Source organism: Carassius carassius, chromosome 25, assembly GCF_963082965.1.
Source record: "Carassius carassius chromosome 25, fCarCar2.1, whole genome shotgun sequence".
In the NCBI taxonomy this organism is placed as follows: Eukaryota; Metazoa; Chordata; class Actinopteri; order Cypriniformes; family Cyprinidae; genus Carassius; species Carassius carassius.
Window position 1 is genome coordinate 27,778,810 of NC_081779.1, and position 72,089 is coordinate 27,850,898.

General features: G+C 37.9%; 3 protein-coding genes, 1 long non-coding RNA gene and 4 other non-coding genes across 9 annotated transcripts; 4 read left to right on the plus strand and 4 right to left on the minus strand.

The window, feature by feature from the left end:
• The first annotated feature begins 3,444 nt into the window (after nucleotides 1-3,444).
• On the plus strand, nucleotides 3,445-15,887 carry LOC132104525 (CTP synthase 1-like). The gene is made up of 18 exons (XM_059510066.1): nucleotides 3,445-3,672; nucleotides 4,337-4,517; nucleotides 5,628-5,798; nucleotides 6,003-6,103; nucleotides 6,180-6,296; nucleotides 6,380-6,463; nucleotides 7,053-7,133; nucleotides 7,682-7,833; nucleotides 8,978-9,110; nucleotides 11,549-11,637; nucleotides 11,792-11,886; nucleotides 11,970-12,032; nucleotides 12,126-12,169; nucleotides 12,231-12,327; nucleotides 12,420-12,475; nucleotides 14,974-15,070; nucleotides 15,409-15,553; nucleotides 15,705-15,887. Exons 1-18 carry the CDS (start codon nucleotides 3,538-3,540, stop codon nucleotides 15,787-15,789), a joined length of 1,926 nt encoding a protein of 641 aa, XP_059366049.1. The 5' UTR covers nucleotides 3,445-3,537; the 3' UTR covers nucleotides 15,790-15,887.
• Nucleotides 15,888-16,309: 422 nt separating this feature from the next.
• On the minus strand, nucleotides 16,310-18,758 carry LOC132104791 (uncharacterized). 2 transcript variants are annotated; one of them, XR_009423605.1, is made up of 5 exons: nucleotides 18,681-18,758; nucleotides 18,043-18,102; nucleotides 16,908-16,986; nucleotides 16,684-16,734; nucleotides 16,310-16,486 (listed from the first exon to the last, which is right to left on the minus strand). It is a non-coding gene; the product is annotated as an uncharacterized LOC132104791 (long non-coding RNA). The 2 variants fall into 2 exon arrangements; XR_009423604.1 differs by lacking the exon at nucleotides 16,310-16,486 and having other exon boundaries at nucleotides 16,563-16,734; nucleotides 18,681-18,757.
• On the minus strand, nucleotides 16,343-16,414 carry LOC132104922 (small nucleolar RNA SNORD99). Its single transcript, XR_009423639.1, has one exon. It is a non-coding gene; the product is annotated as a small nucleolar RNA SNORD99 (small nucleolar RNA).
• LOC132104911 (small nucleolar RNA SNORD103/SNORD85) lies at nucleotides 16,798-16,875 on the minus strand. The gene has a single exon (XR_009423628.1). It is a non-coding gene; the product is annotated as a small nucleolar RNA SNORD103/SNORD85 (small nucleolar RNA).
• LOC132104912 (small nucleolar RNA SNORA16B/SNORA16A family) lies at nucleotides 17,051-17,186 on the minus strand. Its single transcript, XR_009423629.1, has one exon. It is a non-coding gene; the product is annotated as a small nucleolar RNA SNORA16B/SNORA16A family (small nucleolar RNA).
• Nucleotides 18,759-21,393: 2,635 nt separating the features above from the next.
• On the plus strand, nucleotides 21,394-24,449 carry LOC132104526 (ras-related protein Rab-39B-like). Its single transcript, XM_059510067.1, has 2 exons — nucleotides 21,394-21,810; nucleotides 23,615-24,449. Exons 1-2 carry the CDS (start codon nucleotides 21,470-21,472, stop codon nucleotides 24,039-24,041), a joined length of 768 nt encoding a protein of 255 aa, XP_059366050.1. The 5' UTR covers nucleotides 21,394-21,469; the 3' UTR covers nucleotides 24,042-24,449.
• Nucleotides 24,450-41,255: 16,806 nt separating this feature from the next.
• On the plus strand, nucleotides 41,256-41,391 carry LOC132104920 (U11 spliceosomal RNA). The gene has a single exon (XR_009423637.1). It is a non-coding gene; the product is annotated as a U11 spliceosomal RNA (small nuclear RNA).
• A 13,625-nt stretch (nucleotides 41,392-55,016) lies between these two features.
• On the plus strand, nucleotides 55,017-64,484 carry gmeb1 (glucocorticoid modulatory element binding protein 1). Its single transcript, XM_059510068.1, has 10 exons — nucleotides 55,017-55,165; nucleotides 56,823-56,996; nucleotides 57,072-57,127; nucleotides 58,036-58,157; nucleotides 58,236-58,339; nucleotides 60,050-60,198; nucleotides 61,002-61,133; nucleotides 61,299-61,436; nucleotides 61,532-61,654; nucleotides 62,636-64,484. The coding sequence occupies exons 2-10, from the start codon at nucleotides 56,866-56,868 to the stop codon at nucleotides 63,448-63,450; spliced, it is 1,770 nt and encodes a 589-aa protein (XP_059366051.1). The 5' UTR covers nucleotides 55,017-55,165; nucleotides 56,823-56,865; the 3' UTR covers nucleotides 63,451-64,484.
• The last annotated feature ends 7,605 nt before the right edge of the window (nucleotides 64,485-72,089 follow it).

A 72,089-nucleotide genomic window follows, 5' to 3' on the forward strand; every position in this document is an offset into this window, starting at 1 on the left:
TACAGATTTAACTGATTTCTTTCCCAAATTGCGCTGACTATTCTGAGACATACCGCCCTAATAATTTCCAGGATGCGGAAATACAGTCTGGTTTGTAGAATCCAGTCATAAAAACGAAATGCCTAACGCGGGCGGAATATGCCACATTTTGGATGACTAAATCAAAAGTAGGTCAGTACACTTGAATCAAAACATGACATGGACTAGTGTCTGTGAATATAAAGCCCCAAAAATGCAATATATGACTTGCACATTCTGTGTGTCTGTGGAAATCAGGCGCGAACTGGACACCGGGAGAACCGGGACAATTCCCGGTGTCCTGGCAGCCGATTTGGCCCGCTATTTTAATATTGTTATTGTATAATTGCCTGCCGAATGTACTAAAGCGATTATTTGCAAATCCGCCATTTGATAATTAAATCTCTAACAAGTCATGAATTGTTAGTCATGACTCGCGCGCTCTCCCCGCCTCCGCCAAACGGTTTGGATCAGACTCAGAGTAGCCTAATCAATGCGAGAGAGAGAGAGAGAGAGAGAGAGAGAGAAAGAGAGAGAGAGAGAGAGAGAGAGAGAGAGAGAGAGAGAGAGAGAGAGAGAGTGGACAGCTGGAGCAGAAGCAGAACTACTGTTCAGGGTTTCATCTGTAAAGATGCTTTTTTGTCTTTGTTTTTTTATTTAATTAATCAAGCAGCAGCACGTTGCTCATCAGTCATCACTCAAAATACTATATAAAGGACATCATTATTATCTGTTGTAATGTTACAGTAGTAATTTAGCTGAAAAACAGATCAGATTTTTTTTATAGGTTTAGGGGGAGCTATGACAGACAACAACACAACCCTTACGAAAATTAACGTTTTAATATATTACTATAAATCCAGAGAAAATGGTTACTATTGTTTAACTGTGATAACCAAAAATGTAAAATTATTTTACAAATGTATTTTTTTTTTAATAAATACAAATCCATTTGCAAAAAAAAAAAAAAAAAAAAAAACAAGGTTATTTTACTTTTATATAGGCTAATAAAAGCATGTTTAACTTTTGTAAGGGAAAAACATGACTCGTGTACAGTATTAGGATTTTTCTATAAAGATATTGTAGTATTATAGAGTATTGTATTGTAAAGTATAGTTTTGTTCAATCTTGAGTATTAAAGTCATGAGAGAGATGCATAACAGGGCAAAATAAAGAAACTGAAGAGAAAAATGGAAGTGAAGGTGCAGTTCAGGAGACAACTTTTAATTATTTTGCATGTCCCCAAATTAAAGATTTAAACCTTTTTTTATGTCAGGTCCACACAAAAAATAGTTTTGTCCATGAATTTGTTTGTATGAGTTTGAATTTTCCAGTCTGAATTTTTTTCCCAGTCCGCCCCTCCTGTAAATTAATGGCAAAGACATGGTTTCATTTACTACACATAGGCCTACTGAAGCTCGCAGTGTTTTCAACCTCTGCCATCTCAATATAGGAGTACACGAGCACATAAACATAATTTCTAGAACTGCTCTGTGTCACTTCATGTGCATTTTACTTATTTTGAGAAAACTATCATCATATACAAAGAGACAGCAGTTTAAAAAAACCCACCAATATTTCAAGAGTTTATTACACAGAATACGTCACATGCTTATTAGATAACTGTATTTAAGTTGATGTATATGCTTTTATTTATTATTCTTTAATTTTCACAAATTTAGAAAAGTAATCAAAAAGTACTCAAAAGTAATTAGTTACATTACTTTAATAAAGTAATTGAAAAAGTTACACTACTATTACATTTTAAACAAGGTAACTTGTAATCTGTAACCTATTACATTTCCAGAGTAACCTTCCCAACACTGCTTGTGGGCAACGCCAACATCATAAAAACCAACTGTGTGGTGAAATGGCCAGGGTCTGTTCATGATGCACGTATTCTAAGAGAGAGTGCACTATACAGAGAGCTTTAATCTCACCGACCAAATGGCATAGTATTAGGAGACATCAAGAGCGAGCAGCAGACATTCAAACAAACGTATTAACGTTACTACGGATAAAGTTTAAATAATTCGAAAGTGTATACTGTATAGTTTGTCGTGTTAAATGTAAAATAATTTAAAACAGCTATATGAGATTTTAAGAGTAAACGTTACGTTAGACCACCTCTGTGACTGCTTGTGAGCTAATTAACCAGCATTTACTTATTAAATTGAATTAGAAAACCTACAAAAATACAAAACACTTTCCTTTTTTATGACATCTAATGTTATATCAGTTAAAAACTATGAATAAAAGTAGATTTATAGCACTTACCTTTTTCTTTACCTTTTCCTTTCCATCTTCCTTCGGGCACGCGTAGTCGCGCACTTAACTCAGAAAGTGACGTGCGCTGCCAAGTGAAAAAAAATTGTCCCATGCTCTCTTTCAATAAATCTCTTTCATTAATAAACATCATCACCATTTGCCAAGTAAATTGTTCACTTGTTTTGTTCTTAAATTGATGGCAAATATTATATATATATATATATATATATATATATATATATAATAGAATAATCCATGCCATCTTTTAACATGCTTGATGATTCTTTAGTATTTTTCCCAAATAGGCTATTCAAATGGTATCTTAATAATACATGTAGTGCAATAATATCCCAGAAAGGCAGCAGTTTCAGCCCAGATCCGGTCCACATCTGGCCCACATGGATTTCACACGGGCCAGATGTGGGCCCATGGTTATGGGGTTAATCATTTTGCAAAGTAATCTGACAATAAATGTGGCACACCCAGATTTTCACATGCACACCTCTTTTGTGCATGAGTCTCTTTTCTGGCTACACTACTGCTTTACACATTAAAAAAATAACACAGGTTTATGTGATTTGTTTATTAGAGGAGACCGGCGTAGAGCATGTTTTGAAGATATGTCAGGCAATGTCTTTTCTTTGAAAAAGAAAGGTGGATCTTAAAGAAGAATTACAAGCAGTAGGCGGTTCAAATTCTGGAAAACAAATAAATGCAGTCATGAGATTTATTAAAAATAGTGGATTATATTGTAGCGTTCTCAGACAAGGACGAGGCGTTTTAATGAACAAGGGGTGTTTTTTTGGGCTGTTGTCGGCCACAACCCACGCCGTACACACCCCGACTTCCAAGAGAACCGCACTTGAACCAGCCCTCCTTTCTTTCCGTTTCCCTTACACACACACACACACACACACACAAGGGCAGAGCCTCTTTTTAGATCCAACTCGAACATCCAATAACAGTTCGCAACACAAAAATAAATAAAGTGCAACATTAACACTAAGCACATTGTTATCTACAACACAACAACATTTTGAACATGCTACAATATCATAGGAAATAGGTCCGAGTCCGTTCTCTTTCCCTTCCATCACAGTAGATGGCGGTATGCACCTTTCGAAGTTGGTTTGCAAAAAATCAAAAGAAGAAGAAGCGCGCGTCCTCCTCAGGCTGTCCGCGTGCGTGTGTTCCGCTGCGCTGAGCTCGAGCTGCACGTGTAGATGAGCGGCGAGCGCGAGCGCCAGTGTGATGTGCGCGCGTTTATTCTCGTTTTACAAAAGCTGCTTTAGTGCTGTAGAGATCGTTCAACATCTGCCGCATCGGGCCAGTCGAGCATTTTACACTAAATATCCGAATCTGTCATCAGATATATCAGATCACCCGGTAAGTTGATGTTTGTTAGCTGGAAGCGTGCTTGTGAAGGACGTGGAAACTAGACACAACACACTCAAGAATACCAAGTTATACAGAAAGCGAAGATATGATCATATTTGGCACGGAAACCTCTGTAGAGGTGTAATAAACGTATGTTCCTGTTGTTAGCACATCATGTAAACCACATGATCGAAAGCTTTCTGATGGTAATGGATCAGGTGTTTATGTTTTTAGAAGTGATGGCTGTAGTAAATAACTGGGGCTTTTTGAAGGAAACTGGTTGTGATTGACATTTTGCCAAAGATAGTGGAAATGATGAGCTGTAAATGTGTGGTCACTCATGGAAACTTTAGGGAATGGTTGTATTTGTTCAACCATTTGCTGTAAACCTCTGACTCTATGATATTTGGTGATTTATGATAGAGGTGGTGAGGACAGAGTTGTATTAATAGAGAAACACATAGATCATTAGAAGACTTGATAATGGTTTGAAGAGATTGATAATGGTTTTGTTTTCCCATGAGACTGAGTTTGGCCAAGTGAGATTGCACTTGTTAAATGATGACAAAATCAGCTTTTTAACAAAAAGAAAAATCAATACAAAACAATGTTCCCCCAACTTGTATTTAATGAGCTGTCATATAAAAGCACCCCTGTGTTTTGGTTTGTCCAGCGTGTGATTGGCAGTATGAAGTATATTCTGGTGACCGGCGGCGTGATCTCAGGCATTGGGAAAGGCATCATAGCCAGCAGCGTGGGAACCATCCTCAAGTCCTGCGGCCTGCACGTCACAGCCATCAAGATCGACCCCTACATCAACATCGACGCAGGGACCTTCTCTCCATATGAGCACGGTGACCTCACAGCCCTCGCCATGGATCACAAGCCAGTGACATGAAATCAAATAAACTGGTTACACGTTTTAAATGTACAAATCTGAAGTGGGCATCAAATAATTATAATTTGCCACAAAAGATGCAAGCATCACTATTATCATTTGAACAAAATAGGAAATTATCTGGTAAATACATAGTCAAGTCAAAAGATTTTAAATGTTTTTTTTAAAGGAGTCTCTTCTGCTCACAAGGCCTGCATTTATTTGATCCAGAATACAGTAAAAGCGGTCATATTGCAAAATATTTTTACTATTTAAAAAGACCGTTTTCTATGTGAATATCTAATCAAAGGTCATTTATTTATATGATATAAAGCTGTATTTTCAGCATCAATTATGCAGTCTTCAGTGTCACATGATCTTCAGAAATCAGTATAATATGCTGATTTGTTGCTCATAAAATGTTGTTGTTGAAAATGGTTATATAAATGTCTTTTATCGTCTCTTTTGATACATTTTAAAGTAAAGCAATAAATAGTATACTGACTCCAAGATTGTGAATGGTACAGTGTATAATGTAAAAAAGAAATATATATATATATATATATTGCAATATTACTACTTTTGCTGTATTCTGGATCAAATAAATGCAGGCTTGGTGAGCAGAAGAGCATTCTTCAAAAAACATTTAAAATCTTGCTGTTCGAACATGTAAATTTGAATCGTTTAAGAATAGATGTATTACACACACAAATGCAAAGACGCGCATCTGATTGCATTTATTTCAGTTGATTAAAAATGGTTGAAGTCTGGAGACCAGTATATTCTAGAGACTTTGGGGTGGACAACCGACCATGTAGAAAGCCCTGAGAAAACACAGCGACATGGAAGAAAAAAGAGAAAAGATCATGCACCTAGCAGTCGCCCAAAACACCCTTACAGCATCAGAACATGCTCAGAAGGGACCTCATCGCAACAAAACAACACTTTAGCATCACAACCACTCACCACTTGAGAAAGTGTTTAAATCTATCTTGAGATATGTAGTTTAGAAGCACATTTATCATGTATAGAGGTGATAGTCGTAGAGCTCTGTGGTCTTTATATGAATGTGATGTGTTTTGTGCAGGTGAGGTGTTTGTTCTGGATGATGGGGGAGAGGTGGATTTGGATCTGGGCAACTATGAGCGTTTTCTGGACATCAGGCTCACCAAAGACAACAACCTGACCACCGGGAAGATCTACCAGTCTGTCATCAACAAAGAGCGCAGGGGAGATTACCTGGGCAAAACTGTACAGGGTGAGAAACATCTTTAGAGCACCATTTAATTAGATTTGTAAGGTGTATCATTTCTAAACCTACGCAGACACAGGACAGGTGAAAACATTTTGAAAATGCTACCGTAAAATTACCCGATTACTCGTGTCTTTTAAATGGATAAGTCATGCTGTGTTGGAAAGAGAAGTTGGTGTCCGTGTCTCATTGTATGTTGGTTTGTTCCAGTGGTGCCACACATAACTGATGCGATTCAGGACTGGGTGATGCGTCAAGCTAAAGTTCCCGTGGACGACGATGGCGTTGAGCCCCAGGTCTGCGTCATCGAGGTGAGACGGGCGCGGGACCCTTCGTTTGATAGCATGCGTGTTTGAACGGGTTTCTGAGGTTTGGATGTGTTTGCAGCTGGGCGGTACGGTCGGAGATATAGAGAGCATGCCCTTCATCGAAGCCTTCAGACAGTTCCAGTTTAAAGTGAAGAGAGAGAATTTCTGCAATATTCACGTCAGTCTGGTACCACAGGTGAGGATTATATTCCCCGTCAGTGCATTATAGGGCATTATATCACACGTGTGGCATACTGTTTCACCTGTGATGTCCTCCAGCCCAGCGCTACAGGAGAGCAGAAGACCAAACCCACGCAGAACAGTGTGAGGGAGCTCAGAGGACTGGGACTGTCACCTGACCTGGTGAGTCCAGCACTGAGAAGTTCTGCGTGCAGTTTCAGTATATGATCAAGAATATGTTCAGAATGTGCTTTGAGGTGTTTTAGTAACTGTGTCAGCCCTATCGGAGAAATTGAGCTCCTAAATGGATGCTTCCAGCACATCTAAAGCTATCAAAGCAGCATTTTTGAAACATTAAAAGCATATTTCCGATCATATTCAAGTTTTTGTGTGTGTGCAAGGAATAGGAGGTCTGTGCAGTTAAAAGTGACAGATATTTAGCTTACTTAAATGCCGCTTGCCTTGTTATATATCTTTGTCTAAAACATGGATACTCGTGCAACACTTAAAAAAAGACTCATAAAAAACCACCATATTTGTTTTATAGAAATAATAGACTTTTAATAATAATACACAAGGCACAGCTTTTCAAGGCAAGTTTATAAGGTTTCAAATGGTAGACAAATATAAATATGATTCAAAATGAGGACCGAGAATAGTGGTACTTTGTGATTGTCAAACATTAGTGGATCATATTTTAATGTGATGAGCCACACCTGTGTTGGTTCCTGCGATCAGAGATCCGAGTCTTCCTTTGCTCTTTCTCTTGCAGATTATGTGTCGTTGCTCCACTCCGCTTGATAACTCGGTGAAAGAGAAGATATCCATGTTCTGTCATGTGGAACCTGAACAGGTTCGTCTCGATCACACAATGGTACACCTCGATAATCATAGAAAAAATGTTTGCTATAGCACACTATAGTTTCATGCTCATTTCATTTAAAGGTGTGTTTTATGAGTGACAAGCAGACAGCACACATGAAATGAGTTCCTGCCTGCGATGAAAAAAAATGGAGTATTAGTCAAATTTAAAATGAAAATTCAGATTTAAATGCAAACCCAGTGCATTTGAATTTTAGATATATTGAAAACAATATCGGCAGACCACTAATAAATACATGATACTGTTGTGTTCATAATTTTTTATGCAATTTACAAAATTATATTTGATTTATATGCCTAACTTTAGAAATTATGCAGATTGTTATAGACATTGCATTGAATAAACAATTTAACACCGTGCATCATTTTGGCTCATTGCATTGTTTTAATAAACTGGGTAAAATACAGTGGTTAAATTTAAACCTTTTTTTTCTACTGCTCTTTTTTTTTTGTTTAAAAAAGGTTATACAAATAGTCAGTAGTTATCAATGTTAAATGAACCGTTGGTCTTCTCTACAGGTGATCTGTGTACATGATGTGTCGTCCATCTACAGAGTGCCGCTGCTCTTAGAAAAGCAGGGTGTTGTGGGATACTTCTGTCGCAGGCTGAACCTGCCCATTGAAACTAGACCCAGGAAAATGCTGGCGAAGTGGAAAGAGATGTCAGACAGGCAAGTACACACAACTAGGGATGTACCGATGTATCAGCTACCGATATTTATCGGACGATTTTTCCCTAATTTACAACCATTGGCATATCAGCTATATAAGAGAAAGGGCCGATATAACAAACCAATGGTTTATTAATTAACTGTGTGAAGTCACTGAGCTTTATAATAACTGTTGCACAATCCTAGCGCTGCTGTCTGTACTTTAATGCTAATCAAATAACAAAAGATCACACAATATTCTCGACTAAATAACTTGTGTAACTTTCGTAAGTGTAGCTGACTTCATCTAAATGATGACCAAAACTTACTTAAAACTAAGATTTTATTAAGTTTGAGTCCTTTTTCACTCCACTGAACTGAACTGAACATTTAACTCTCTCGGTTTCATTATCATCAACACACAGCGAGTTACACGAAGCACTTATAACAACTAACAGTAAACACACATGTACAGATCTTCAAGGGGTGCTCAATAAACGTACAAACTTTAAATCTGAAGAGCTGTGTGCTTTCATTAGCCATATATCTCCATAGACTAGAAAACACGTCACAATAAGAGTCCCGCCTCAGTAAAGGAGATCTCTTACATATTTAAAAAAAAGATTAACATGTATACAGAAACCAATTAGAAGATTAATCATAATAGAGTCCGCTACAATAAAGAGGGATTAACATTGATTTCATTTATATAGTCATTCATATTCTGTACCTGAAAACTGTTGAACCTCTCTATAAAGCACTGTTTGTTTAATACGTATCTTTGTTCTGTTGTATTCATGAAGGCCTGGTGAATGTTAAATGGATCCAATCCATGTTTGTTAGAAAGTATTTGATGATGCAGCAATAAAACTGCTAGTATAATTGAATGCAGATGTTTTTAAACTTTGCTGATTTAAAACATGATCAAAATACTGATTATTTTGATGCCAAAATTAAGAGAGGAAGTGACAAATATCGGAATCGGACAAAATGTGTTCGTTATAATCGGTATCAGCCTCAAAGAATCATATCGGTGCATCTCTAATTAAAACATAAAAACGGTTTCAGGATCAGTGCGTACATTGATACTGTGCTCTCATAGATCATGTAGAGCAAGATGATCCAGGTCTTTTGGTATTTGTTTCATATTGTGTTTGAACTGTAGGTCAGACAGGCTGTTGGAGCAGTGCTCCATTGCTCTGGTGGGGAAATACACCAAGTTTTCAGACTCGTATGCCTCCGTGATCAAAGCCCTGGAGCACTCCGCTCTCGCCATCAGCCACAAACTAGAGGTTAAGGTGAGTGAAACCTTTAAAGGGTTAGTCCACCCCAAAATGAAAATTAGCCCATAAATGACTCGCCCTCAAGTCATCCTAGGTGTATATGACTTGCTTCTTTCAGACAGTCGGAGTTATATTAGAAATCGTCTTTGATCTTTCAAGCTGTTTCATGGCACTCAACTGAAATAAAAATCAACAAGGGGTGAACAAAGGCCTTCTGTAGCAAATGCATTCATTTTTGTAAGAAAAATATCCATATTTAAAGTGTAATAATCACTTTAATCTAGCTTGCGTTCACTGCAGAAGGCCTTTGTTCACCCCCTGGAGTCGTGTGAGATTCTAACGTTATTTTTTTTTAAATAGTGGTTTAAATGGTTTTTATTTCACTTCTTTTGGACTGATGCATGCAATACCCACTTAGTGCCATGAAACTAGAGCTGAAACAACGAATCGATTTAATCGATTAAAATCGATTATTAAAATAGTTGTCAACTAATTTAGTCATCGATTCGTTGCTAAATAACTTTTATTTGCCGTAAGCGGCTCATTTCGTGCATATTTCAAATCTGCGGTGACCAAAGTGTGGCAGTAATGAGCCACCGGAGGTTTTACTCAGCCAGTACAACAGGAGAAGTAGCGAATAGCCAATAGCTGGCCTTGTTTTATGTCACGTGCTTCCCGAGCAGCGTCTCTGCAGCCATAGACATCATATGATGTCTATGTCTGCAGCATTCAGCGTGATGTGGGAGTACTTTACATTGAGCCTTTAAAAAAAGAAGAGTAACCTGTAAACTCTGCACTACTGCACTGTTTAAGGGGACGTTCACATATCGCGTCTTTTGCGCGCTCAAGTTCGTTATTTCCAACACTGCACCGCATCGAGTTAAAAACATTTAAACTTTTCAGAATGCCGCAACCGCACCGCGGGTCATGTGACAAGAACTAACCAATCAGCTTCATCCTTTCCCGTAACAACGTTAAAAGCTCTGTCAAGATGAAAGGAACAGCTGATCATAGTTGTATATGGATTTCCATTTTGAAATAAATTTAGTAGCAGAGCTACTGCAAGCGATTTTTTTGAGCTACAAATCCATTTATCCTTTGCTGAAATTTCCGCGTCTTCAAGGAGAGAGCAAGGAGGTTGCTTAGCAAAGGCATACGCCTCAGGGGCGCTTCTGCGCGAGCGCTTTGGAAAGAAGGAGAAAGCGGTGCGCCTAGCGTTTTCCACGCGTTTTAGGCGCGATATGTGAACGGCCCCTAAGACTTTCATTTGTGCAGATTCTCCAGTACAATGTTGTTTGCAAATGTTTAGTCGTAAAAGCTGATAACATTGCTTTTTAACAGTTAACATTTAAAGCTTTACAAACATGTTCTGTGATCAGTTTGTCGTTTACCAGTTCAAAATTCAGTCGTGCAGCCTAATTATGACTGAATGAGAGAGGTAAATGTAGATATTTGAAATGCACTTTTTTTTCTAAGTATTCACTGCTCTTTTTCACACAGCAGGTTTTTTGTGTGTGTCCTATTTTTTTTCTGGACAACCTTCTGATGGATTTTACTTTAAATTGTGAGTTCCATTCAGGTTTCATGCCATTGGCACTTTTTTTGAAGGATTGTTTACAATTTCACAGCAAAAGCTATAAAGCTGTTTCCCAGTAAATAATAAAATACAATGCACTGCAATTTTATTCTGTTTTATCCTTATTCTTCGTGAAAATATGTTCTGAAAGATTCCTTAATAAGCTTTGTTCGGGATGTTAAACTACTTTAGGAGCTCTAAGGACTGCCATGGTGAAAACGTTATTTGAAATCTACTTGTGAAATTTGCTAGAGTATAGGTCAGTGTTCTGATTGCAGAAGAGTTCTACAAAAGAATTACTAACACAATAAAACAACTCCAGGTATATTTTTGATGAGGATATGACAGTGCAAAATGGTTAAAATCTCTTAAATCTATGCTGAATGATAAAGACCATTTATTAATAATTTACTTGGGGAAAAAATGGAATAACTAAAATATAAGTACATAAACCGATTAATCGTAAAAATAATCGACAGATTAATCGATTATCAAAATAATCGTTAGTTGCAGCCCTACATGAAACAGCTTGAAAGATCGAAGACCATTTTTAATATAGCTTCGACTGGATTCATCTGAAAGTCACGACTTGAGGGTGAGTAATTTATGGGCTAACCCTTTAACACTGCTAAATGAGATCGATCTAGCTGATTTATACCATGGTCTGTCTGAATACTCTATTCTGATTGGCTAAAAAACCATTTAATGGTCAGTTTAGTCAGCGTTCTTTAAATATTTAACTGCAAACATCAGCTTTAACTCATCAATGAACGTGATAAAAGCTGTGTTCTAATGCTCTAATTCTACCTTTAAAGAATAGTTTATCATTACATTTTCATTATGCACTTATATCAGTAATTTACTTTTTTTTCTCTAGTATGTTGACTCTGCAGATTTGGAGGCCAGTACACTACAGGAGGAGCCAGTGAGGTACCATGAGGCCTGGCAGAAACTCTGCAGTGCCAAGTGAGTAGTGACCTGCGCCCCGTTTAATTAGACACGGCTGATTTCATGCATTTAAAATCTATTCTGCTCAATAGAATCTTAATGGTGTTCTCTTATTGAGTCCTGATGTAGTTTTGCTAACATTACTGCTGCGGTCTCTTGTGGTTGTCGTCAGTGGTATTTTAGTACCTGGAGGATTTGGGGTACGAGGGACGGAGGGCAAGATTCAAGCCATCAGCTGGGCCAGGAAACAGAAGAAGCCCTTCCTGGGTAGGACCTGCTTAAAATTCATTCAAACTGAAATGTCCTGCTCCGTGTGTGAATTGAACACATCTGTGCCATTCGTCTTTCAGGTGTGTGTTTGGGGATGCAGCTCGCTGTGTGTGAATTTGCTAGAAACGTGTTGGATTGGAAAGGTAAAATCTTCCTTTAGAAATAAATGAATAAATGAAATACTGTATGCGTAGTGCAAGCAGTGTTGAGCAAAGTGTGACTCTTGTTTTTCCTAGATGCTAACTCCACTGAATTTGACCCAGAAACTAATCATCCTGTGGTGAGTATGGGGTTTAGCTCAAATGTGTTTTGGAGCAGATGTCTGATGGGTCGTCCCGCAGGTGATTGACATGCCGGAGCACAATCCCGGGCAGATGGGAGGAACGATGCGGCTGGGGAAACGGAGAACCATTTTCAAAACCAAAAACAGCATACTCCGTTCGTGCATTTCACTGAAATATTACAATACTATACGCAGCAGAGAGCTGTAATTATTTAAATGTATGAAATGTTTGATTTCTCTCTCACAGGGAAACTTTACGGAGATGTAGATTATGTCGAGGAAAGACACCGGCATCGCTTTGAGGTACATCGTCTCTACCTATTAAAAGAACAGTTAGTATGACAGAGGGCATACAGTGTAATGGTCAAATAGAGCTGCGAGATATGTTGAATATTCATGCTTAATTTGTCATGGTCTGAAAGAATATATCTGTATTTTAGATTCATTTTTATTTGACTATTTTCCCAAAGAGCATGTCATTATCAGTCTAAGTTCCCAGTCCTTCCTTATCTTTCGAGAACGTTATGCTTCTGATAAGGTTTTTCTGAGAATCAGTTAAGACTGAGGCTTTTGGCTTGCTATAGTTGAACAGACACCTCTTTATGAATAGCAGTGCTTACTTGGACTCAGATGATGTGTTTATAACTGGATTAATGGCTCAATCGGACTGGAAAGCCTTTATGAAAACCCCTCAATTGATATGCTTGAACTCTATCCGAATGAACTTCGGCGTTAACAGGGCTTAAAGTTCTCCGGCACCGTGACGGATTTCTGGCGTGCAGCATTTAATCCTACATAAAAAATAAAATAAAATCACTTTATCACTTTTGAGTCCATGCGTTCGGCTACCAATGGTATGAGAGGTGCAACTTTCACGCTCAATCAAACTAACATTAGTAGCCAGTCAGAATGTTTTGCTTTTATAAACACGAGACGCGCATAATAGTATTCAATTGCAGAGTCGCAGGCCTGATGAATGGAGAAGCGCGACAGAAAGCGGAGAGGCGCAATGGTCAAATATATCCATCTAGCGCGTATTTACATAGAAAAGCTCATATAAAGCAGCAGAGCTTTGTGAACAGCTCAGAGTAATCATGTCATCTCCATAAGAATGATATGATTGCCAAAACATATTTACCGGGATTTCTAAAAAAAGTCCTGTTCACACATGATCTATTAATGGTAACTTTACCAGTGAAGACTGTATGTGTGAAAGGGGCTAAACTCTTCCTCTGTATACTCTGTGAATTTTAATTGCTTAACGTAATCTGGAAAAACAAGTGTGCATTATATCACTAGATTTGTAACTTAAATAATTTATAAACCTTTGCCGACACAGCAGATACATCAACCTATGAATAAATATGCCATTGTATTGTACGTCGCGATTTCAAAATAAATGTTTCTGCACGTGGCCAAATATTAAAATGTAATGGATTTAAACACGGTTTAATCAAGCTGTAAAGTGAAACGTCACCAGGCCGTTGGCGTCCTCTGCAGGTGTTTGTTTTAATACATTAATGTACTTAAGTTATGTTCATGTTATATATAGGCATATTACATTATGTATTTGAACGGTGTTGTTCAATCTTGTAATTTCTTGGTTTTGATGTGCTATCTGTGCCAATTATTATTGCCTCATTGTTAGTTTATATATAAATAGTCTTACTAAAGCCTGGTTTTCACTTAGGTCTGTTTGTGTTACTAAAAAAAAAAAAAGGATTACTCTGTTGTCAAAATAATCAGTAGATTAATTGATTACCAAAAGAATCATTACAGCCCTAGATTAGTTAAAATATTTCTAAATACAACTGCATTTTTTTACTTTTTGTAATAAAAAGACAAGCATTTTATTGAAACCTTATTAAAAACAGTATTCAAATATTGCACATTCTAATGAACCAAGTATCTGTACTTTGTCTCATCTCATTAGCTAAGTGTATTGTCACACCCCTAGTGTCGATAAGCGATGATATAGCTCATAATTTTCAAAGTGTATGATACAGCTTTCATTCTGCAGGTCAATCATAGATTCATAAAAAAGAAAATCAGTTTGAATAAAGAAAGCAATTCCTTTGCCATAGTATCCTTTCAAATGTTAAAGTTGTGGCAGTCATTGCATGCTTTACATGTGCTGCCCCGCCCCCGGAAAAAAGTTCAGGCTCAGGATTTTTTTTTTTGCTTTAACCCCTGCGTTAACCTGAAATGATCTGATCTACAGGGGGAAAAAATGAAAGAGCTCGGATGAAAATCTGACTTTTTCTTTGTTTAAATGCTATAATTGAGTGTCCGGGGTATCTTCCAACAGAGAAAATGTGAAAAAGAAGAACCCAGTAAGTTTGGTTTTGTAATCCTTTTTCTGCAACAATGAGAGAAAATGAGCTGATTAGATTTCTCTCGCCTTCTGACGCAGAAAGGGGTTTTTATTATAATATAACCACTCGTTATCTCAGAAAACCAAGTCTGGGGTTAAGCAAAGTATGTTACAGACATTTCATGGAGATCCTAATAAGTCATGCCAACTTGTGGAAAAATCTAAATGTTCATCCGATGAGCCCTTTAAACATGTAAATGCTTGAATCAGACTGTTTTATCAATTGTATTCATAAACATGCACACAGGCACAGTGCCATGAACTGTTAACATACATTTTATGTAATATGAATGTGCAGGATTTTTTTTTTTTCCCCACATCGAAGCGAGCAAGCAATGAAAATTAGTCCATGTATTATTATTCATGCACATTATTCTTAGGTGTGCTAGCATGGATGAAAGCCGTATTATTCGTTGTGTGTGAGCAGGTGAACCCAGAGCTGAAGCAGCATTTTGAGAAGAAAGGCTTTCGTTTTGTGGGTCAGGACGTGGAGGGCGAGAGAATGGAGGTCATCGAGCTGGACGGTACACCAGAGGAAACTCAATCACAAGATGCTTTCATTCACCACTCTGAAACATTTATATGTGCTGAGATGACAATCATCTCGACTCTTATTAACATTGTAACAACCAGTTATTTTGTGCAGAAGAATACTGTAAAACGGCCTGTTTTGGGAGAGATTTGTGTCATGTCACTTTTATTTATATAGCGATTTATACAGCTTGTCAAAGCAGCTTTAACAGAATAATGGTTCAATGATGCAGCTCTTGAAAGAGGACAGTAGTGAAGTCTTTTCAGTGTTGATTGAAATCAAGAAAAATATGCTTTGCAGTAATTTGATGATCAGTTTTTATTGTTGCAGATCACCCGTATTTTGTTGGCGTCCAGTATCACCCAGAATTCACATCCAGACCCATAAAGCCATCGCCGCCGTACTTTGGCCTGTTGTTAGCAGCAGCGGGGAGGCTTCCAGGTTACCTTCAGAAAGGCTGTCGGCTTTCACCACGGTATGGACTGATGTTCCTTGAGCCGTAACATTTCCCTCAGCCAATGATATCAAGAGATTAGTCACAATAAACAAAAAGACTCTGCTGTTTCTGAAAAATTCGGGCAGATCATTTTGCATGACACCGAATTAAAGTGGTTTTCTGTTGACAGAGAAACATACAGTGACCGGAGCGACAGCAGTTCTCCAGACTTGGAGATCACGGACTTGAAACTATGCTCGCTTGCTCAGGAGTGAATCAGCTAATGGTATAGTGCAGAATATGACGGTGTACAGGATGATTTACAGTAGAGCTGTAGTTTATTTTATTCTGCTTCTCTTTTCAGGGCCTGCTTCTAAAAAGATGCACTACTGGAATGCAGTTTTAAATTGGTGCAGCTTCATTTATTTAAACTCCTTCTCCATTGTATGTGTGATATTACTAATTGAACCTGTGCAAGTGAGGTGTACATCTTGAGTCAACTGCTTAATGTGTTTTTTTTGCAAATATATCAATAAAGTATATAAAGTGTTACAAATTGTAGCAACAAGGGTTTATTCAGAAATCTCTGTAGACAAGTATTTAATGCTCTTATAAAAACAACTAGTGTCAAGCATATAACAAGTTATCTTTGAGTTAATACACCAACACAAGTCAGAAATTTTAGATCAGTCCACACTTTATTAGGTTTGATTTGCACAACTCCAGCTTCCACATGCTGGGCAAGAGCCACCGAAATCCTAAAAAACAAAACAGAGAAAACCATAAGCCCCAACAGACAGCACACAGACACTGCCTCAAACAGACCAGCACTGATCTCAGTCCCATATCCGCAAGTTTCATCCAGCAGTCACCATCAGAAATCTGTCATCCTTGATCAGGAGTCACTATATTATTGAGAGTGGACAGTATCATACCTGCACTGGCTCCAGCGGTCACACAGGACATCAGCACCTGTAAGACACCCATGATTAATACAGGGCACACAAATAAAGTCCTCATGTAAGAGCAGTGCTGCGTGTTGGACACCAGCAGACTGGCCGGGCAAAGTCTGCCCACTGATTCAGCACGCTGTTGGAGAACCTGGTACACGCTGACGAGCACAGCTTCTCAGGAAACGTGCAGAAGGACACGAGAGATGCAGAGCTTACCAGTGCACTGTCCACAGCCATGGGGTCTCCTCACAGACAGCACTGCAGCGTCTGATGGAGAAAAAACCGCATTAGAGTCAAGCTACAAAGAGAACAACGTTAACAGGTGTTCGGTTTGGCTCAGGAGCGTTTATCTGATTGTCATAATAGAGCAGTGCTCTCAGAGAGGGCAAGTTTGTCATCACAGCCAGCACTAAAACAGAAAACCCAAGACAGAAACCAACCTGTTACAGAAAGCTCCCTCGGACGGTCTCAGGAGCGTTTCGATGACCGGACGGGTTCATATTCAACTCATCTTGTGACCTGCGAGGAGGACAAACTGTTAGGCAGAGCTACTTCTAGTAGGACACCTGTGGAAACAGGTTTCAGTTGTCCTTTTCCTTAATGTTGCTGGGACAGCTACAGGTGAACTGTACAGCGACCGTCGGTAAAAGTGTTGCTATCGGCTCCTGTTTGACCGAACCCGTTATAGAGGAACGGGAACGGCTTCGATCAGGGCCTTGACCCACGACTGCAGGCTCTCCAATAACTTGTGCAAAATAATAAATATAAAATCTACTTTGTCAACGGTCTCAACATACCTGGAGTATGTGGAGTTTAATATTCAGTTTCAGTAAGGTTAATTCAATGCCATTTACTGGAATTCAGTTAACATTTAAGTCACTCAACTTAGATAATTAAGTTAAAACAAGTAATCCAGTTTAATTGATTAGTTTAAATAAATGGTGTTCAAGAACAATATTCAAATGCTATCTAACGAGAGAAACTTTTACAATCTTTTCTTGGTAAAGACTTCTGTTGTTAGGCAGAAGCCATAAGGTTTTGTAAACTAATTATTCTTCAGTTTTATGGTGGGAAGCACCAACATTAAAGTGTATTATCACCACTGACCGTGTTGGAGTGGACCAAAGTTTACGCTTAAAAAAAAAATAAAAATAATTGGATTTACTGACTATCAACAGTCTCCACATAACTGGGTTATGTTGCATTTAAATTACAGTTTCACTCATCTTAAGTTTATTACAGAAGGTTAACTCAATGCAATTTAGTAGAATCGGGTTAATATTTCGTCCAAAACCCATTAAGTTCCGTTATCCTAAAATAAACTTAGTAACTTTAAAGTGATCCAGTTTAATTGATAAATTTTTGATGAATGCGGTTAAGGAAAAAAAAAATAATATTTAATATTTCAGTGGGGTTACATTAACATTAACAAACTGCACAGTATCCTAAAATACCGTGTGTATTGATATTAGTCAGCACGAGCCGGACGACAGTAAATGGCTCAAGAACTCGCATGTTTGCACCTAACCTGCAACTGTATAAAGTTTAAATGAATAGTTAAAGTTAAATCGATACCTCTGCAGTCATGACTGCGGTGCAACCTCGTGCTGAACCGAGACTCGTGTCCATTAACACCTGGAGAAGACCACAGAAACACAGAAATGAGCCGAAGATGCAGAACTCGAACGAGTCTAATAAACCTACAGCTAATTCTGTAGACTTTGATACACGTAACCGGTTTCCAGGATATTTTACATACAAAAAAACTAAAACCACCTAGTCTCCAATGCAAACATAAAAGTGACTGAAAATCACTCTACAAGCCATGATGCATTCATTCATAAAACCCTGAAGCTTCATAAAAGGCTACAGATGAGTCGGTTTTATAATAAGTCATTCATAAAACCCTGAAGCTTCATAAAAGGCTACAGATGAGACGGTTTTATAATAATTCATTCATAAAACCCTGAAGCTCCATAAAAGGCTACAGATGAGACGGTTTTATAATAAAAACCAAGACCGTTTCATTCGAGCAGGGCCACGCTCGTTACACACTACATCCAGAGGACTATCAATCTTCATAATATGATGCGCTAAACGCCAATAATTCACAGACGAACCAGTGGATTAACATCCAAACAAATTACCCATGAGAACTAGTTGTTAAATTAAAACTCACAGTCTACGATGTTTAAGGATTGAACGAGACTCACCTCCATTCTCTGAGAGAGCGGCCTGAACGAGGAAGATGAGAACGTGACGCTTTCTTTTATACAGCGAAGCTTAACGCTGATTGGTCGACTGAGTTGGTTGGGTCGCAAAGCTTGATGGGATATGTAGTTCTCATTGTGAGAGTGTAGTTCTGGGATTTCTCGGACATCTGTGATATGTATTGGGTTATATCTGACAATTCTAGTTAATTTATTTAAATGCCCCACTGCCCAATTTGAAATATTTAAATATAAACATTTATAATGAAAAATACATGTAAATGATGTCATAAAGTAAATCTCATGCTTTTGTTGTTAAAATCGTGTTCTGCCTGACTTGCTTTTACACATTGTCTGGACATTATTCATCTTCATCTACAGCGATATCGTTGACTTGATTGCAAATAAATGCACAGACACTATTTAACTGAACAGAGATGACATAACTGAATCCAATGATGAACTGCCTTCAACTATCATTTTTGCATTATTGACACTGTTTTCCTAATGAATGTTGTTCAGTTGCTTTGACGCAATGTATTATGTTTAAAGCGCTATATAAATAAAGGTGACTTTGACTTTGACATTATACCCGTTAGCTTTAATGTATAAAAATATCAACCCCCCATGAAGTAACGATTGATATTTCCATCTGTCTACAGATTATATTTTGACTTGAATTAATAACGGGAGAATTCCTGTGATCTGGATTTGTGGGATACTGGTCAGCTGATTACGATAACCCCATTAAGCGCATGAACTCCTTTTTAAAATGACATGGTATTAACAAACATATCAGGGCTAACTGTCCATAAACTTATGTATGATGAGCATTTGATTCAGTACAGGGATGCCCTCAAAATACCAAGAACTGAATACTACTCTCAAGTCATTAATGATGGTACTGCAAATCCAAATAAGATGTTTAAAGTAATCAACAAACTCCTTAAACCTACCAATTCACTTATTTGTTCCTCTGTGCAGCAGTGCAATAAGTTTTTTAAATTCTTTGCTGAAATTTTTTTGAATATTTATCAAGTTTAAGTTTATTACTTCTGTCTCTCTGGGTGCGCCCTTCTGAGATTCAGCCCTTAAATTGTCCGTTAACTTTGTTTTCTAGTTTTAAGATGGTTACCATTGATTGCATTTCTAAATTAATTATGACGATGAGTTCTGCTACCTGTACTCTGGATCCTATTCCAACTCACGTTCTGGTGCTGTGTCATAAGTGTCATTCTATATTCATTGAGAGACTTGAGACTTGGCTTGGTATTTCCTGTACAGTGTTTGAGTGGTTTAAATCTTATCTCACTGATCGTACACAGTTAGTTGTTTTAGAAAACAATAAATCTAATGTTGGAAAGGTACTTCATGGTGTTCCTCAGGGGTCTGTTCTTGGCCCGATACGTTTTAATTTTAACATGCTTCCTTTAGGGCAGATTATTAGAAAGCATGGTTTGGGGTTCCACTTCTATGCTGATGATACTCAGATTTATATTGTTACCTCTAGGGTTGATTATTGTAATGCCCTTTATCTTGGCCTACCTGCAAAGTCTATTAAGCGACTGCAACACATACAGAACTCAGCTGCACGTGTTCTTACACATACTCCTTCTCGTCAGCATATCTCTGGGGTGCTTAGGAACCTGCATTGGCTTCCGGTCCATGCCTGTATTGATTTTAAAACTCTTATTTTAACAAATAAAGCTGTTCATGGAACTGCACCACCATATATATGTGATTTAATGGATGTACATTATATTCTACCTGTTGCATTCTTTATTTGTATTTACTTTGGGTATAAGAAACGCGCAATATAAATAAAATGTATTATTATTATTATTATATTCTGGGTCCCGGGTTTGTTAAATGATGCTAAAGTCCGCGACAGCCTCTCGATATGACACGTGTTTCAGCACCACGGACAGATCCAGAACAGGCTCCGCTTGGGGCGAGCCAAGATGCCTGTCTAATAATCGCAGACACAAGAACACATATAAAACCATAAAAACATCAGCTGCACGAGGCGGTCTGATAGTTTGGATCCAAATCACGCAGCGCAGCTCCAGTAGTGGGTCATTCATAAACAACCTTCTGTTATGCCAGTTTAACCCTTGTGCGTCAATTAAAATAATAATAATAATAAAAAAAGTTACACGAAGGAAAATTGTCTGTCAAAAAAATATATAATTTTTTTTTATTATTTATACGTCAGTGTATCTCTCTCTCTCTCTCTCTCTCTCTCTCTCTCTCTCTCTCTCTCTCTCTATATATATATATATATATATATATATATATATATATACATGATTCACCCACGTTTGGAAAATGATCATAATAAAACAAGGGTTAATGTTTTAATGAAAAACTATATTCGTACAGGCTACAATTTTTAGAGGATGAACTGTTCACCCCTGGTTATTATTAAACATGTAATTAACTGTGAAACACCTATTTTATTTTTTAGCTGTTTTATACGAGCAATAATCCGAAAGGTCTATTGCTTCACATGGACTTTACCCCCATTATTCACGCACTGTTTACTATAGAACTAAATCCTTGTATTCCACTGTTTTTTGTCTCTTATTTCTTTATAGGCTACATATTTATAATTATTACATAAACCCACAAACGATTCATTATGTAGGCCTGCTCGTATCACATATAACAGGAACAGCATTAGCTAACGACAGCGCACAAAACGCTGCCTCCAGATCTCGAATGAAGGTTCAGTCCATGTGTTGTAGTTACACATTAGTTCGAATCTCGAGGTGTGAGAATGAGCGCATCACATGACTGCAGCACGTCCTCCTCTCCTCTCCTCTCCTCTCCTCTCCTCTCCTCTCCTCCTCCACACACTCAGTGTAAACACCGCTTTGTCTCTGAGCCTGTGTCTGGAGCTCTGCACTCGCCATGCCATGGATGCTTTATGGCAATACCAGTTCAGGATCATTTTACTGGGGGACTCGACGGTGGGCAAATCATCTCTGCTCAAGAGGTTCACGGATGGCGTCTACAGCGACGTCGCGGACCCCACGGTCGGCGTGGACTTCTACGCCCGCTCTCTAGACATCGAGCCCGGGGTTAAAATCAAGCTACAGATATGGGACACAGCCGGACAGGAGAGATTCAGGTCAGACTTGTGTTGTTATGTTCTCCGTGCACGGAACTATATTGAATGTGTGCATATGATTTCATCACATTTTGTGATGTAATCGGTTGAGTAATATTGTGCACATTATGGATTTTTATCCCTTTATATCAGTTTTTTTCCTGTAGTATATGTAACCTTTCTTTACGTGCATGTCTGTTCTGTCGTTTACCTGCTGGGTTCCGTGTAATATCGTTCAGGAAGGCGTTCACAGGCCTTTCTGCTGTTTCTGAATGAGTTAAACGGGCTCATCTCATTGATTTGTTCCAGCATCATATGCCTCACCTGTTTGGATTCAGTGATGAGCATGTGTTTGGTTTAGTTTTGTCACTGGGCTCAAATCCTGCTGTCTAGGATCTGTTTGCCCTTTATTTCGAAGCACTGCTCGCCTTCAGAAACAAACCTGCTTTAAAGAACCTTTCATCAATTAAAAAGCATCCGACAGAAAAGCCTTTCTTGTTTTTATATTCTGAGTGATCAGACGCATCACACTGTACATATACTATGACAGAATCCTGTATGCACAGTTACAATGGACACACATTTCTATTAGGATTTCATGTGTAATTAAAATTTACTTCAGTAAGGACAATTTATGGATTAGACCAATGGGCTCAGTGCTTCTGAGCTGTTCGTCAAACACGACACACCACTTCAGACACAAAAATGTATATAGCATAGATGGACACAGTGCTTGAATGTGTGCCAGTGCTATTGTCACTAAGGAATAAGAACACCGTTTTGCAGTTTCATGTTGTCCTAATACATGTATTTATGCATTTTCCCAATTATCACATAAATCATAAATAAGCTTACATCATTTTTAAATGTAATTTCTTGCTATTTGGACATTGCATCTGGCAAAATCCATCCTTTAATTTAATTGCACTGAGGTGCCCACTAGATATCCAGATTCCATGAATTAAATACAATTGGAGCCTCAATGGTTTCTGGTTTCAGATTAAATATGCAAAGTAACAAAATGGGTATTGAACAAATATTCTGAGTTCAACAACACCTGTAATATATATATATATATATATATATATATATATATATATATATATATATATATATATATATATATATATATGATTTAAACAGCTTTACAGCTCAAAAATGCATTTGTTTTTGTTTATTCGGCACAATGCAATGCAACGTGTAAAAAGACAGTATTCAAAAGACATAAGTCACTATAATCTATAATTATGTCTCCATTGGATGCAATAAATGCCTAGTTCGTACCGGGCATGACATGTTATTAAGGGGCGTAACAATTTCATCATACGCTTGAGGTATTCGGCCAATCACAACAATTTACTGGATAGCTGGCCAATCAGCATACACCTCGCATTTCAGAACGATGGGTTTTGTAAAAATCAAGGCGTTTCAGAAAGGTGGGGCATAGAGGAGAAACAATAATATACAGTACAGAATACTGTTTTTTTTTTTTTTACCTTAAACCGCATTAACATATTTCATTACACCAAATACACAAAATAATGTTCTTTAGCAACATCATATGACCCCTTTAATTCCACCCAAAATTGGTCCCATTTACTTCTATGGCAAGTGCTTCACTGCAACCTTGATTTTGGTTCTTTTTTTTAAGAAAACAAGGGATGAGTTGAAATAATATCTGTTGTTATCAAAACATGATGCCACACATGCTGCCAAGTTGTATGGAACCCAGAATATTCTTTCAACATCAGCTGCAAGAACCTAAGAATCTCTGGATGTGATTTGTTGCATATAATTGAAAATATGGTCTTCTTCATCCCATCAGGTCCATCACCACTTCCTACTATCGCAACTCTGTGGGCGGCCTCTTAGTCTTCGACCTGACGAACAGGAAGACTTTCGATCACATACGGGAATGGCACCGAGAGGTCAGCGAGCACATCCTGCCTCATCACATGATCTACATCCTAATCGGCCACAAGAGCGACCTGAACCGCGACCGCAAGGTGACACGGGACGAGGCCGAGCAGCTGGCGGCCGAACTCGGCATCCGCTACGTGGAGACTTCAGCCAAGTGCAACAGCAACGTGGAGCGTGCTTTCGAGCTGCTCTCACGGGACATCTATGAGCTGATGAAGATGGGCGAGATCTCCACACGTGAAGGCTGGGACGGGGTCAAGAGCGGCCTCATCCCGAAAGTTCTGTACCCCGCCGAGGAGGAAGCAGAACGAGAAAAGAGCTGCAACTGCTGACTCCCACGATCCACCTGCAATCGTTGTCGCTCACCTCGGCTTTCACTAACATGTCGCATCATGGACACTGCCTCAGGCCTGGACCACTGCACTTACCTTGGTGTTGCTATCTGAGGTTAATGGCACAAGCCACTCAAAGGTGTAGTATATTTGGGCTTGAATGGACAGGCCCTGCTTCATATTGTTGGAGATTTTGCAGGAAATTTGTGGATAGCATGCAGATAAATGTTTTTAGAGTGTTGTTGCACTTCACATCCTCTGGAGCTAATACTGTTTATTTGGCTTGTTCCTTTCCGTTTAACCAGGGTACAGTTATTATTAAAAGAGAACATCTAGTGATAGCAATCTTATTTACAGTTAAAGGATTTAAAGACCCCATAAAATGATCCATGATTTGCTTCTTCCTATTGGCAGGCAGTACCAGGTGGTTTTAGGGCATTTGAGAACATGAAATGGTCAATTTTCCCAATAGCAAAATACTGTAAAATATGTTTTTATAGGTTTTTAGGAGTACACATAGCACATAAATGCCATTTATATCCATAAAAGAAATGGGCTGAAAGCCACAAAACTTCATTTTTTGATTTTCTGGAGTTTTTAAGAATATGAGAAAATGAACAAGACACCATTTTCAACTAAAATCAGAACACTTTTTATGCGTTATGTCAGCGACTTCAACGTTTTTGGAAACTTTGTGTAAACTATAAAGCTAAAATGCAAACTTGTGAAAATGGTGACGTTATGTACATGCATATTACATGAGCATGTATGAGTTTCTTTATAAAGTGTCATCATTGACATGCATAAAACAGCATTTCTAGTCGTTTTTGGGGATCCATGTCATCGGGGATCATTTTTACAACCTTTTCTCGTCTGTCCACAAAACTTTTCAAAAATGCAAAGAAAAATACTCGCTGGGACTGCAAACGTGATTTCGCACATTATTCAGAAATCCATGGCTACTTAATGCATTTTTTTTTTGTTACAACCCCAATTCAACAAATATTATTATGTTCACAGAGGCAAAATACTGTAATAATCTGAGAAATAACCATGAATGCAACTTATTGTAAAATGCCACCTTGCACATGGTTGAGTAATATTTTGACATGTATTATGCATTCTCTAAAAGTTTACATATCTCATATGTCTCATATGCTCTGTTCTAAAATCTAGTTATCTGCCAACCTAGAAAGCATAATAATGCATTGACAACCAATCAGAGTTGATTGACACTGACTTGACTAGTGTGCAAGCATTTAAAGTGGCAGGCGACAGATCTACAGTGTGTGCTTATAATAAACAGATCATTATTGTGCATTGGTGTGGATGCTATTACACAGTTATCATTGTACTGTACTTTTCATTATTGGTGTGTAAGAGAGACCATAGCTATATCTACATAGCAAAATGTCATAGAAACTTGCAAGTGGGCATAGCTTAAATGCTAAAATGATCACATATAGTAGCATTACTCATGGCAGGTACAAGCACCACTAAAATGTTAATATTTTGTATGTAGGTTGAGCTCACTAACACCAGGATGGTGTCTCAGGCGCTGACTGTAAATGATGCCAGTAGTAATCAGAGTCAACTCAAGGCACCTTTATTCATATGGCACTTTATGCAATACAGATTGTGTCAAAGCAGCTTTACAGTGTTAAACAGGACAAACGTGTGCTGATAATGCAAGAGGACAATAGAAAACAGCTGTTTCTTTGTTGATTCAGTGATGCTATCATCCAGATCAGTTCTCTTCCAGTAGTGTCTGTGCAGTCAAGTCAACAGTGTTACCAGAAATTGTGTCCCCAACTAAGCGAGCCAAAGGCGACAGAGGATATAACAGATCCTCCTCATCTCACCAGCACCTCAGCAAGACTTCAGTGATGCTTGCTGTAAAGAGGTCTTAGTTCCATCGTGTGCTGCTGACTTTACTGGTTGTGTTTGTGCATACATTTCTGTAAGGCTAAATGCATTGTAAAGAGCAGCAGAGCACAATATACTTAAACATCAGGTGAGGCTTTAGTGGAAGTTATAGGTTTGTGTGGCTTACCGCAGGTCAACATAATGTCTCCTTTCATACTACACATACTCTAATTCAGAGCCAGTATGAAAATAGTGAAGGTGAAAATCTTGTCTGTGCCAGAAGAACATCAGAATTATACAATTAGTTCCACAGATCAATACAGATCTTTACAGATCAAGTATGAAATTATCCCAAACTGCGTAATTATCTTCTATGTCATTTGTAAGTAAACAAAGCTGGTCATATTCATACTGCAGACTTCTCCTCACGATGTGCAGATTCTTCTTTTGATCCACGTACTGTAGGACAATCAGGTTTCCACCCTCATTTTCATTGCTATAGTGTGCAAATGAAAAACCATCCAATAATTAAAATAACTCCAACTTCTCGTCCAACACTAGATCTTATGAGACACAGGGTTTATTTTTTTCTTCTTTTCTTAAAAAAGTGTAGATATTCATGCTGTAACATAACTGCTTTGATTGAGACATGACAATTACAGAAGGAAAATCAGACCATGAACAAAATACTGACCAATCGGCTAAATGAGAGCAATTTTAACCAAGATGGGAGCTGTGGATGAATAGTTTACAGAGAGAGGTTAATGTGTTGGATTAAGGCTAAATTTCCTAATGCAATTCACACATGAAAATTTTATATGTGAAGTTTTCTGATCATGACATTTGAAATGCTGATGGGTTGAATCGGTTAGCTTGTTTTACCTTTGCAATATATAAAGCAGTGTGTGTGAGTGTGTAAATGCTCAAATAAAGGAGTGAACAGACTGTGACCACATTGCTGTTGTGTTATGGTCACTGAATGGTTTTGCACAATTTGACTAGTTTCTGTGGTAACTGCATTAATGAAATACTTACCCATGGCGTATTTAACTGCACATCTCTTCACCAGTACTAGTTCACAGATATGAGTGCGTTTTCTTAAAAAAATAAATAAATGTATATTCCCCCTAAATCGTTCAAATGGTGGTGCCAAATATTACTGCTCCCTGGTGGTCAATAGAGAACAGCTCTGTGACCCCCCCATTTTAAGAAAATTGGTTGCAGGGGATAACATCAAATAGCTTGTGTAAATGAAGTAAGTTTATTGTGTATTATAGATAGAGAATATAACATTTCATTATAACAGCAGGGCTTTCATTAGTCAGTCCCTCTCCATTCTAGTCGTATAATTATCATCATTTATTTTCTTTTTTTCTTTTTAAGGGCTTATCTCTGATGTGAGTGAGCAGAGTGAAATGTATTGCACATTTTAAATGGTAAATCAGCTGTAATGAATGCTAAAGCCAATGCTGATGTACATCAAGATCTGGGCATTGTAAACTCTCATTGTTTTGCATTGTGATTTGGTAAATGTCATATGAGTTTAATTACATTTAAATAAAATTAGAATTAAAATGTGCGTTCTCATCTTGTGTGTTTGTGTTAAACGATAAGCAGTTCAATATGATTTCATATTTGTGAAAATGAACCATTTGATCATTTCAACTTCTTTTGTGATTCTTTCTTCAGGTTAAATCATTATAACATCAAGTGATTTAGGAGTGTCCAAATCTGCATTGCTCTTCTTTATAGGCTCAGACTATCTCTGAAATCGTCCCCATGCCCTCTTTCACTATTCACTACATCAGGGGTTTTCAACCTTTTAGGTGGACACACACACCCAAGTTTTTCTAACTTCACTCGCTCATTTTCTGTTAAAAATTCATCAAGGTCGGGAACATGTCTAAATTTCCACCATCAAACCTGTCCTCTCCATCGCTCCAGTTTCCTGATAAACCCCACAATTGTATCAGACATTGTTAGTGGGTTTGAATTTGGGCCCCTTAAGAGACAAATTAAGGGTATTAAGTCTATCAAAAATGTCAGACAGGTATGCAAAATATGTGAGCCTCTTTTGCAAAAGAAGATCCACAATCAAGAAGAAAAATCCTCAGTCTGTCACGTAATGAAAATATCTGCTGCAGTACTTTCCCTCTGAAGAGCCATCTTACCTCCGTGTGCAAAAGTAACGATTCATATTCCCCATTTCTTTGCACAACAGGCCAAACAGTCTTGATTTGGTGGGACGGGTCTTTATGAAATTTACAATTTGAGTTGCTGTTTGAAGCACTGCTTTCAACTCTGAGGGAAGAGTTTTTGCTTCAAGGGCCTCTCGGTGAATCATACAGTGGGTAAATGAAAGTGTGGAGCTACTACACAAACCAAAGCAGTGAGTCCTTTATTTTTCCCTAACATCGATCCCACTCCGTCTGTGCACACGCCGACACAGTTGTCCCAGCAAATAACAAGTTCATTCACCACCATCACCGCTAAGTCTTTCCAAAATATCTTTTCCTGTGTATGTTTTTCCAATGATGAGCAAAAAGCAGATCCTCAAGCAATTTTCTCTCATAATGGTAGCGGACAAATACAAGTAGTTGGGAGGAGTTTGGGATGTCTGTCGACTCGTTTAGTACCATTCCTTATTCATTTGACATTGGTTGCCATTTCAGTGATACGCCGGCTTATGGTGTTGTCTGATAGTGGAATATTTGTTCAACGTCACTTACATATTTATTTCCAAACATGGTTCATTTGTATGAGGCTTTTTGGCCTTGGCAACTAAATGTACTTCATCATATGAAGCAGTCAGTCATAGTTGGTCATAGTTTGTTTTTGACCTGTTAATGCGGTGAAAAAAAAGTAATCCGGTTTACTTTTTAACATCGGATGTTAGGTTTGTAAGTGACGTATCAGTTTCACAGGTTTCAAACTGTTTGCAAGCACCTCTGAACATGCAACTCACTGCGGACGTGGTTCGTTATTAATTGTGATGCACGTGAATCAATATTTTATACACTGTTCGTCATACTTCCGTTGCTTTGATGCATGTGTGGAGATCTTCGTTGACGTGGAGGGTTCGTCATCAGTCGTAATGCTTCAGACCATAGACTGAAATACCTAGACGCCTCATTGGCCGCTTTGAGCCGTTGCTGCGATACGTCAACGCGTCCGCCATGTTTGTGAGGGCAAGACTGCCTTAAAAATACATGAAAGTAAACGGGGGAGCTGCGGTTTTTTCTGAATAAAAACACGATAACGTTCACATTTATCAACCGATTTCAGATGTTTGTGATCTACGTGCAATTTAAAAAAAAAAAACATTGCCTCCAGTTATTTAGTTAGGTTTGGAAAATTATTAATTTTCGATAAGGAATTGTGAAAGCTCACATTTGTCTCACTTGTTGATTTCGTTGATTTTTTTCGGTTTACAATTCTAATGTTAATTTAGTATAACTTGACATATACATGTAATGTAATTTGAATATACAATAAATTAAATTTAGTTGTTTTATTGCTTTCTCTGTGTTCAACCCCAACATTTTTCTTTCTTTTTTCTTTTTTTTTCTTGTGTCTCAGGTCAGAACACAGCTCATTCCCTTTGAAATACTGGGAAAAATAACTTTACTTTAAAATTTACTTTAAAAGTAAAGTATATATAAAGTATGCTATAAAAGTATAGCAGTACATGATCAGCATTAAACAGCCTGTGCAAAGCATTTTAAATGCAGTCTATAGTATTGTTATCAACTGAGGAAACTGGTTATATTTAATTATTAATAACTAATAATCCATTACATTTATATAACACTTTTCTGGGCACTCAAAGCACTTTTCATAGAAGGATGAATCTCCTCAAACACCACCAGTGTGCTGCATCCACCTCCAAATATTTGACAAAAACTACAGAGACATTTAATAAGGTCATTATATTAATTATATTAAATAATATTGTTATAAAAGAGAAAGAGAGGTTAGAATATGAGCAGGGTCAATTTGGCCATTCATTCAGGGCTGCTCTGGGTTGTGTCTAGTACAAACACAACATTAGTCTGTGGAGGTATAGTCTTGTCTCTTGGAAATGCAGAGAACAGCTTTCCTCAGCTTTCCTTAAGGCTGTACTTGTCCTGTTTGCAACTGGCTAAAAAGGAAGAAAAATAAATTAAAATACATAGAATCAGTTTAAAGTTTTATGAAAAGCTATGAAATCCTTATAATCAAGTGATGATAAACTTAATCGGTAACACTTTAGAATAATGGTCCATTAGGTAATGTCAGTTTACTACTTTAGTTAACATGATCTAAGCAAGAACAATCCTTCTACAGCATTTATTAATCTTAGTTGATGTTAATTTCCACATTTACTAATGCATTATTCAAATCAAAAGTTGTGCTTGTTAACATTAGTTAATGCACTGTGAATTAGCATGAACTAACAATGAATAACTGTATTTTCTCTTGTTAACAAAGACGAATAAATACAGTAATAAATGTATTGTTGCTTGTTTGTTCATGTTAATAAATGAATTAACTAACATTAAATAAAGGGCCATTATTCTAAAGTGTTACCACTTAATCTTTGTAAATAATATAAGTTAAAATATAAGTTAAAACGTCATAAGAATTCATTTAAACTTGTTATTTCTTATAAAGTCTCAGCTTTCACAGCTAACTACGTTAGCGATATCGCTAGCTATTATTAATAGTCTGACACCGGTGGTTAATTAGGCTGTCAACAATTTTAAAAATGACTAAAACACATCTAGACAGAACTGTTGAGCCTTACCTGTGAAGGATAATACCCCGAGATCTGTTTTAATTATCGTGTGACGGTTTGTAGGTGTCCAATCTGCAGTGGTGTCAAAAGTATTGGCATTCATTACTCAAGTAGAAGTATAGATACTAGGGTTTAAAAAGACTTTTGTAGAAGTTAAAGTATCAACTCAAGGTTTTTACTCGAGTAAAAGTGTAAAAGTACTGGTTTAAAAACTACTTAAAGTATAAAAGTAAAAGTAATGTAAGGGGAAAAAATGCCATTAAGAACAAAAGCTTAGGCCGCGCCACAGGGGCCTATTGTGCACTACCCCACCTCCTCAAAAAAACATTATTCTAAAAGCCTTAGGCCATAATGACTATAATGTTATATTAAAATGTTCATGTTGAAACATTTGGGATGCACTACATGTTTCAGCCGTATATATGCCCATTGAAAATGAACGCACTTTAGTACAATGCAAATACATTAAAGAACTAGAGATATGATGAATAGTTGCCTATAAGTATTGTAATGGTGCAAAAAGTCAAACTTCAGAGGCATGTCATCAATAAGCTTTAATGGAATGTAAAAGTACATCCAAGCTTAGCTGCAGGAATCTGCGAGGGCAATGGACAAGAACATTAGCGCAGGCTTAGTAACAATTACTCTTGTATGGTTGTCTATTTACAATAAACATTATAGTGCTGTCAAAATGAATGATTAATCCAAGTGAATAATCAAAAACTAAAAACGAAAAATAACTCATAATCCTGATACCTTCTTGATTGATAGCTTCTTGTATTCGGTATGGTACGGGTGGTGTTGGCGCAGTGGATAAGACGCATGCCTTTGGTGTGAGAGACCCGGGTTCAAATCCACTGTGCGACACCAATGTGTCCCTGAGCAAGACACTTAACCCCTAGTTGCTCCAGAGGTGTGTGACATATGTGGCAATTGTAAGTCGCTTTGCGTCAGCTAAATGTAAATGTACATACGTCTGCTATATCCAGTGTGGGGGGGTAATGAGTTACAAAGTTGGTATAGCCTACTTATCACAACATTGTCAATTGCGTTGTCAATCGCAAACGATAATTTATTAAAATGTCTCGCTACCGAACCACCTACAGTAGCTTAATTTGTGGAGGACGAAGAGAAAGCACCCATTTGGTAAATGAACCAGTGAGAAATAATAACTTTTAAGTAGGGTCCAGTGCCTTTTCGATACTTTTAAAATGGTACCGGCGATTAAATGGTGCCTGAACCGATACTTTAAAAACATTAAAGAACATTACAAATATTTAAAATAAATCCATAGCTTTCCCACGCTCCTTGGATGCTCTCATTTCTCAAGTTGTGCTTCCCTTAATCTAAGGCTAATAAATGTATTTCACAATCTGGGTCATTATTTAATACAAAACCACACATAATGTCTCTACTGTATTCCGGTCAATCTCTCTGATATTAATTTAAGATGAGTGCTGTCTGTCACTGTCTTTAATCAGTTCTGTGAATGACTGTATGCTCATTCTTTATAAATAGCAACAGTGTCGTTTGTAAAGTACAGTACTGTGCAAAAGTCTTAGGCACATTAGTATTTTCACCCCAAAAAAGGGTTTTAAGCCAGTTATTTATATCGTTTGCTATAGTGTGTCAGAAGGCAATATCAGTTTGCCATTCATTTTAATAATAATCTAGTGCGATTTTGAATGCACAAGCAGTCTGATGACGGCAAAATGAATGTTTGGAAATGTAAACTGTTATTTTATACTGACACACTACAGCAAAATATATAAATAACTGGCCGAACGCCATTCTTTTGGGTGAAAATACTAAGACTAAGACTTTTGAACAGTAGTGTATGTATAAAGTACTTATGGTTAAATTAAGTATATTTAAATAAGTATAATATGTGTTCGTTCATATGTGTTAAGGGCTAGATTTTCGCTGGAGGAAACACATGTGGTGTGACAGGTTTGAAGAGCACGCTGAAAGACGGAGAGGAGACCGGTCTCACACCGGTTTCATTTGAAATTTAAGGGGATTCTGAGGCGATCGGATATTGGTTCCATACCCAACCCTACTTTTAAGAAATATATTTTTTTATAAACGAACCCAAAACTGGCTATGTCCTGGCAGGAGTGTGATGTGATTTGTGTCATGTGCAGGTGCGATGGATCGCGTACAAACCAATAGGGTGTCGGAATGGTATATGTTTATACTTCTCATCCAACCACACTCAAATTCACCCGGATGGTGCGTTCTGGATAGGTTTTTTTTTTTTTTGAATGATGACAAGCCGGAATGAAATAGCTGTAACGAAGCTATTTTTAAAATGTAAGGAGTACAAAAGTACAGATACTTGCGTGAAAATGTAAGAAGTAGAAGTAAAAAGTCGGCTGAAAAATAATTACTCAAGTAAAGTATAGATACCCAAAATTTCTACTTAAGTAATGTAACGAAGTATTTGTACTTCGTTACTTGACACCTCTGCCAATCTGTCGATGAGTCAGGTATGTTTTCTTCTGTCCTGATGTGAGAGTTGAGAGTTGCCTGCTCCAATATGGTGGTGACGTTGACGTGCGGTCGAGGCATCTAGGTATTTATATGTCTATGCTTGAGACAAGCACTCCTCTTCTTTTTTGTCAGACGGTTCAACCGTTTTACTTTCATAAGTATTAATCTTAAAAAGCCACCGGTCCATTTTATTTTTTACGTAACTTAATTTTTCTTGAACCCAATCGCACCAACTCTGCTATATCAGCTGCCTGATAATTAGCTGTGGGACTAATCAGATTGCCCTCTAGTGGATGCCTAAAAATGTATAGCTCGTCCTCTTAATTACTCGAGTGTACGCCTCGGGTTCTCTCACCCCTGGTGATTAAAAACCCCTGCTTTACATTACTCTGGTTTCAGACAACACAACACTACAGAATAGAGCACTGTATAATGCTGGGTTCGTCATATCGCTCCTGGGGCCCGTTTGTAAGTCGCTTATTACATCCAAGATGAAATGTCACAAGATCTGATTGTAGGTTTTGCAAGTTCAACATGGGTTATAGGTCGAAAGTTGAATGAACGAGTACTTATGTCCTTTCAATTTCTTACAGGTTGAGTTGTTGTTGCCCATAACATGCTAGCATTCTGCTAATGAATGCTGATTGGTCAGTGAAGGACTGATTACGACCAGAGATACCGCTTGATGGCATCCGAATAGGAATCAGCGGGATCAGAATGTTAAGGCGGACTTTTTCGCCCAAGTTTTTCTTTTCAATGCAGCAACTTTTTTTTTTGGTTGCTGGCACTTTTATCTGCCTATTGTTATGTATGTACTGTGAAATTTACAAGAACAATAAATTTAATTTGAGTACTTGTTGTGTTATTCTTGTGTTAAGAAATACTGGATACATGTGGTATATTGCCACCTTAAAAAACACAAACAAATGTCACGCTCAATAGTGCTAAATATCAATAAAAATTGAAAAAGGAAAAAAATACCTCGCAGGTGTGCAATGATAAATTGTTCTAATAGTGGGCAAGGGTTGTCAGCCAGCTGATGGATAACTGATAGCCAGCTACGTCGCCAAACATCCAATGACCATTGTGTGTGTATTTTCGGCGTGGTCTTTCAAAACAACAAAAAAAAAACTCTTCTAGCACCTGTATTTACCTGTGTCAGCTGTGTTGTCGATGCCTGGGAGAGAAAAGAAAGTGCAGAGCACGACAGCACCAGAGCCGTTAAATAATTAATTTTTCAACGGCTCTGGAAAGCACCATAAACATTCTCTGTGAAAGCACCAAAGTGATTGAAGGATTGCCGTAAAGCAGTATCTCTGGTCGTAAGATGTGTGTGACGTCATTGACATTTTAAAAGACTTTTTAAAGCAAATAAGCGACTCTAAAAAATCTTACACCCAGCAATGTGTAATTTCTTTGCATCTCCATTCAAATTACTAGACAAAAAGATATTTCCTGAGAAAAGTGGATTTTGAGGGGTATACCGCCATTGACCTCCATTCATTCTGCACTCTTCCTGTGAGCGCCCTCATATGGAATCATAGTGGAACTGCAACCAGTTCAGAAGCCGGAAGTGTAGTGATGATATCGCCGTGCTAATCAGGATCTAGCCCACCCATGAGGCCATTTGACCGACATGTCCAACAACCAATCACAGTTTGTTTGTCACGTTTCAAGGCATGAAAATGTCAACACAATAACAGGTGTGTAAAACTCTCTGACATATTTTAAAGATTGTATACCAAGAAATTAAAAAAATTCACATACTTTTGAAAATCCAGCGTATAGTTGATCCTGATAAGCGCTCGTCATCACAGTTGTAAACACTAGGCTTTCTTCGTGAAAGGGTTTGGAGCATACTGACACTGCAAATGTAACAGTTATAGAGAATAACCAGACACTGTGTGCCAACCATAGACTGGTGGCAACACACGAGCTGAAACTAGTTAATTATGGAAAGCCAAGTGGACCAGAAAACGCATGCTTTTCAACGCCGTATTAATTTTAAAACGCCGTTTTCATAACGCCGCCAGGCGTTAAATAAGCGCCGTTATGCGATAAGTTAATTCCAGACGCCACCACGCGTTAAAATAACGCCACACGCCGACAGACGTTAAGTTAATGCGACACGCCACTTAAGATGCAGATTTATTTGCTCATCTACATGGACACACCTCTCATGGCTACAAGGACTCTACGGCAAGTCAGAGCATCCAGTTTGCAAGAGCGCGAAGATGGCAAGGATAGCCCTTACAATTATACATATAGCTTTTGTCTCATAAAGTTATCACCCCAGGCACGAATGAGTGGAAATTTGGAAATGATTTTATTCGACAGTTAAATTAATAAGAAAGTAATATTATTATTTTTTTTATTATATTATATTTTGAGTAGGCTATCATTTCAATTTAATAAATAGATGGCGATAGTTTCACAAAAATAGAAATTCTGTTTATTTACATTTACTCAACCCAATGATTCAGATGCAGCTTCTGAAACAAAAGTATAGCATGTGTAATTCTAAATTAAATATTAATATTTAAAGCTACATTTTGTTTGCTTTTTCACATTTAACACAATTAGGCTCTAAAATATCTTCTGGGGGTACTTTTTCTTCCTTTTTAAAAACATGATAACATATGATAAACTGAAATCATACTCAAAAGTAGATACCTGATTTATTTTATACTAAAGCAATTACGAATATAGATATAGGGAATATAGTTATCGAATGACACAATTAAGTCCAAATTTGGAATTTATTACAATGGTTAAATAAATAAGAAAATGTATGGCAAATGCTGACCTTTTGGATGTATTTAATTATAAATACCTTTGCAATCTATAATAACAGTACATTTATTCATTCTTGAATATTAATATAGGTACCAGTAATTTTGGCCAAATTATATATACTTTGTGAATTTGCACATGCTATAATGTAAGCATCATTAATGACCCATTTGTGTTTAATAAAAAAATAAAAAAAATTGATTAGTGAAATTAAAAACTGATTTAATAAAAAATTAGATTGATTATTAATTGTCTCTCATTGGCCTGATTAGCTTTGTCCTGAAAACCTTCTTATTTAGTGGTACAGTATTACATGATTTGTACATAATACATTTTGCATAAATATTTGCAATTAGTTTTTTTAAAAGGTAACATTACAGTATCAAGGCCTCTATGCTTACATTTCTTTTTTGATTTTTTTGTTTTGTTTAGGAACATAAATAAATTAATAGGGCAATATTAGTTTGTTTGTTTTTACCTTTTTGATCCCATTTTCCATCTCATTTTTATTAAATTGGTAAAATACAATCCAGAAGAATAAGATACCAGTCAAAAAGAAATCAGAATCAACATTTCAGCTTTGCAAGGCACAGAACTCTGCTGTTGCATTAAGGATTATACAGACTTTTTGAGAAGACTTAGAGGTGGCGTTAATGTATTTCATAAGAACGATGTAATGAAATTAATGTTTAAATTATAAAGTTTTGAAAATGGAAATATTAAACGATTTAAATGACTCATTTATACTTTCAAATGAAACTGAAACCGACAGTAGGTGGCAGCATGTCACGGCCTTATCAATGAATCATTTATTTAATCGATTCGTTCATTCATTTAAGAACAAAGCAAATGACTCTCTTTATGAATTGGTGATGGATAAATCACTAGCGCTGAGTCCCAATTCGCCTACTTATACTACGACCTAAAAGTATGTACTTTTTTTGTGAGAAAAAAGTACATACTTTTGAGTGTGTAGCAAAAGAGTATGCACGTTCTGGGACATACTTCGATGACGTCATGCAACGTGAACAACAACGTGGTTGCCTAGTTACGCACACCACAACTGTTAACGTTTCATTCATTCTTGTATGTCCAATAAAATTGTATTGTATTTACTATTCCCATCTTTTTTTCTCATCGTTTTTTTTCACAATACATTTTACAATGTGTTCTTCTACCAAGTTGAGGGGTGAAGAAGCAGGGCGGCGTCGTCGTAGAACCAAACGCAGGTCGTTTGTGAGGCGGCTGGTTCTGACGTTCAATGTGTGTAACGAAAGCTACTTATTTTAAAGTTCAAATATTTAAAGTTTATAGTATAACTATTGTTTACCGTATTTTATACTTAATTTTATACTTATGTATATAACTCAAAAATACCCAGATGAAAATGAACCATGCTTTTAAAATATAACTTTAATTAGGGTTAAACATTTGAATTCTTACACTTAAGAGCTGAGGGCGCATCTCCGCTGCTGCATCCGGCTGCCATGTTTACATCACCGCAAAGCCATCGCAAAGCTCCTCCCTCCTGCACGCAATGGGTTGTGGGCAATATTGGCACTTAGAGTGTCCATTGATCTGCACTTCGAATTCTAACCGGAAATAGTAGACCATCCGGGTATCTTTGGAATACTCTTTTCAACATACTACGATTTGGGACATACTAATTCTAGTTTCGCATACTATTTAGTAGGGGTGTAACGGTTCACAAAATTCACGGTTCGGTTCGATACAATACACTGGTGTCACGGTTCGGTTCGGTACGGTTCGGTACGTTTTAGATACAGCAAAAAGAAAAAATTAGCAGATAAATTTCCTTGATTTTTATAAAAATGTTTTATTTATTAAAACTAACAAAGTATGTTTTTTTTTTTTTTACATTGAACAATGATGGAGCTATTCTTTACCCATCTTCTATGGTGTTTTCTTAGCAGCATACTGTATAAAACAAAAACAGCTCCTTATAAAAAAAAAATGAAAATGTTATATTAGTTATGATAAAAATACAAAGATGTAACTTTTTATATGGAACTCTATAACTCTTTATATTGAGTGTGTTTTTACTCAATTGATTCTCTATAGGGCTTATGTTTTTTGGAACAAAGCAGGAATTACGGTCTGTCTGAAATGGGCTCGTGAAGGAATATTGTAACGGGGCTCAATTACATTAAGCATGCTCTTAAAACCTACGTTTTCCACTACAGCACAGTTACTCATTGCGCGGCTCGTCAAGCTATAACTGGCGGCTCGCATAGTAGCTTACAGTATCACACTGCCCCTTGCCTTCAGAGCATGTGAGGCGGGAGCGAGCGGGAAGCGAGCGGGTGGATCTTGGACAGAGCGCAGAGCAGCAATTTCAAAAGGACGGTGGACGGAGCATCGCATTTCCCGCTCCAATTTCGCTCTGCTTACACCACGAGTCTGAAGCATGCTCATTCAAGCCTGACCCTGAATCCATTCGTCTTGCACAGTCATCAACAGTAGACTATTTTCAAGCAAAACTCGGCTCAATAATGGAGTTCAAAAAGTAAAATGAGAATTCATACAGGTGTAGCCTATCAATATAAGTCGCACTAAGACTGCTTTAAAACTTTCACTGAGACCTCAAACAGAAAGCACAAAGCCTGTCTTTAAATTTGATTTCGTTTTGTATTAATTGTATCTTAATTTTAATCAAGGTTTCATCAACCAATTGTCTGGATTTAATAAGAAGTAAATAGAAAATAGATAACCACGATACGAAGGAGCCGGTGTGAACCTGGAGTTTGTCTCATGAATGAACCGAAACTCAGCGTATAGCCTACTTGCCACACAGACCCGACAAATAGGCTATATATAAAGCTCGAAATGTCTACTTTTAAACAAAACAATTCAAAACGAAAGAAAACAGACTGCTCTCCCTCCCGTATGAAATGTGAATTTCTCTCAGGCGCGTTCACTACTGCGAAGATCACGAGTCAGCATCTTTCTAGCCGACAGACATAAAAAAATTAAATGTCTTCTGCTATATTTAACATATTCATAATCATTAATTTTGCCGGTTTGTTGTGAAAGCTTTTAGGTGCCCTTAAATGTAACATGAATTGCATCAGCACTGAAAACATAGAGATTTTTTTTTTCTTTTGGGGGAATTTTGTTTGACATGCATGCCAGCTTTCGCTCATCCCACTATTAAAGTAAATCTGTTCTTAAACAAAAATGTATTGGCCGTGTTATTTCTTTTTTGTGGGATGTCCAATTTATATGTAGAAATGCACATTTGCAAAGGTGACTTAGTATGTTGTCGTAAAAGTGGCTCGCCTTTTGATTTTGCTCTGCCAATGTGGCTCTTGTGAAAAAAATAGTGAGGATCACTGCACTACAGAGTAAGGCGCTCGCTCACTCAGTACATGCTGAAGGCTCGTTGCAAAATGGCTTATGCGTTTAACAGACCAGAAATAGAAGATCCTCCAATAACCAACAGGTCTGGTGTTTGGGTGCACTTTGGATTCCCTGTTAAACGCATTGGCCATTTTGCAACGCGCCTTCAGCCTGTATTGCTGAGTGAGCGAGCGCCTGACTGAGTAGCCTAACATAAACATATAAGTTGGTGTTTTTTTCTTCTTCGGGGGTGTCAGGGGCGTTGCCTGTTACGTCGTTTGGGTTATTGGGCTACCTTGTTGAACGCATATCATTATATTTCAAATTTTTTTTATTTTCCAAATATAATTAATTAGTCCAACGAACCGTTTGGTCCATAATGCGTACCGCGTACCGAACCGAAAGCCTCGTACCGAATGGTTCAATACGAATACGCGTATCGTTACACCCCTACTATTTAGGACGGATAGTATGCGAATTGGGACTCAGCATAGGTGTTTCTCAATGTCAAGGATCCTTCCTTGGCAGGACGTGTCCTTCCAAGTCACTTCCTTCAGAGGCTAGGCGAGACTCCTCTTAAGCATTCGGAGAACACGTAAATCAAACAGGCTAGCAAGTGCACGTAATTGCGTCATTAAGTCAGTGAAAAGATCCGTTTGAATAACGCTGTATCGTTAAATTACTTTGGACAACTTAACTAGTTATTTATAAAAGAAATGCCGATGACGCAACCAATTGTTAAATGACAGGTCCGGTTCAGTTAACCATTTGTATTTGTATAATTTACAATATAAATATGGTAGTAATTTGTACTGGCATTTAAACGTTAAACTTTACTTATATTTACTACAGTTATAACAAATGTTTGGTAACGTAAATAAAAACCGTTAATGCTCCGACTCCGCTAACGTTCGACATTTTTGAATTTTTGAACAAGATAGCAAAGCTGCGCGCATAGGATTGTGGGTGATTTGAGAGCGCGAAGGATACACAACTTTCCTGTGTATGGGATATTCTTCGAACGAAGGACTACTGGCTTCCCAGGATCCTTCCTTGACATTGAGAAACACCTATTGACTCGCTAGATTTGTTATTTTAACACGTGGTGGCGTCTGGCGTTAATTTATCGCGTAACGGCGTTTATTTAACGCCTGGCGGCGTTATGAAAACGGCGTTTTAAAATGAATACGCCGTTGAAAAGCACGCGTTTTATGGTCCACTTGGCTTTCCATAGTTAATAGCACGGGCTACACTCCAGTCTCCCTCAATTCACAGAAACAGGGTAATACATCTTTGGAATCAAATTATGTAATCCAGAGTACATTTAATCAGTTACTACCCAGCACTGTGCAATAGATAGTTCTCTTTAATACTATTGTATAGTTTTACTAAGTAAATCTACCACGTTGTGGCATTTTAAATCCCTTTACTCCGGAATAGATATCAAGTCTGCTCTATAAGTATATGCCCTCTCTCTTGAAAGACACTTACAGTAGAACCCATTATTATTAATAAAAATATTTTACCTCTAAGATATTCTAGCACGTTAGATGTTTATCTTATGTAATTGTATTATTTTCTCGCTCAAACATAGTTTGTAGTCACAGCCATTTAGACGTGACGGGCACAGCATCAGAGCTCTGATTGGCCGAAGTGCTTGTCAATCATGACCGTTACCGCCCCCATCCCATGATGCTTCACTGAAAAATATCTTCATACGCATCTGTTTTAAGATAATTTAGCATTTTAAACGGCTAATACATATATAATCGTGTCTGAATAGCCATACAGTATCAAATTATTTTGGAGAATGTGTAGCACAGCGTCTGCTCTCTGTTTTGACCGAGCACGTGAATGTGTGTAGTCACCGTCGCTGAGACGCGCGACTCCTCCAAACTGGTCTTCAGTCAGACACAACGTTCAGTAAAAAGGGCATCTGCTTTGTTTGGCATAGCTGTGGAAGGGACTCTCTGACACAGTTACGGAATCGCTATCAAGAGATTTCGGATGCATAATTTTTAAGACTCGGAGCTGCTAATGACTATTAGTCTTGGCGCTCCAATGAAAATCTGTAATAATAGATTAAGAATTTAATTGGGAGTGACCAAGTCGCTTTTATATGAATTCTGAAAAATATGTATTCAAAATAGTAGAGCTTGGTTATAGTACGGTGTACCTTAAGTCTCGTGTTAGTGCCTATGATAGTGATGGACAGTTAGGTTCTTTTCATAGAGCCGGCTCATTTGGCTATGCTCTCAAAGAAGAACTGGCTCTTTCGACTCCTGAATGGCTCTTATTTTAGGATTTTTAGTAGGCCGCTGTTTTACCAAAACTTTGAAAAAATTAATGGTTTGTGTGCTGAAAACTCTTTCATGGGCAGTGTTTAAAAGAGAATCCTTATAATTGCCTAATTTTGTGCATTTATTTTGTTACAAAACCATTCTTTTGTTTTATAATTTAATCAAACATTTTATTGCAGAAATTAACAACAAAAAAGCAAATAAATCCACAGAACTAGAACCAAACTCCTACAAACAGTATTTAATGTCCTCAGTGAAGATTGGCATTCAAAAAAATCAGATGCCTCAGCTATGATGGACTGATACTATTTCTTCTTTCTGTGATTATCTGCCCTGTTTTTGAGAAAATTCTCTCTGAAGGACCCGATGTTGCCACAATACGTTGTTAGGACTCGTTAACTTGCAGTGGAGTGCCGCTTCACTTCATCCCCCTCTCTGTTTTTACATAATGGTATGATCCCATATACTCACATCTGATTGGCCGCGATGCGATTGCAGACCAATCAAAACAAAGCCTTCTGCCTTGAGGTAAGCGGCGAAAGGAAAAAAACTGGGAGCCGGCTCTCACTCGATGCGAGCCGACTCTTTTGATTCACTACAAAGCATCGGCTCTCAGAGCCGCATGACCCATCACTATCTGATAATGGTATGTCTCAATATTGCTGTTGTTAATGCGATTATGTTGTGTTAAACATTCATTTATCTTAATAAAAGTACTATTTGTGTATTTATTGATATATAATCAAAGTATCCGCGACCTTTAACCATAACCTCTACAGGCTTTCATGATTGTTGCCATTTATATGATAATTTAATAGAGATTGGGGTGCATTTCTAATTTACATATCAGTGTCAAGTTGCAATAAGCTAAATGCATCCATAATAATTGTGATTATGATTGTTGTTGTTATTTAATGGATTTGTTGCAGCTGCTTGCATACCTAATGTTAATGTCCAAATAATGTTATTATCATTTCTCTGTGGTACCACTATTTTAGTTATTGTTCACAAAATATGTGTTTGTACTGTGTATATTTATTACGTATATATGAGTACAGACAAATACAGTATATATTTTGAAAATTTTTACATGTATAGACACGTATATATTTGTCATTTTATTTAATACATAAACATAACATGTTTTTCTGAAATGCATGTGTGTGTTATATATCGATGGGAGACATATGAGTCTGAAAAAAGTTTTTATTTTTTTACTTTAAATATTAGGCATTAAAAATATTGAGTTGTGTTGTACTGACTCTTGCATTTCCCAAAATATATGTGGTCTTCTAGATTTTGTATTTGAAATTGGATTTATTCACCAATTTGTTGCATTCGTGAATTGCCACATTGCAGGAATGATTTTTAAGAATTTATAAGTAAAATTTGTGTAAAATTGTTTAATTTTTATGTTAAAAGTGTCACACCATAAGACACAAAACATTGACCACTAGTGAGCGTATCAGATACAGAGCTTTTCAATGAAAAATTAAAAAGCCAGAACTCACCTCTTGACCTTGCAAACGCCTCCAGAGATGACTTGATGAGATGACAGAGATGATTTGGCCATAACTTGCTTTAAAATCATACACAGACATCCACACTTTCTGTGTCTGTTGAAATAGCCTAATTCTGTTACTTAAACTGTAAATCTATCAATTATTTATACTTTGCTGATATATATTGTCATATAAGTAAGGTCACACATATCCCGGACAGTCACACCACATGACAATTTTGATGTTTAGATAAAAATTTGAAGTAGAGGTCTTTAAACACCAACTACAGCAATGGTATGCTGTAATCATATCTTGTCAGAGGAACAACATAAAGATATATATTTTTAACAAATACTCATTTTTTTTGATTATGACATAATGGACAGGTAGAATTGCATGTCATGTCTCCCACCCATATACATAATAAACCGCGATTAATCGGTTGACAGCACCAATTTATATATATGTATATGTATTTATACGTATAAATACACACACACACACACATAAAAGCAATGTGTGCATATATATGTGTATATATATATATATATATATATATATATATATATATATATATTCTTATATATAGTAATCAGAAATAATTTATACTAAAATGCTTGTTTGACTGTCAGTCAATATTAGTACTGTACTATATATCGTGCCTAAACATGTAATCAATAATATCATGTACAAATATAACAAAATATTAAAGTTTTTTTTTTTTCTTTATCTGGAATCTCAAATGCTGAATGTTGGTCAAGTGTTTACTATAAGGAAAAACCTTTGAGCATTTATTGAAAATAGACCAATTTCACATGTGTGTTCTTATTGCTTTTAGTGAGAGTTTACTACATGAGTATTGTTCGACACAGTCAATGACCTCCCTACTGGAGAATCCAGCTAATACCAGCTCAAGCTGGTAGCTGGTCCAAGCTGGTCATTAGCTGGTCCAAGCTGGTCATTAGCTGGTCCAAGCTGGTCATTAGCTGGTCCATGTTGGTCATTAGCTGGTCCATGTTGGTCATTAGCTGGTCCATGCTGGTGGGGACCTGGATGAGCTGGTGGACCAGCTTGGACCAGCTGGTGGGGACCTAGATGAGCTGGTGGACCAGCTTGGACCAGCTGGTGGGGACCTGGATGAGCTGGTGGACCAGCTGGTGGGGACCTGGATGAGCTGGTGGACCAGCTTGGACCAGCTGGTAGGGACCATATGAGCTGGTGGACCAGTTTGGCTAAGCTGGTGGGGACCTGGATGAGCTGGTGGGCCAGCTTGGACCAGCTGGTGGGGACCATATGAGCTGGTGGACCAGTTTGGCTAAGCTGGTGGGGACCTGGATGAGCTGGTGGACCAGCTTGGCTAACCTGGTGGGGACCTGGATGAGCTGGTGGAACCATTTCTGATAGCACACGTACATCTCTGTGATGTCTATTTGATGTGCGTGTTACATCTGGGAGTATTTTTTAGTTAGTGTTCGCTCTTCTGTAATACGTCTATGAAATGTGAGTATTTGCAGTGTGTTGTCAAACTGATGAAGAAGTTTTCTTAATTTTCTGGTGTTTTTCTAATTTGCATGTGTTTTCTTCAGTTGCAGCGCGTTGAGCTCTCGCCACCGTACATTTAATTTAAAATATGCTTTGAGTAATTTGTGAAATTGCTATATTAAAGACAATGAAACAGTTGAATGATGAAAAATGATCATACTTCATACACAAGTAAGATGAAAATAAATACAGATCAAATGCCTAGTGAATATGCAATTTTTAATACTAAGTTAAACAGATATTAAAAAAATTAAACATAAAATGAAACAAATGTAAAAAATAATTATAATTCATACTAGGTAAGAATACAAAGCAAAGCAATACAGCGTAAATATGCCATTTTAAATATTAAGTTAAATAGGTAAACAGATATTTAAAAAATATAATTCATACATAGTTAAGACAAAAAATACAGAGTATATATGCACTTTTAAATGCTAAATACCATAGGTAAAATGCAATAAAATACTGTAGTTGAAATAAAATGCTAACATACTATAATTATTTAAAATAATGGTTTTTGCACCTAGCTACTGTTTAGTAAAGTTTTACTGTTTAAAAAAATATCATAACACATGTGACACATTATCATATGTGTAAGCTAACTTTTTACAGTAATATTGTGGTGCTGTTATAGAGCATCTTATTTATATTTTCAATTAGATTAAATGTCCCTTTCAATAGTGTTTGGAAACATGCAGATGTATTTTTCGTTGGTGAAGTTAATGTGCAAGCATTTGTTCACTATTTCGGTTGGTGAAACTGCCCGTAACTGACCAAAATTAGAAGAGCATACTAAAATGTGAGGAAGAAAAACCCTTGATCTTCCATTCTGCAAAAGGGGCACATCAACAGGACATATTTCTTTTAGCAGCACAATACATCTCTCTGACTCTTCAATTTTCAAAGTTAAGATCTTGCTGACAATGCCAAATGTTCCATCCTTCAAGACCACTACATTGTCATTTGACCTGACTGGTTTTAGGTAATCTGTGGAGTGAATGACCTCAGTGTTCACTATTAGTCGGCAGTAAACGTTACACTCTATACCGATAGGCATGTTTTGAACAATTTGCCTCACAGCAACTTCCTCCTCAAAACTGAGTGTCAAAACTGCAGCAGAGCCAAGTAAACAGACATCACCAACTGAGTCAGAATGCTTAAGTCTGTTTGTTTCAGTCACATCTTTACAAAACTCGAGTACGCTCTCGCTGATTGTGTCTGTGCTAGCTAACATGGGAAGAGTTTTACTCATTATAAACTTGTTAACAATTTGAAGTGGTGCTCCCCTGGCATTTTTAACAAGTCTTACAAGCTTTCCATTGCCATTTTCAAAATTAAAGGCTGAATGCGCCCAAAGAGGGCCCCAATTTTTCACACTCGCTGACAAATGATGTAGTAAGTGGACATTAAATGTCATAGACTTTTCTCCATACAGCATCTGAAAGCGAAATGCAAACTCAAGGAGTAGTAGGTCTGCTGCATTTACATCATCTTTTGAAATGCTGTCACTCAGAAGCAGGTAAACAGCTTGCACTAATAGCGCAAAATGGCAAAGATATTTTGATGGGAGAATATCTTTCAAGCAAGGCAATGCATAAAAAAGAAGCCAAGCTCTCCACTCAGCAGCCTTCCAGTACTTTCTTTCACTGAGATCCCTGGGGAGTCTGCGAATATACTGAGGGGGTTTTATTTTAGACAAGCGTCCATTTATAACACGTTGATTGTCCGGAGAGCCAATGTAGAACTCGCTACCATATTCCTCCAGCCACAACTTTGACAGTTGTTTAGCCACACCAAGTAAAACACAATGCATATAATCTGGCACAAATCCATGAACCACATCAAAATATGGTAAATTGACCAATGGTGATAGGCCCTTAACCCCTCTGATAGGATGTCCACCTCTAACAGCCTCCTCCATGTCATGGATCATTTCTGATGCATTTCTGTCAGCATGTTGGTCTTCGCTAACAGGGTACCTGACTGCTCCACAGATATATTTTCCTGGATGGTAACAGAACCCACAACCATAGTAGCCATTAAACTGAGTGAGGTTTTGCATCAAGGGTCTAGCAACAGAGTCCACACAACAGCATAACCCTACCAGTTTACTTTTTATCCATGAATTTGTGATTTTGTTCCACCACATTACCCCATCTACAACCAATTTTTTTGCGTGCTCTACAAATTTGTCAAGAAATATATCCATCCTTGGTTCCCCTTTCCCATGCCACAAACCAGCAAGTATCATGTTTTTTCTACGTTCGGCAGGTGGAATTTCATTAATAGCCAGCTGTATTGGCCAGATTGATGTACCTGAGGCTTTGTACAAGGGACTTCCGTCTGAATTGAACACATATGAAAGGTTATCCTTATTGTGCAGAATTCCACCTGGGCGCGAGAGCTCTTTGTACATATCGCCATCATAAATGTCCCTGAGTACGTTCTCTGATGATGCTCTTGTAAATCTCAAATTGAGTGAATTTCTGAAGTTGTCATTTTCAAGGAATGACTTAACCTGTAAATCAACTGGTAAAGTAACAAAGTAGCTCTGGCTTTTCAGATCTTGGGTACTGTTTGTCTTGTTACAGTGTGAACACACATAGTGTTTCCTCTGATTATTGTTTTTATGACTTGAAAGATATGACTGACAGAATGTACAAAGGAAATGAAGTTCTGTTCTCTGACTGAAGTGTGTGAACACCTTACTAAGCATGTGCTTACTGGCTGGCAGTACTGTTTTAGAGAAAACAAAATTAATCAGTTTCAAAAGGTCAAGCAGTGCAGCAAATGATAAATTGTGCCTTAGTGTGAATGTTATGAGCAGCAGGAGGAGTTCAGCCTTTGTAATTGAGAGAAATCTGCATACTGGGACATTTAGATTTTCATCAAATTTTGGACCAGTATCATGTGCAAATGACTGGCTTTCTTCTCTATCATGTTCCTCAACATCACTGCCTTCATCACTTTCATCGGCTTCAGTGACTTCCCCATCACTTGCCGTTTCACTGTCACCATCTACACAGTTTCCTTCATCCAATTCCATTGCTTCTCCGTCTTCGTTTGTCTCACTTTCTTCCTCATTATGTACTTCAGTGCCATTTACACTATTTCTGTCCTCTAGTTCAGGGTGCTCATTGTTAGATGGTCCAGGTGTGTCATTGTTGGAGCTATAAGTGTTTGATCTAAATCTTGTTGTCCTTGGCAACAGATAAGTAGTATCTGGCTCCAGGTACTGCTTATACCTCTTCATTGTAGTCCCTCTGTTGTTGTCTGGTTCTTAAACTCTGTTAAACAATGTAACGTTAAGGTTGCAACGAGACATACATAGGCCTACCAAATTTGTGCTGAACAAATTGTTATTTTTATTTATTTGATATCCTACAATATTAAACAGAACAGCTAGTAGACTTTTCACTCACCACCATGAGTCTCTGTAAATAGTTAGAATCATAGCCTTGTGGACCTCTAGTATCTGTCAGAAATAGCTGCGCGCCATCTAACGGTCAACTAAATTTGTCAAAAAATATGAATTAATAAAAGTTAATTAAATACAATTAGAAAATTTTGGGAGGAATATAAGAGTAACAGATTGTTTTTGTCACTTACATTGGTGGAGCTTTAAAAAAAACCTGAATGTGTGTATCCCTGCGCAACTACTGCGCGTATCCATGGGAAACTACTGGCGCGCGCATATGCACGTCACGTATTTAACGGTAACTTTTCGAATCGGCTTCTATCAGACACGGAGAAGGCTTCAGATATCTGCGTTTTTAATACAAAATGTTCGCATATGTACATTATTTAGACGATGGAGTTAAAGACGTTGTTAATGTTAAAGACATTAAACACTTTGACCCAAAAAATACGACGGATTTCTCGTCTCACACTTACTGGATCCTGCAGAAAGGACGCTTCATAAAAGGACAGATTCTGTTGATGAAAGGTAGGCCTAAATCTTTCAATTTACAGTACGTCTATAAATATGCTTAATAAACAGCTTACAAAACTGAGGACGTTTTTGTGACATTTGTGAACCAGATAACTTAATGAAAAGCGCAGCTATTAATAACATAAGGTTAACCTGTAGCTGCAAGTTGTTACCTAGCTCATTGTATCTTAATAACCTAATGTATTCATTTTTAAGATCCTAATTGTTTAAACAATATGATTTGATATCAAATTAGTTAATTTAAAGGCTTTTTCAATTTTATTTTCTGCCGGTATAATACAAGGTGACCATTCCAGTAAGTTAGATATTAAAGTAAAAGAAAAAAAGGTAATTTTAATTTATGAATCAAACTAAATCTAGAGTAAAAATGGTTGTTTTCATTAGTGTAATTCTAGACTGAAAATAAACAAGTACTTAGTAAGAAGAAAGCTATTCCCATTTTCCAGAAACTTGTGAGGAAATTGAAAATGTGCTGGCAACTGGGAAAAGGATCCGAGTGCCAAAGCTGCTTGATAAAAGTCCACCAGAGAACAAAACTTCAGAAAGGAAGGAAGCTAAGGATAATGCTGTAAGTAACATGAAAAGACTGCACGATGAACTCAATTCATTGAATAATTTAAATACCTCTTACTTGTGTTATTTGTATTTTCAGGCAGCCCAGAAGGCAAGCATTGAGGAAGGAAAGCAGACATTTCTGATGGACATTTTAAAAAAGAGACAAGCCTTGAAAAGGAAGCAACCACTATTTCCTCCTCATTCTACACCTAAAAGAGGAAAAAATATTGTAGATGATGAGATAACAACAAGTGAGAGTGAGGATGAACTAATTCCAAAATCTAAATTTGATGAGCTTGAAAACCGATACAAATCTCTAACTCGGAAATATCAAGAAGCTATTGCTGAAGGGAAGGAACTGAGGAAATTAAATGCTGAGCTTCAAACATGTTTAGTAGCCAAAATTCTTTCTGGTAATTAATATTATTATTAGTAGCATTATCAATTTTTTTTTTTTTACACATACATATTTGAGACTTTATGTTCCAGGAAGCAACACATCTCCAGCCTCCATCCCAGACCTTCCAGTGACAACTGGTAAGATTTTGTGCACCATAATAACAACAACAAAAACAATAATAATAATAAAGATTACATTTACAAATAACATGGTCAACTTATTTTAAGACTATTACATTTATAAAATCTAAAAATTAAAATCTAATTTTATTGCCTTCTCTAATTCCAGTGCTCTTAAAAACTTGCACTGTTTGTTATTCATAAGTTTGCAGATTTTTTGTGTATATTGAATATTGTGATGCATTTTTTTGTTTAAATATTACAGGGAATTACTCAATGAACTGAAAAAGGCCAATTTTATTTTCTGCAGTATGTTGAGAGATCATTTTTTTGCATTTGTGGGTACATTATATCTTTCAGGTTGCAACACCACCGCAGCCACTACAGCTCTTCCAAAGACAACTGGTAGGACTGGCTTTTAAAAACATTACCACCACACCAAGGCACTTACTTGAATGCATTTGTGTCTACTAAGGATGATTTTACACATAGGCCTATAATGTTTGAAAATTGCTTGTATTTTCCTAATTTGTCAAAGTCATTTTGGATAAAAGTCTGTGAAATACAGATACAGGCCTCATTTACAAATAACCTGGTTAACTTATTTAAAAACTATTACATTTATAAAATCTAATTTTATTGCCTTCTCTAATTCCAGTGCTCTTCCCAGTGGGCATTTGATGTCAATTTAACATCAATATGACATCAAATTGATGTCAAAATTAGGTCACGAAATAGGTCAAAAATGAAAGTCATATTGACGTCAAAGTGTTAATGTCAATTTGATGTCAAGAGTTTGACCTCTATCAAGAGTTTGATAATAAGTCATTTTGCCAAACAAAAAGGTGAAACGCATGGCCGTACACTTATTACCAGCTTCACTTACTCTAACCAGATTTACTTTATTTAATTTCCGGTTTAATGAAATCATATTTTGCATTTTAAAGTCACCATGATGGTGGTTAGCGTTTGCTTTAGTTGTGCTCTTGACTTCTTAATATTAAATTTTCTCTGGCTGCTATAATTGTGTGTGTATAAAGAGAAAATGAGATCAGGTGATGTTGGCTATTTATTGATGACGATGATATCATCATGTAAACGCCTGAATCCCTGCTCTTTTTCAGTGTCTTATGTTCTGATTATATATGTCTTGCGGGTTCTAAACTGTTTTATTCATAACAGAAGTCATTTGATTCTACAGCATGCTTAGCAGTTTTGTTTATCTAATAATGTACTTGGTTTTATTCATAACAATTTAGTGCACAAAACCCTGTCATCTATGGCATTACTTAGACGCACACAGACATCAAGAAACAGCATATGAATCTCAACAATGGTGACAATCAAACAAAATATCCAGATAATCAGATCAACTCCAGGTGCATAATTTATTAAAGCTGCAATGCATTCTGGGAGATTTTGGTGAGTTTTGATTGGTGGTACCCAGCATGCACTGCGGCATGAAGCGTTTCATTGATTGTCACCATTGTTGAGAGTCATACACTGATTCTTGATGGCTAAGTAATAATGTAGAGGAAATTGCTTAATGTACTAAATGTTTTTAAAATCCATTATAGTCTTCAATAAACAAAATTGCTCTAATGCTGTAAAATTAAATAGATTCTATTGTAATACGTCATAAAAACCACAAATTCTATATAATCAAAACATTTGACACTGAACACAATAGGGAATCAGGCATTTACATTATGGTATTGTCATCATCATCTATAAACAGCCAACATCACCTGACCTTATCTTCTCATAACTATTTTGCCTACAACAAGTATAGCAGCCAAAGAACTTTTATATTAAAGAGTGAAGGGTCAAGAGCACAACTAAAGCAAATGCTAACCATGATTTCATAAAAATGGAACTTATATAAAGTAAATCTGGTTAGTTTTAAGTGAAGCTGGTACGGCCATGCGTTTCACCTTTTTGTTTGGCAAAATGACATCAGCAGAGGTCAAACTCTTGACGTCAAATTGACATCAACACTTTGACGTCAATATGACTTTCATTTTTGACCTATTTCTTGACCTAATTTTGACATCAAGGTGCCGGCTGGGTTAAAAACTTGCACTGATTGTTATTCATAAGTTTGCAGATTTTTTGTGTATATATTGAATATTGTGATGCATTTTTGTTTCATTCAATGCCTCAGAGAGCAGCCCCCCTTTAAAACACCCTCAAACAGCAACTGGTAAGTATTGGTGATCTTTGCAGATTTTTTTTTCCTGTTATATCAATCATATTATTACCATTACTATTATTGTTATGTATGTTATATGATAGGGCCAGTTTAGCCATATGGATGGATTACTACCTGTATCCCCACATGGTTAATCTGGTCCCACTGTAATTATGAAAACTTCACCTCCCTAAACTGCACACCCCCTCCCACAGAGATCAATTCTGCTGTTGATCAAAACTCTGAACAAACTTCAGATAACAATGAGGTATGATTTTAATTAAATAGAATATTTAGGAGAGGCTGGGGCTGCTTGTTACTTACTCCAGTGTTTATATTAGTTGGTTTAAGCTGGTTTACATTTTTGCATTACATACCTCAAAGCCTACAAAAAAGCTACCGAGCATTTCCACCGTTATGTACCAGGAAAAAAAATAGATTATATTTAATTGAACACACAAATGTGAGGCATTTTGTCACAATATGTGGTAAGCTGTCACAATGGAACCAGTTCAAATTTTGGGTAAAATTTACCTTCACTGTATATTGTAGATGTTTTTCGACTGAATTAATACAAGTGTGGTTTAATTGTGTGCACTTGCAACAGCAATACAAATATTACACTAAAGTTTTAAATAAAATATTGTAATATGAATTTTGAACTAGTTGTTTGAAACAACATACAAACAAACATATTTGTAACGTGTGTAATTCAGACTTTGAGTCAAAAACGCAGTTTGTGATTGAGACAACTTTCCATTGTGATTGCCAACCTCAGTCTCTCTTATGCAAGATGGATATGGCCCTCTACTTAACAAAACAGCAAAAAGTCAAGAGAGAAATGTTGATTACAAATTTATAAGAATGGAGACTGCAGTAGTGTTAAGTTTCTTGATAAATGTTTAATTTTAAAATTTTATTTCTTCTAGGTTAATATCGGTGAAGGTGTAGTTATACACCGTGAAAAATGGAGGAAGATACAGCTCAATGTAAAGGACAGCTTGTTTGTGAAAGAGCTGGCAGTGTGCATTTGGGGAACAAGCACACTGGCCAACCGAAGCCTGGAAGGAAAAAGTTGCCCCACCACAAAATCAGATCCTAGGCCACCTCTGACACCTCACAAAGTCAGAACACTGAAAAGTAAGTTATGTGTCAACTTTAGAGAATTATGTTCAGGGCTCGACATATGAAGGGTTAACACTTTATAATAACTGCATGCTATTAATCATTAGTTAAGCATTAGTAAACAATTAATTCATCATTTATAAAGCATTAATAAACATTAATACACTGTTTATAAATACAGCTATAAATGCTTTATTCTTGATTTATAAGCATATCTATATTAACTTTTTTGTGAGTTCATCTAAAGTGAGGACTATTTATGCCTTATAAAGCATTTAAAGGAACATTCCACCGTTTTTTGAAATAGGGCTTATTCACCGTCTCCCCTAGATTTATTTAGGTGGGCAAAAGCATTTTTGTCTCAGTGCATGCATTAACTTAGTCTGGCAGAGCTGCCGCTAGCTTAGGTTTAGCATAGTGAATGGAATCCTATGTTGCCAGATAGCATGTCGAGAATAAAAGTGAACCAAAAAAAAAAAAACCTAATTACTTCTTGTGACCTGCGTATTCACAACGAGTACAAATAGCGATGCAGATTAAGACTAGGCGATTTCCTAGGCAGATATTGACATGGGACTATATTGGGGGGAAGCACAGGCGAAGCACTGCTACTTGGGCACAGAGATATCACGCATGCACCCAAGTAGCAGTGCTTCGCCTGTTCTAACGATCAACAGTAATAATGCTCATACTGTCAAATTTCGCCTTATTCAAGAACAGCATCTATAGATATTTGTGGTAGTCAAGGCTTAAAGGATTTCTCTTGTATATGTATTTTTTTCCTAGGTTGCTTTCAAAAGTGGCTGGAGGGCAAAAATTTGGAGGAAGCAGAGCTGAAGGCCAGAACAGTGAAGCTTGGGCACTACTTGACAGAAAAAATTCAAGACATCAACAAAAAAGTCAAAAAAGCCAAATAAGTAGATTGCTTGCTTCACTTCATAAACTACATTTATTTTTCTCCTAAGTAGTTACAATGAAATGTTTTATTGATTTAAGCTTACAAATAATTACTAATTTCATACAAATTCATACAAAAAAAACCCCACATCTTTGTATTTATTATTTCATCTTTTTAGTAGGTTGTTTGATTTAATAAAGATGTTGGAATGAAATTAACATAAATAAATGTAATTATTGAATGTATTTGTGTCTGTGTGCTCCATTCCTAAAGCATAGGTTTGGTTTTATCATAAGCCTAGGGTAGGTGTTGTAACTAGCAGCTAAATTAAATCAGTGACCAGCAACATAAAACAGCTTCAAACCCTAGCTGGTTACAATTCTCAGCAAAAGAAAATCCCCAAAAAAACGCTACCAGCATAAACTGGTATTAGATGGTCTAACCAGCATAAGCTGGTATTGGGTGGTCTAACCAGCATAAGCTGGTATTGGGTGGTCTAACCAGCATAAGCTGGTATTGGGTGGTCTAACCAGCATAAACTGGTATTAAGTGGTCTAACCAGCATAAGCTGGTATTGGGTGGTCTAACCAGCATAAGCTGGTATTGGGTGGTCTAACCAGCATAAGCTGGTATTAGGTGGTCAAACCAGCGTAAGCTGGTATTGGGTGGTCTAACCAGCTACCATGTTCCAAAACACAGCTTGAACTGGTCAAGCTGGTCAACCAGCTTGACCAGCTTGAACTGGTCTAGCTGGTTTTTCCACAAGGGCATGTATTGTGCAAATCATTCAAAGGTCAAAAAGCTACATGTACTTGTTTATATAGTTTACAATCTTTAAAGTGATTGATGAGCCGTTATTTTGTATCATTACACACGGCCTGCCACTCCTCATTTTTCCCCTTTTACCCAATTCATGCCTTTTTCTTTGCCCCTCTGTTACATGTATGTGTATGTATATATATATATATATATACATATACACATACATACATACATAATTTGTGAATTCCGGTAGAGCGGACTTAATAAAATAAAACATGAATCTTTTAAACTGCAGCATGACTTTTCACTTATTGATATGTCCAGGTCTGGTGTATTTCAGCAGGACAGTCGTGTGTGTGTGTGTTGTTCTCTCGCGCTCTCGGCTGAACAGGGACGAGCTTGAGCAGGAAGTGTAGCTCAACTAACTGCGCATGTTCACGCAAAGCCTCTCGCTATGAAAGGATGACACCGAGCGCGATCTAAACGGTAAGGCCGTCCGGCGCACTTCACGCTCTCAAACGTAACGGATAAACACAACCGCGCCGCGCGGATCTTCGACAGCACGTTGGCTAGAAGTGCTCGCGGCTCGGGCGGCAACGCAAGGAAGTCCCGTCGAATGGCGGAGGAGCGTCTCGTCGTTTGTGTGTGTGCGTCCCGCCGCACGGGAGACGTCATGAGAACAGAGCAACGCGGCGCGACGCCAGCGCGTCATTACGGTCAGCGAACGCTGCGTGAATTAGCCGCGCTCGACGTGTTTGTGAATCTGCTGTTTGTTAGTAAACACACATTCGCCCCCAAACAAACTAACAAATGGTGTGCGTTAGCATAGCGCGTTAGCATCACGGCCAGCGGACGACTGAGAATGAAATGGCGCAATGGAGGGCTAATATGCTAACCGAATTAGCCACCGAAGAAACCGCCACTTACAAAAAGCGCAGTCGCTTAGAAACATTCACCATGGCAACCAACTTAGTTTCCGCCAAAACACAAGAGTTAACCCCAGAGAGAGCGTCACAGATGGACATCAAATCTCTTTCCAACACCGTATTAATGCTTTAGTTTGGTCAATGATTTTGTTTGTCGACTTGTGGTGGCTGATACAAATCACTGGTGTTAATGGTGAATGTAAATGGCAGTGCTGATGGTTTCTGATTCATGTAAAGTTAACTGTTATATATTTATAGTTAACGTTATATTTTATATTTACTCCAACGCAATTCAGAGTTTAGCATGGTATTACCATAGTGTCAGATATGGCGCGAGGACACACGTTTAGTCACGTTAGTCTTTATTAGATGAGCAATCACTCGATAAACGGACAAATACACAAATAAATATAAACATTTGAAAATATATTTTCGTTTTTATTTGTATTATTATTGTGCATATCTACAAGTGCTATATATATATATATATATAAATTTAATTGAAACTTTATTTTAATTAATGTGTTTTACAGCGTTTTTTTTATTATTATTCTTTCAGTAGTGAAATACTTGATCATGTAACTCGAAAACACTGTTTAAATTCATTAACCGGCCATGATTCACAAATGGGCCACTGGTTCAGGTTTGGTTAGCTGGCTTTGTTTTGGTGTAATATAATGTAATGCTTATTTTGCCAGTTTGAATATTGAGTGTTCAGACACTAGCTTGTCTGCTGTGTGTTTCTGTCTCCACCCTCTCTGAGATACTTCAATTAAATTAAAATGAAATTGTGAAAAAATAAAAAAAAATTAAATAAAATTTAAAGTGACTCTTCCAGACAGTGATGAACTGAGCCATGGATCACTATCAGGGGATTTCAGAGACACAATCTGTATCACCAGAGGCTGCCAATCATGAAAAAGATAAGGTTTCCACAAAAAAAAATATATAGCAGCAAAAACAGTTTTCAACATGATGATAATAAAATCCATTATTAATAACTGATCAGCATATTATATTGATGTCTGAAGGATCACGTAACACTGAAGACTGGAGAAATGATGCTGAACATTCAGCTTCGATCACATAAATAAATTACATTTGAACGCATACTCAACTGAAATAAGCAGTTATCTGAAATTCTTCTTTTATGAATATTTAGAGTAGTGATTATTCCAGAGCTTTGACTGGTAGTGTAAATCTGAAACCTTCCCCAGGACTGTGGTTCTCCTCAGTGTTGAAGGAGCGCGCGCGAGGGCCATGGCAGAGACAGAAGTCACTGTGTCTGTGGAGGACCTGGTGGAGGTGAAGAGCAACGAGGAAGAGGATGTGGATCCTGACACCCGGAGCAAGACTCAGATGATCCTGCAGCTGCAGCCCATCACAGCTGGGTACATATAACAATACTGCACATCTGTCACATCCCACGCATGACTTACAGATGATGGATGCTTTGTGTTCGACAGGCTTGGAGATGAAAGCAGTGAGACGGATGCTGCAGTTGTGGCAGTGGAGACACAAGGTAACCCTGTCCCAAAACCTATTAGTGGGGATTTTATTCTTTGTTTTATGACAGCAGGTTTTGAAAAAACCTGATAACGTATTTTGGATTATGCAAACAGATTTCAAATATTAAGTACCTGTCATTTCAAAATGCTCATAATCAGATTACAGGTACTTTTAATGGATTACATGATTATATTTTAGTCACACACTGGGAGTAAATTTTTCAGAATTACCTACTGTGTGTCAGCTTTGACTATATTCACAAATATTGTGTTACTCTTTTGAATTTGAAGGAAAAAAGCACCTCTAAATCTATTAGTAAATATTTATTACACATGCACATGCTTACAGTTCTGTGATGTCACATCGACTTCCAGCTAAACAAATAAATGTGTACATTTCTATGATTTAATTAACTATTCGCTTTTTTTTATCAACTCACAAACTCGCTGCAGTTCTTACATTAAGCCCAGTTTGGGAAACCCTGGATGCATTTTATGATATTGAAAATTTGAATATATCTTCTTTCCCTTTGCTTTTTTTAAATATTATTAATATGGTACATTTAATGGTTAGTTCAAAACAAGTTTAATAAAAAGTAGTAAGAATACATTACCTAAAACGAGTGAGCTAGATTATATTACTAATTAATTACAGTTTTCATCATGTAATCTGTATTCAGTAATGGACTACAATCTGTAAGTAATCTACCCAGCTCTGTGCACAGCTCATGTGTATTCATATCCTCATAAATAGCTGTAATCATGCTCTAGTTTCCTACGAACACGTCTTAGCTGTAAATGCTGTCTGCTTTAATTTATCAGCTCTCTTCAAGCAGCGGATTACGCTTCACTTTCTTTCACTAAATAGACCTTCTGCAATCTTTGCCTCAGTAAACTCTTGTTGGCGTGTGTTTATGTTCAGACGAGGCGTCTGCTGAAGGAGAGGATTTGGAGCTTGGTTATGCCATTACATGCGGCGAGAGTAAAGCCATCCTTCTGTTGAAGAAGTTTGTCTGCCCGGGAATAAACGTCAAATGTGTGAAGGTTGGTGTTGTGTAGAGCCTAACGCTGCAGATAACCGCTGGTTATGTGTTTAATCTGGCTTCCTCTGTTTCTCTGCAGTATGAGGATCAGTTGATTAGTCCAAAGCAGTTTGTGCACATGTCTGGGAAAGCCACCTTGAAGGACTGGAAGCGAGCGATCCGGATGGGTGGCGTTATGCTCAGGTAAACTCAGCCTTTACTTTATAGTAGAGATCCGTTTATAATGTTATATACATTTTGTTCTTCATAGGCACTCGTAAACTCAAAATGCATTACTTTGTTGCTTTTTATGGAAAAGTAATATGTTGCGTAACAGCTGTGCTGCCATTCTGGATGGTATGGAAGCCGTTTCCATTACTGAAGGTAATTGCGACTTTTTATCTCACAATTCTCACTTTTATTCTGAGAAAAAAAAGAAAGTCAGAATTGCAAGATATAAAATGAATCTCGCAATTCTGATTGTCTTTTTTTCTGAGAATTGCGAGTTATAAAGTCAGTATTACTAGATATAAACCCACAATTCAGAGAAAAAAGGTCAGGATTGCTAGTTTATATCACACCATTGTGAGATAAAATGTCGCAATTACCTTTTTTATTTAGTGACGGAAACTGGCTTCCATAGGACTGCATGAAGAATATGACTTATTAGTTTTGCTTATTAGTATGGATGAATTGATTCACTGAAGGTCAAAGACATGGGATTAAATAGATTAAGGATATGTGTGTTATTTAACATATTTATTTATAGCAGGTTTGCCTCATATTCTGAGTTTGCATTTGACTGTTTTTATTTATTTAGATGAAAACTGAATCTGTTTTTGTGTAAGTGAGATCTGGATGTTCACATTTGGTCTAGATCTACAGTAACATCATGTTCACACAGCGCACACAACGCTTTGATTTCTCTCAGCGTGGGGACATGAGAGCTGACAGTCAATACATGGGACACAAAGGAGCTGGAAAACTAACTTTACTAGTAGTTACTTGAAAAAAAGTAATCTGATTACATAACTCACATTATTTGTAATGTGTTACCCCCAACACTGATCATAATTTAGTTTTTCATGACCATTCCTATGAAAAAGGCACTTATGCATGTAAAATTAGTAACTTTTCTGCACTATATTACAAGCTCCAATATACAGCCTCATCTTTCAACAGCAATCTCTGTGCAAAGCTGTATTGAAAGGTTGATTGTCAGTAACATAGCGCTGTATGAATCCCTTTCAAACCGAGCAGCTTTCAACGTGAATATGTGCAAGTCCTCCTCACGTGAACCTGAACTTTGGCAGAGCAATGGTTATGTGGCACATCTTAAAACCGTGATTGTTCAGAAAGATCTGCAGAGCAGTAGGTGCTACACACAGACTAAAACGGCTCAAGAGTTTGCAAATTTTATTACACGTTACTCTTATCATCAGTTTTCTGTACAAAAAGATACAAAAGCTGTCACTAGTGCGCAGTTTTGGGGAATAACAAAATACTTGGAACTTGGTTATGCATTTACAATACAAAATACATTACACATATATAGTTACATTTTAAATGGGTGTTACATCCGAAAAGTATTTTAGTTTATCAAAGTGATTTCTTTGAATTTTAATTTTAATCTTGAATTTTAAAATTTCATTTCCCCCCCCACTGTCCTGATTAAGCTATTTCTCATAACAGATTTTTACATACACTCCACAAGATAAAATAACTTAATTTTTAAAAAATGTATCAGTTTGTTACCTGAATGATCCATGACTGTTTTTATGTTTTGTGATGGTTGTTTGTCCTGAGCAGTTCAACTGCCTGTTTTCTTCAGAATAATCCTCCAGCTCCTGCACATTCTCTGATTTTCTGAGTATTAATCGTAGCCTCTAAGAGCTCTGTGTGTGTGTCCTGAAGGAAGATGATGGACTCGGGTCAGCTGGATTTCTATCAGCACAGCACTCTCTGCACAAACACCTGCCGCAGCACCAAGTTTGACCTGCTGATCAACAACACACGCTTCCCACCGGACGGCAGTGGACTCAGCACAGCCACCACAGCTCAGGGTCAGAACACACACACACAGACACACACACACACACACACACACACACACACACACACACACAGACACACACACACAGACACAGACACACACACACACACACACACACAGACACACACACACACACACACACAGACACACACACACAGACACACACACACACAGACACAGACACACACACAGACACACACAGACACACACACACACACACACACACACAGACACACACACACACACACACACACACAGACACAAAGACACACACACACACAAAGACACACACATACACAAACTCACACGTACACACACTCACACACACATCCGCCATACTTTTTTTTTTTACTTTATATTCATGTTTGTAGTTCTGAACCGAATCCTCCTTCAAAACGCAGTTTGTTGTGGCCAGTATTAGCCGTTAGCATGAGCAGGGAACCACACTTCAGAAATACACTTTTCAACATACTATGCTTTGGCACACACTTATACTTTCTTACTTTAAAGAAGATTAAATTTAAACTCAATATAATTTAGGTACTTAGATTGTAGAAATAAATGTAATATAGATAATTTGGACTTCAGCATTTTGCATTCATTATTTTTACTCCAGACCCATCAATTCAATAAGCAGATATTGCAAAAACTGTAATTTAATAGACATAAAGGCGAACTGAAAGACAAAACTGCAAAACAGTGTTCACAGAATGTATGTTTGAGATTATAGTATGCATTATCTCATGCATATGTGATATGTGTGTGTGTGTGTATGTGTGTGTGTGTGTGTGTGTGTGTGTGTGTGTCCTGCAGGGCATGTTTCTGTGGGTAACGGAGGTCAGACGGCCACAATAGAGGAGAAGAAAGAAGACGTGATTGGTACGGTGGAGTGGAGCACAGCCCCGGTAGAAAGCCCAGAGAAAAGAGACTCCGCTGAGATCTCAGGTAAACCTTCAGAAAGTCTCGTCACTCAGGACTGTTCTCTCCACTTTTACAGCACAATCGATTTTAATCGATTTAATAAAGAACTATATAAATAAAGGTGATACTGACATCGTTCATGAGGATGGCGTCCACAGAGGTCATAAGCTGTACTGTGTGTGACCCCAGATGAGACGCTGAGTTTCTGGAGGGGTATCACTGAGGTGGGGCTGATGGGGGAGGTGGTGTCTAATATCCGCTCCGAGCTGCTGAGTCTGCTGAGAGGAGTTCAGCTGCGCACCGATCAGAGCTCACTACAGGACGCAGGTCAGTACGTCATCTGTGCCAGCTTTGTCCCATTCTACCTTCCTGTATAGCTGAATTACTGTTGGTGAGATGCGGTCATGTGGTCTGTCCTGCAGAGATTGCGGTTCTGAGTAACCTGGCTCAAGTCTTTGACCTGCTGGACTCTATCAAACAGATTGTGAACGTTCGGCGGCAAATGACGGACCCGGAGCAGACGCAGGTCCTCCGAGCACTGACGAGTGAGTCGAGAGACAGTAGGGATGTGTTCAGACTACAACTTTTGGACACAACTCAGTCTATTAATTCAGTTCATTTGCTGGAGTAGTCTGAATGTGCTTTGACTTCTCAGCACACAAACATAAGTGTCATGTCGCGAGAGTTACATGTTTGTATGGTAATACACTTTTCTGACCCTATATTATATCACAGATTCCCATCGTTCAAGTTCAAAGGTTTTCTAAGAGTGCTTCTCAAACATATTACACAATTGAAATCATTTTGTGAACGATTCTACTATAGAGTAATAATAAGATGACTAAGATAGAAGATAGAATAAATTAATATATAAAAAAAGAAAGTAAAACACTTCACCGATGTATGGCTGCTTCCTTGAATCAGTGCAGAAAATAGGTGTATCTTAACCAATAATTTGTCCCTTTGATCATAATTCGTGAGATAAGGATTAAACGTTGTTGGTGTTTTACTGCCACTAGTATTTATTTCAGCGAGAAACTGGAGTGAATTATATGCACGGAAATATTTTTTTTTTTTTTTTTTAGTTTTGCAAAAATGTAGGTAGAGGCATGTTATACCAATGAGCCTGTGCTGCTTCTCTGAAGACGTTTGCACCGGCTCAAGGGCTGAACATTATCCCTCCTTCCAGAAACCTGACACTCACATTACATCACAGCAATTAGTGAATAATTCAATGATCTGACAGCCAAAATCAAGTCCTGCCTACCTCTTTTTTTTCTCATTAGAGAAATCGTTTCACTCAGATATGTCACAGTTGGAATGAAAAGACAGTGTTTACAAAGCACATATTACTGCATGACCATATTCAAAATCCATTAATCGCCCCATACCTAAACTGAACAACTACCTTACTATTACAAATCATCAAATTAAGAGTTTATTGAAGCAATTAGTTAGTTAATAGTGTGAATTGGTAATGCACTCATTAATTCTCTGAGACAACGCCATCTCTTGTGTTTGTGTAGCACTGGAGCAGCAGGTGGAGGAGCAGAAGCAGCAGCAGTCGCTCAGCTGGTTGTCTCAATCACAGGCCCTCAGTAGTCTGGTCCTCCCCTCCACTCCTCCAGCCAAACGTGCTCCCAAACGCCCGCGCCTCCAGCGGCCCGCCTCCACCACCGTGCTCAGCACATCAATAGCCCAGCCTTTCACCCTCCAGCCCCAGCAGTTCACCGTGCTCTCCCCGATCACCCTTTCCTCCATCGGCCAGTCATTCACGGTGGCCGGCCTCAGTCAGCCATCCAATACGGTCACCCTACACGCTCTCCCCGCCGGCTCGCAGTTCTTCACCAGATTTGCCGCAGGTTTGGATGGAAAAACCGAAGCCATCGCCCTCCATCCCACATCTGGGCTCACGCTGCTGGGTGCCACAGCCCTGCAGGACCAGGGCCAGCTCGGGACAGTCATGAGCCACGGCGAGCTCATCCAGTTGACGCAGAAGGTGGCTGGTGCTGGTGTAGCCCAGGACGGTCAGGTGGTCGCAGGCACCGTAGTGATGCAAGAGGGCGTTGTCCGTGTCGTTCAGGAGCATGAGAACCAGGACAACACCACCCTGATCGAGATTGACCCAGCCACCGCCGACCACAGCGTGAGCGTCATGGAGCTGCAGCTCGAGGGCGAGGAAGTGGAGGGCGGCGCGACTGTGATGGAAGAAGGCGAGGAGGTGGTGCAAGGCGAAACGGAGGAGACTGGGGAGATACAGCTGGATGCTAATGATCAGTTCCACAGTTTGCCTGTTGTAGTGGTGGAGGAAGAGACACAGGACGCCGGCAAAGTCAAATGAATCACACAAACTGCCCTCAGAGACTGACCAATTCAGACAGGGACCGGTATTGTGTCACCCCATGTGGAGTGAATGTGTTTGCCTTTCCAGCGGTCTTGGTTTTTTATTCATCACTCACTTCCTGCACAGCCAAGCTCAGCTCTTCAAGCCTGACACGTCATGTATTTGTATTTGCTCAGTATTCCTTTTTTTTTTTTACATGCGAAAAGCAACAATTTGATGTTTAGCTGGAACACATTCAGTATTTGCTTTAGTTTTTTGAGTGTGGAAAGTAAGACAGGGCACTTATTTTTCAGTTTCTTTTTGTTTTTGGTGCCAAAATGTCACGTTGTAGCCATGGCCAGATATCCAGTCTGTGAATCTCCGATCTGAAGGTGAAGATTAACAGTTAAAGTGAAATTTAAGACACTCCAATAGTCTCTGTGTACTTTCTGACATCAGGGTATAAATGGCACTAATGTTGGTGATATTTTAGCACAGTGGTTTTTAACTCTGGTCCTGGGGTCCCGCAGCACTTCACTTCATGCAGCTCTGCTAAAGATATTATAGTCTGAATTGTGTGCAAATGACAGAGGCAAAATCATAGTGCTCTGGGTCCTCAGGATCAGAGTTGAGAATCATGCCATTAGCACACGTAATGAAAGATGTGTTGCGAATGTTTGTGAATGGATCCTGTATGTCCTTCACTGATAATAAAATGCATCTTCCTTTCCCCGTGAGGTATATTGTAAGCGGTGATAGATTGCGGGATTGTGCATTTCAAAGTCTGTTACAGTTTCAGAGTTATGTTTTAAAAGGTAATTGCAGAAATACACTGTTGTTAATTTTGCGAAACAAGTTAATTTATTGCGTTTAAAGAAATTCTTTGTGCTAAATTTATATTTCTGTAATGATTTACTCACCCTCATGTCATTCTAAACTCACAGACCTGCTGTGGACCACAAATGGAGATGTTTAGCAGAATGTTCACACTTGCAGTTCATGCAAAACATTATTTTGCTGCTTGTTTGAATGAATTAAAATGAGCTAATGCATCAATACTTACACTTTTTTTTCAGCCGAACATTTGTAAGACAGAAGTTTATTTAATTGATTTGTGTTGAATGAATCTTTCTAGTTCTCAGCATGCTTTGCATGGGATTAGATAAGGAGAGTGAATGTTGAAATTAAGTGTTATTTTTTATGGTTTTTGATGAGATGACATGAGCTGAAATGAGATGAGAAAGGGGGGCTTATTAATGTTTAATGTGTTGATATATGTGAATCAAAAGTCAAGAGGATGATACATTCACAGCCAGTACTCTTTTCATGGGTCTGTACTACAATTTAAAATATTAAGGTCAGTATTAAAGTCTTTTATTATTATTATTATTATAGATCAATAATGATAGTAAAAACTTTGTTACAAAAGATTTGTTCAAATAAATGTTCTTTTGAACTTTCTATTCATCAAACAATCCTGAAATATATAATTTTCCACAAAAATATTACATTTAGACATTTAGCAGACACTTTTTTTTCAAAGCGACTTACAAATGAGGACAATGGAAGCAAACAAAATCAACAAAAATGCAAGTCCTATAACAAGTTTCAGTAAGCTTAATGCAGTACACGTAACAACGTTTTTTTATTTTAAATCATACAATAAAATGAAAACAGAATAAAGAAAGCTAGCGTTCGAGGCATTTTTCTTTTGTTAATTGTATAATAAAAAGAAAACAAATAGAATACAAAAAATATTAGAGAAGCTAGTTTTTTTATTTATTTATTTATTTTAGTTAGAGGGTCAAATAAAGATTTTCCATCGATTTCTGGAAGATGGCTAAGGACTAATTTGCTTGGATTGAGTTGGGCAGGTCATTCCACCACGAGGGAACATTTAATTTAAAAGTCTGTGAAAGTGACTGTGCTTCTTTGGGATGGCACAATAAAGTGACATTCACAAGCTTCTAGAGGGCACATAAGTCTGAAGTAATGAATTTAGGTACAGGGGTGCAGAGCCAGTGGTGGTTTTGTAGGCAAACATTAATGTCTTGAATTTTATGAGAGCAGCTATTTGTAGCCAGTGGAAATTGATAAACAGCAGTGTGATGTGCATTCTTTTTTGCTGTCACGTTCTGGATTAATTGTAAAGGTTTGATAGAACTGGCTGGAAGACCTGCCAAGAGAGCATTGCAATAGTCCAGCCTGGACAGAACAAGAGCTTGAACAAGGAGTTGGCAGCATGTTCCAATCTTCCTAATGTTGAATAAAGCAAATCTGCAGGACCGGACAGTTTTAGTAATGTGGTCTGCGAAAGTCAGCTGATCATCAATCATAACTCCAAGGTTTCTGGCTGTTTTTGAAGGAGTTATGGTTGATGTGCCTAACTGGATGGTGAAATTATGATGAAACGATGGGTTTGCTGGAACCACAAGCAGTTCTGTCTTGGCAAGGTTGAGTTGAAGGTGATGGTCCTTCATCCAGAAAAGAAATGTCTGTTAGACAAGCTGATATGCGAGCAGCTATCGTTGGATCATCAGGATGGAATGAGATGCAGAGCTGAGTGTCATCAGCATAGCAGTGGTATGAAAAGTCACGTTTCTGAATGACATAACCTAATTATGCTATGTAGAGAGAGAAGAGAAGTGGTCCAAGAACTGAGCCCTGAGGCACCCCAGTAGTTAGATGTTGCGACTTGGGCTCTTCACCTCTCCAAGATATCTTGAAGGACCTATCTGATAGGTAAGACTCAAACCACTGGAGTGTGCTTCCTGAGAAGCCAATAGGGTTCACAGGAGGATCCTGTGGGGAGGGATATGTTAATGATGTGAGTTAGTGCAGGTACAACTGCAGGAGAAATGGCTTGAAGGAGATGAGATGGAATAGTATTAAGCGGACAAGTAGGATGATAAGAAAGGATGAGTTTTGAGACTTCTGCCTCAAAGAGTGAAAAGAAGGATTGTGCATGTTTGCTGCTGAGATGTGCTTTTACAGATTGTGGTGGGGAAAATAGTGTACTGAGGGTTTTAAATTTTATTTAAAAACAAAAAACCTGGAAAAGTCGTCAGCTATTAAGAGTTGCTGCAGGAGGTGGAGGATGAGGGCAAAGGAGCGAGGACATTTTTTTAAAGAGCATGCGAGAGTTAGACGAATTGTTAATTTTGTTATGGTAGTATGTCATTTTAGCAGTGGAGACATTAGAGAAGAGAGGAGTGACTGATAAACATTAAGGTCAGTAGTATTTTTGGATTTGCGCCACACCCTTTCAGCAGCTCTAAGCTTAGGACGATGTTCGTGGAGAACATCAGACAGCCATGAGGCAGAAGGAATGGTACGAGCTTGCCTGGAAGACAAGGGGCAGACAGTGTCTAAACAAGATGTAAGAGTGGAGCAGAAAGTATCAGTAGCACTGTTGGCATCCAAAGATGCAGTTTAGGGGAAGGAAGTGAAGATGAAACCATAGCAGATAGCTGGGAGGGTGAAAGTGAGAATAGGTTATGCTGAAAGATGACATGTGGAGACGTATGTGTTGTGTCAGGAACCATGTTGAGGTTAAAAGTGAGGAGGAAGTGATCCGACGTGTGCAGTAGAGTAACCAGTACATGATCAGTGGAGCAGAGTCATGTGCAAATAAGGTCCAGTTGGTTGCCTGATTTGTGAGTTGCCTCCACTATTAATCAGCAAAAACGCTTCTCAACATTGATGATAATACTAAATATTTCTTTAGCAGCAATTCACAATCAGAAAAATCTTTATTGCCAAGTATATCTGCACAGATATATATATATATATATATATATATATATATATATATATATATATATATATATATATATATATATATACACACACACACACACACTGGCTACTTTATTATGTACACCTTGCTAGTACCGGGTTGGACCCCCTTTTGTCTTCAGAACTGCCTTAATTGTTCGTGTCATAGATTCATTCAGGTGTTGGAAACATTCCTCAGAGAGTTTGGTCTCTTTTGACATGATAGCATCACGCAGTTGCTATGGATATTTTCTCTTTTTCAGACCATTCTCTGTAAACCCTACAGATGGTTGTGTGTGAAAATCCCGATCAGCAGTTTTTGAAATACTCAGACCAGCACGTCGGGCACCAACAACCAGTCCACGTTCAAAGTCTCTTAAATTCCCTTTCTTCCCCATTCTGATGTTCGGTTTGAAATTCAGCAAGTCGTCTTCACATCTAGATGCCTAAATAAAAAAGCCTCTAAGTCCTGTCTGAAATTTTCTTCTAAAATAAGCATTTTTTTAGGTTCAGTAATTTTACTTGAATGGCAGTGTAAATGTAATTTTCTATGCCATAAAAGTGAAATAACTGAACATGAATATAAGAGCTTGAGAAAAATTTTCATTTTAGATAATTTCAGACAACACATAAAGAGGCTTTTGCATCTGAACTCTTCATATATAGTTATGGTATATAGATGGAAAAGAACAGAATTTACAAATAATGGAATAAGATGTAGGGTAGTATTAAATAAACAAAAGTGGTTTTGCACATATTTTTATTGAACAGAAGGGGAGAACATTTAATGGTTCATGGGATAGATTGCCAGAAGGAAGAAACTTTTATTGTGCCTGGCAGTCCTGGTGTCCCGGTGCTCTGTAGCTCATCTCAAAAAGGAGATGTCTTGGATGTGAGGGCTTCAGAGTGATTTTCTGACCCCTTTTGCTCACTCTAGATATATACAGTTCTTGAAGGGTGGGCATGTGAGCACTAATAATCCTTTCAGCAGTCAGAACCATCCCCTGTATTCTTCTGACATCCGATTTTGTAGCTGAGACAAACCAGGCAGTTATTAAAGTGCACAAGACAGTAGTGATGTGTCGTTCGTGAACGAATCGTTCTTTTTGAACGAATCTCTTAGATGAACGAATCGTTCTCGTTCACGTAATCCACTGACTCATATTTCTCGTTCACTGAAGTTCCTCCCTCCACAGCAGCGCAGCGCTATAAGCAGCGCATGCGCAGCTTGGTGAACCGGTTAACAACTTTACTGTCTATGGTTAACAACCATTTCATACTGTCAAGGAATTAAGGCGGGCATACGCGGTGCGATTTTTGCTGTCGTACGAGTTCGCATGCGATTTTTTTCAATCGTGTGGAAATCGCATATGCTCGTATGGTCGCGGCTCGTATCATTTGCGATGAATTACGAGCCGAGCAGAGTGGCTTACGAGCACTTCCCGACCTCCCGATCATTTTTAAACATGTCTAAAAAGTTAGTGAGCTATCAGTTTGAATTCGTGACGTGTGCGCGGTTGAACGAGCCGATTTGTTGATTTATCTGAAGTTGACCAATCACGAACTAGGAAAACCACAGAAGAAGAAAGACGAAGACGGCAACGCCATGGCGAATGTGAACTTATTGACCAGGAGGATAAACTCGCTGAAGTCTAACAGGAACAGCGAGCGCTGTATGATGTTTCTAGCAACGTGTTCCAATGCCTTTTTAGTTCTCTCTCTCTCTCACACACGCATATGTAGTTTACAGGGAGTCTCCATAGACGTAACGGTATTCTATACTGTATATCCTCATACACTACCTCTATCCATCACGGCAAATGCATGTTTATAATTTCTATTAAACACCGTATAGTATTTTTTTAAGCCATTTGGTTTACGAGGGCACAGGAATTGTCCTCACAAACCATGTTTACATTTTAATACCTATTTCAGATATTTATAAACCATATACAAGAACACACACACCCACAGGGTGACCAAACGTCTCGGTTTCCGATTGCTGAAAAATAACCTGTACGTGTAGGAAACAGTCACGGCTCGTATCAATATTTTATATGCAGTTATGGGAGAGGGAGAGCAGTTATATTAGGCGCGTTCGACTTGAAGCAGCGCTGCACAGAATAATCACCTGTATGACATCAGAGTACCGCGAGAGCGATTCGAATGCATTGGATATGTGTGCTCTCTTATTGCTCTCGCGGTACTTTAATGTCATACAGTGATCCTTCTGTGCGTGCAGGGTGCTTCAAGTCGAACGCGTCTATCAACTTTGTGCGATTGCTTCTGGTTGTAAAATCGTGTCGTATATCATCTCGTCCGTACGATTTTCAGATAAACTCACTCGTGCCGTGTGCGTGGACGTACGATCTTCCGACCATCCGAATTCGCACCGTGTTCGCCTGCCTTTACTCAACCTCGAGCCAATAGCCTTCAAGTATGAGATGTGACAGAGCATGTGATTTGTTGAATGTAGTGAACGTATACGCCCTTCAATGAACGAGTTTCAAATGAGTCTGAACAAGATCTAGAGATCTTATCATTCATGAATGAAATGACTGAACTGATATATATACCCATGTCGTTCGTGAATGAAATGACTGAACTGGTACACATGTCGTTCGTGAATGAGTTGAATGAACGGATACGTCGTTCGTGAAAGAAATGAATGAGAGTAAACCGGGTTAGTCAGCCATTTAGCATGTCAATCTCGCAAAATGCAAAGCGCAGTTACAGTTACTGTGCACATACGCTTGTTTTGATATTTAGCATACAGAACTCCACGTTTAATCCCCGATTTATAAATGTGAATATATAATATACAACCTATCTGACCAAACAATTAAAATGCTAATTAGGCAAGAAAACCTTGTGCTTTGTTCATCTGAACAAGTTAATTAGACTTTATATATTGAATGCGATTACGCACACATTTTAATAAAGCCAGATCAGTTTTTGTAACAAGTGAATACGTTCATTGCGCTAATCACTCCGCCCAAGTTGCCACTCCGCCCAAGTAACATTAGCTGTGCTCCTACGCCTAGTGAGAATATAGTTCCCAGTATTTATACGATTAAAAATGGTCTCTGTCTCATATAGCCTTGTTATTTGTACACGCTGTGATTATACAGATCACAACATGTAAATAGGAAAATGTTTGCATTATTTTGTCACTTATTGGGGTTACTATGCTACCATTATCCATTTACATCCAGTCTTTGTGCTAAGCTAGGCTAGTGGTGGGTGTGTCAAATAACACTTACAGAACGCACAGAAATGAAAAAGATATGTATGGACTTATCTAACTCTGGGGGATACTGTGAATAAGTCCCAAAAAGTCGGATTGTTCCTTTAAGACATAGCACATAATACACTCTTTTTGCCACCTGCTGGCATATTTTGTGTAATACAAAGAAATGAGAACTGAACGAATCAATGAACGATTCTGAATGAATCATTTTGGTGAACGAACTGAAAATGAACGAATCTCTTGAAAGAATCATAATTTCCACCACTACAAGACAGACAATGACGGCTGAGTAGAACTGTAAGAGCGGCTCCTGTGGCAGGAGCCAGCTGACGAAGGAAATACAGCCTTTGCTGGGCCTTTTTAACAACGGAGTCAATAATAATATCCCACTTCAGGTCCTGAGAGATGGTGGTGCCCAGGAATCTGAATGACTCCACTGCAGCAACATTGCTGTTCATGATGGTGAGTGGGGGGAGTGCAGATTTTGACATTCTGTAGTTTTGTCGCATATTCATCTTTTAATCATATTTGCAAATGTCTAAACTCCACAGCAGAGAAAGCAATTTTGTCTTTACTGTTCCAATACTTATGGAGGGAAATGTATATATAAAGGCGGGCAGGGCCGTAGCTGGGGTTTGAGGGGCCCCAGTGCAGGTTGTACCAGTGGGCCCAGTTTGAAACTTTTAATTTGTTTAATTTGTATGTTCATTCTATTCATTTATTTGTGCCATTTACACAATGTTTAAGGTTTTTCAATGTAGGTGTCCATGCACAGAAACAGAATAATCACATGTAAAATAGCACTGCATAGTCTTCACTGTAAAAAATGTATATACACTGAAAGCAAAACATTTCTCACATTATCCCAGTTTATTTGCTGTACTTTAGATAATGGTAACAAAATATGACAAGAGTTAACAAATTCATCTTTACAATGTCAGATAACTTCGATAGCAAGGTATGTAATAGATGTTCAATCAACCAAAAATTCAGACAACAGTTAGTATGAAAATAATTGCACAATTATCAATATTTTGTTGACCAATTACTAAGCAATGCTTAATTTTGTTCAGTCTGTGGTGTAAAAAGGTTGCATTAGCAATTCAAAAAAAAAAAGACAGGCAAAACATGGTCAGGTCAAAGTGTCTAAATAAATTTTGGTCCCATTTTACTGGTAGTCCACTGTATGAAGAACTTTTGGGTATAATATGTCACAGTTTACTTTATTTTTCTATACTCACAGGTAGTGTTCAGGAAGGAAGGGCGTAGGTAAGGGATGGAGTCCTGCGGCCACACACACACCCTCTTCGGTCCGGGACAGGAAGGGCTGTGGCTTCTTCCAGTGGCTGCATTCTTATCGTTGGCCAAGGGACTAGACGGCCCGTCATCTCGGCAGTGTAATGGGTGCGGTTCTCATCCAGGTTGCGGGTCCGACAGCTCACGTCTCTGGCTGTGCAGTATTCCCTCTACCCACCCTTTCTGGACCCACGAGGACACCAGCATGCATGCACAGGGAAGAGACCAGTCTCCAGAGGAGTGGCGTGCTCGGCATTTAAACAGCGGTGGGGATGAGGCTCCATTTGCGTCAGGTGTGCCTCATCACATGCCACCAGCCCTGGGTATTTCAGTG

What these genes read in the sequence shown, in the direction of transcription:
- gmeb1 (XM_059510068.1), top strand. Translation starts at nt 56,866, where the DNA reads ATGGCAGAGACAGAAGTCACTGTGTCTGTGGAGGACCTGGTGGAGGTG. An exon ending in CTGCAGCCCATCACAGCTGG is followed by an intron (nt 56,997 to 57,071) that starts GTACATATAACA and finishes TGTGTTCGACAG; the next exon opens with GCTTGGAGATGAAAGCAGTG. An exon ending in TAAACGTCAAATGTGTGAAG is followed by an intron (nt 58,158 to 58,235) that starts GTTGGTGTTGTG and finishes GTTTCTCTGCAG; the next exon opens with TATGAGGATCAGTTGATTAG.
- LOC132104525 (XM_059510066.1), top strand. Translation starts at nt 3,538, where the DNA reads ATGTGCGCGCGTTTATTCTCGTTTTACAAAAGCTGCTTTAGTGCTGTA. An exon ending in CCTGGGCAAAACTGTACAGG is followed by an intron (nt 5,799 to 6,002) that starts GTGAGAAACATC and finishes GGTTTGTTCCAG; the next exon opens with TGGTGCCACACATAACTGAT. An exon ending in ACGTCAGTCTGGTACCACAG is followed by an intron (nt 6,297 to 6,379) that starts GTGAGGATTATA and finishes GATGTCCTCCAG; the next exon opens with CCCAGCGCTACAGGAGAGCA.
- LOC132104526 (XM_059510067.1), top strand. Translation starts at nt 21,470, where the DNA reads ATGACTGCAGCACGTCCTCCTCTCCTCTCCTCTCCTCTCCTCTCCTCT. An exon ending in GCCGGACAGGAGAGATTCAG is followed by an intron (nt 21,811 to 23,614) that starts GTCAGACTTGTG and finishes TCATCCCATCAG; the next exon opens with GTCCATCACCACTTCCTACT.